The sequence below is a fragment of the Nipponia nippon genome, unplaced genomic scaffold (assembly GCF_047370975.1).
Source record: "Nipponia nippon isolate SJK-2023a ecotype South Korea unplaced genomic scaffold, ASM4737097v1 scaffold_34, whole genome shotgun sequence".
NCBI classification, from domain to species: Eukaryota; Metazoa; Chordata; class Aves; order Pelecaniformes; family Threskiornithidae; genus Nipponia; species Nipponia nippon.
The window spans coordinates 3,282,320-3,348,446 of record NW_028262352.1 but is presented as its reverse complement, the minus strand read 5'-3'; the positions used below and the strand labels follow the sequence as shown (position 1 = coordinate 3,348,446).

At 45.5% G+C, this 66,127-nt stretch overlaps 1 protein-coding gene across 1 annotated transcript; it reads right to left on the bottom strand.

The window, feature by feature from the left end:
- Positions 1-16,601: 16,601 nt before the first annotated feature.
- On the bottom strand, positions 16,602-43,044 carry LOC104012548 (zinc finger protein 367). The gene is made up of 5 exons (XM_087770941.1): positions 41,151-43,044; positions 23,491-23,641; positions 20,252-20,371; positions 19,702-19,840; positions 16,602-19,109 (listed from the first exon to the last, which is right to left on the bottom strand). The coding sequence occupies exons 1-5, from the start codon at positions 41,493-41,495 to the stop codon at positions 18,878-18,880; spliced, it is 987 nt and encodes a 328-aa protein (XP_087627067.1). The 5' UTR covers positions 41,496-43,044; the 3' UTR covers positions 16,602-18,877.
- Positions 43,045-66,127: the final 23,083 nt, after the last annotated feature.

Sequence of the window (66,127 nt, the reverse complement as noted above, 5' to 3'; positions counted from 1 at the left end):
GTTGTTTTCTTGTAAGAAAATCATATGGTAGTTTAAATGACCAAAAAAGGGGTAACCTCTCCAGAGAGAGAATCTGTGCATCATGCCATGGGAAAATCCATTTGGGGTCCATCCAATGCTACATGAAAGTGGGGTTCCAAGCATCTGAAGGGACTTATGATTTACTCACTATCTATATGCCTCTTTTTATTCTATCTTATTAAAAGTTATTTTATTAAGCCATTTGTTGTTGGGCCTTTCTTACTGAGAACCAGAAAGAACCCTGCACTGTCTCTCTCTCCCTCTCTCACTGTCCCCACCACCACCCCCCAGTGCAGAACACCTACTTGTAATTAGTGGTTTGGGTGTGACAAGTTTCCCCTCACACGTGTGATATTCATGTAAGCAAATATGTTACAGAGCTGGTATCAAAGTATAATATATGCCAATTAAATAAGAAACTATTCAGATGATAAGATGTGTTTGGAGCTGTTTGGTTTTGGAAGGACGGGTATGTTTTTCCCTTCAGTTTTAATGGATGCTGTGGGACATTCCTGCCCTGCTGTGCTTTTTTTAATGTTTCACTAAGGATTTCATAGTTATTAGCTGTTTTGTAACAATAAAACAGTATTTGTGCTTCAGTGTCACAGGGAGAACCAGCCTGAATGAACTGATCATCTAAATAAATAAAGGGCCCTTCAACTTTGTTGTGGTTTAACCCCGATAGGCAGCCAAGCGCCACACAGCCACTTGCTCACTCCCTTGCAGTGGGATGAGGAAGAGAATCAGAAGAGTAAAAGTGAGAAAATTCGTGGGTTGAGATAAAGACAATTTAATAGGTAAAGCAAAAGCCACGCACTCAAGCAAAGCAAAACCAGGAATTCATTCACTACTTCCCATCAGCAGGCAGATGTTTAGCCTGTTCAACCATTGTTCAACCATTACGCTCCGTCATGCGTAATGATTACTTGGGAAGACAGACACCATAACTCTTAACATCCCGCACTTTCTCCTTCTTTCCCCAGCTTTTATTGCTGTGCACGATGTCATATAGTATGGAATAGCCCTTTTGTCATTTGGGGTCAGCTGTCCCGGCTATGTCCCCTCCCAACTTCTTGTGTACCCCCAGCCTACTCGCTGGTGGGGCAGAGAGAAGCAGAAATGGCCTTGACACTGTTCAACAATAGCTAAAACATTGGTGTGTTATCAACACTGTTTTCATCACAAATCCAAAACATAGCCCCATACTAGCTACTATGAAGAAAATTAACTCTATCCCAGTCAAAAACAGTACAGACTTTTAACTGCATACTTGTTTACAGAGATTAGATGATTGTATAAAGGCTCATTTTTAAATGGCTTAATACCTCCCCCTTTTTCTTGTCTTTATAAATTCTTATACTTATAAATGGTCCTCGTGGAGTGAACACAAACAAGAGCTTTACATTACCTGAAAGCAGTTCTGTCCCCATTTCAGTACTATTCAAAATCATGAATTGTTCTAGCTGAAAGCAGACTCTGAAATTTGAGGCACAGAAAACATATTGTATAATATGGTGGCCTCTGAAATCTTCTGTGAAGGATCAGTTCAGCAGACCTTAGGGAAGCTTAGCCTTAGTTTAATTTCATTGCTATCAACTTTTCAGTCAGTTCACTGTCATGAAACTTAAATATTTGTCAATTTCTAAAGCAGTTATTTGGAAGAAGGAGGGCTGTAGTGAAAGGATTAAAGCCAAGATAGACAAAGCCACTGCATCAAAATACCTCCTGAAAGAATTAAAGCCTAGGGGCAAGGAGGATATTGTAAATATCTTAGTCACTTAACTAAACAAAAGAAAGGCCTTTGTGATTTAGAGAGTAGTTAGAATGGTTGTAAGATAAGGGGGCTCCGGGATGATCCCATCTCAGACAACTGGGCCTTGGGAGAACAAATGCACGGAAGATAAGAAAGTTGCAAGGGGGTGAAGGTCAGTCAGCGAACACAGTGAAGAAGAATACGAGCCTTCATCTGAAGACCCCCAAAGACCACCTGAAGACCACCAAGGAAGACAACTGCGCATGTGGATCAGACATTTGCATATATTATTAAGTTCCAGGAAATCTCATGTTTATGTAAATGATTTCTCGGAAATCCTGTGAATATGTATGACTTTATAGCATATAATCTCTAAAAGTCTACCAAATCGGTGGAGCACTCATGGTGGAGAATCCCCAGTGCTGCCCAGCTCTGGCTGCAATAAAATGCCTGCTTAATAACGCTCTGTTATTGAGTTTCATTACATCGTTTTCCTTATCCAGCTGCACCTAGCTTCCCATCTCAGTGAGGAAAGTTAGAAAGCAAGGGGGGGGTCGGAGAACATCGATCTTTGTATCAGTAGGTCATCCAGGTAATTTTCATTTTATTACGGAAATGAGCTCCGATAAAAGGGCAAGTGATGCAATAGCAGAATGATAGATAAAAATTAGGAAAAGAAGAAAAAGCAGTGAAAAGAGAAAAACACCTTTCTGTAACTAAGGTGTAACAAGAACACCCCTTTGTGTAAGACACCGCTTCTCATTACTTTATACAAAAGCTCTCATGGGAAACTTCATGAGGAATGTCAACAACATCTGAACCTTTCTGTGTTTCTTATGTAAGCAACATACAACATTCAAGAACAGAATTTACCTTTGGGATGGACAAAAGTATTTCTACAGTTCTGTTTAGAAAAGCATTAAAAAACTTCCTGCAGTGGGTATAATAGAAGAAATTAAGTACAGACAGTAAATAATATTCTCCCTCTCTCCCAAGCAAAAACCAGACCCTCTCAAAATATCAGTGGACCTCCTCCTTCCCATCTGTGTGCCTGCAGGAGAAGTGAGAGCCTTGGCATGTGTTCAGGTGAGGTCTCTGGTGAGCAGTGGATAAGGCGTGTGGGTGAACTCTGAAATCCAGGGACAGTGATGGTGATCCTGCAGCCAAGTATCCTTTTACCCATGTGATAGAGGAGCTCCACTTCCTAATTTTGCTCAACTGACTGCAGTGGTATAGCCTAGGTAGCCAAGGATACTGTCTAGTTAGAAACCATTTTGGAAAGAGTGGACCGAATGGGTGGGGGAAAGAAGGGGGTTACATACACTGCCTCCACTTCAGTCAAAACTGAACACAAATCATCAAGGTTTAGCGTGACTTCAAGGAAATACTTTCCAATCCCTAGCAAGGAGTCTTCTCCAGTTTGTGTCGAGGGGCCTGGCACTACTGGGCCTTTTTGTGCTTTAAGAGCAGGAATGGCCTTAGGAATGACCAGGTTTCTGGATGAATACAGGGCCATCTCGTGCATCTGATCACATGGAAGAGCAATTGGCATGGGGCCTGGAGTGGCTGTACCTCACAAAATCCCCCCAAGACCAGCAGTTCATTAGAATTGCTTTCTTTGTGCATATTTACTGCTCCAAAAATTGGAGAGAGGGGAAAGCAAGCTGTGGTCCAACCTCTATTCTTCCCACCACCCTCCATGGCCTTCAAAGCTGCCAGCTGCTTTCCTGGGGGTGGCTGAGCAGTCCCAAGGTGATGTGCTTCTCAGTGCTAGTTACTGCAATGGTTCATTTTACTATCTAGCAGAGTGCTGGAAACATTTGATATCAGAAGGAAACATATGGTTTCTCAAGGGTTTTTCGTACTTCAAATCCAAACCAGTCCTGTTACCGGAAAGCAGCAAAATAATTCACTCTCTAAAACTTAATTTTGGAGTTTTAGAAAGCAGGCATTCTTTATTGCGGCACCGGGCAGCACTGGGGATAATTCCACCATAAGTGCTCCGAAGGCTTGATAGACTTTCAGTAATTTTATACTATGAAAATATACATATTCATAGGATTTCCGAGAATTCGTCTACATAAACATGAAATTTCCTGGAACTTATTAACATATGTAAATGTCCGATCTGCATGCGCAATCATCTTCCGTGGTGGTCTTCAGGTGGTCTTTGGGGGTCTTCAGATGAAGGCTCCTAGTCTTCTTCACTGTGTTCGCTGATTGACCTTTGCTTCTGCGCAAACTCGGTCCTAGGGTCACGTAAATGGTGTCCTTCAAGATCAGTTTGTTCTGGTCTAATGGTCATCTTGCAACTTTCTTATCCTCATGGTTCCACATATCTGCTCTCCCAAGGCCTAGCTGTCTAAAGGGGAGTATTCAGTTGCTTTTTATCTTACAAGTGTCTTAACTATTCACAAAGATTCGCTTTTGTTTGGTAAAGGGGAGTATTCAGGAGCTTCTATCTATATTCTCAAGTATCAAGACAGTACATCCTCTTACAAATAATCCACTCCTTTTTTTAAGTACATTGTGCTGACTAGCAAGACCATTAGCTGCAAATGTTTCTTAACTGGTGAGGCCTGCAAAGGCCTATGAGACTTTCTGAGACTTATAGTCTCACACCATCTTTCTCTTAAAGAGCTAGAGTATGGTAGAAGGGCCGCAGACACCCTGCTCATGACTCCTGGGAGCCCAGGATCAGGATTGATCACTGCATCCCATCATTCGTTCTTGCCTCTAGATTTTATAATCATTTATAGTCATGAGTCCAAGCACTTCTCCCTTTTCTTCTTCCTTATCTTCTAATATATTCAGCATCATTGTTCTGGCCTCTGCTTGAGTTATGCCTCGTTCTATCCTTTTACATACCAATTTGCTACAACAGAAGATCAACTGAACCAATACATACACAATCACCAAAGTTAATAATCCAAACAAAATATACTTGAATGCTGTCTTAAGCAGTTTTTTCCTAACCATCCTTCCATGTCTGGGAGCCATCCCCACCAGTCAAAAAGGTGGTTTGTTTTTTTTTTTCCTCCAGGTATTGCATGCAGTATCTGAAGTTTACCTCAGATTCTATGTATGTCCATTTCTATTCTCTGATGTTGGTCTGCATATGTACAACAAGTGGTGTTAACTAATACACATGTATCTTCCTTGAGTGACAAACACATAATATAATGCCATTCTGTTTTGCAGGGCTACCCGAGATGCTTGTTTTACCTCTAACTGTAAGGCTGAAATAGTGTTAACAGTAACATTACCCATCTCTTCTATTACAGCAGATATATTTGCAATAGCCCTTTCTAATTCTGATACTCCTAGCCAGAGGAGGGATGTTCGTGCAAACTGGTGGAAGCCAGTTTGTCAAATAACAAGTGGATTTTGCACAGAGCATTTTGTATTTTGTTTGGTATGTTGGGGTAAGTTGTGCCCATCATTCCAGAAGAGGTCTGGGAGTATTGAGATGCCAGGGAAAACCCATCCTAATGTACAAGTGCCAGTCCAATTACCAGGCAGAATCTTATGGGCCTTAGAGCCACATGCAAAATCCCAGAGCAAACAAAGGAAACAATTTCCAGAAACAATTGACAGGTCCAGATGATAACAATAGGGTCATTAAAGACTATTTGCAGGGTTGTAGGTTGTTCTTCTGTTGATATTTGATCAAAGGAAGTTCATCCAGATCATTCTGCTCTGATGTGACAGGTGATACACTTTGCATAGTGTCTGAAGGTGGTGTGACCCTTTTACACTGGGAAAGGTGGATTCAGTTGAGCAGTATTAGTAATTACCAGTACCTAATAAGGTCCCTTCCAGCGCAGCTGAAGTGCATATTTTCACTGGTATACCTTAATGTAGAGCCAGTCCTCTGGTTTCAAGGAATGACAGACCTCAGTGGCGGGTTCTGGCAAAGCTTTTTTCAGCTGTGTGTGGAAAGTCCTTAAACATTTCATTAATACTTGATGATATTTTAGAAGACTTATTTATCAGTTTTAAGTTTGACTGCATGGGAGTTAAGGGTGCTGTGTAAGACAGTCACATGGGTCTGCCCATTAAAATCTCATGAGGTGACAGCCTGCTGGCTTCGAAACTGTTAAGGGATGTTAGGAGCGTGGCCGCCTCCTCCAGCAGCCCCAGCCAGGACCCTCCTGCCCATCCTGGTGCCCTGGGGTCTCTGCCCAGACTGAGGGACACAGCTGCTGCTTTCCCAGTTGCAGGTTCAACCGGTAGCAAAGCTGAGCATGTATCCCAGAGACACACAGGACATACACAGAACACTGACACAGCTGGTCACAGAGACTGCCACAGACAAGGCACTGTTGTCAACAACACCCATGTATAGGATTCACATACAACATAAACACAGACAGTCAAGTCCCCTTCCTCCTCTTTGGCTGGTAGGGATATAAGTTCACTAGTGAAAGCATGCACACACACTCTACTCTCTAGATTCACAAGCACACGCACATTCGTGGATCCCCCGAGTATCAGCACAGACCCTTCTGTCCTCTATGCTATCTCTCTATGCTAACATTAGTTTAATTTCAACATAATGAGTATGCTTAGTATGCTTTATTATGAACATACCTGTCCAATTCCAAGAAACATTGGTGATGGGAAGCTGAAAAGTATAAACAGACATTTAATACAGAGGAAAGAAAAAAGAAAAAAAAAAGAGTTTAAAACTAGCACAAAATTCCACAACTGGACATGTGGATGACTGGCCAGTCTTTCAGAAGAGCTGCAGAACTGCTACACTTACTGAAGTCCTAGTATTGTACTGCTGCAGCAAATACAAGCCACATCCAAATAATATAGCCAAAGAAAGCCAATTGTTTTTGGTATAATTGGTATAATTGTAAGTGAAGGTTTCATATTTGGAGAATTGTAACAAAGCATAATTTTTGGTGGCTTCACCTATACAATATGCATTCTAAGACTATATTGTATGACTGTAAGTCAGTTAAATCTCTTGTATTTGTCCTCACTTGGAAGCTTATCTTCACAGCCAAAACAGGCTAACAATGTTTTTGTAAAAGGAAAGTACATATGTAAATGTTGTAGAAACACCTACTGTCTGCTAAAAAGGCTAAATTCCTACCATTCCCTTTCAGTTAGCTTCAGCTGAAAGCATGGATACTTGAATGGTAAGAAAGCAGAAGCTGTAGCAGGACACTTGAAGAACCCCAGAGCCTCCATTTTTTTTTCACCTAAATCCACATCAAGTTAAAACAACAATAAAACTGTAGTAGTAAGTGCTAATTATCTATGTGCATATTGAGATACAAGCAAAGAAATTATTTACTATGGATGGCTGTTTTATGCCCTAACCAGTAGCGTTTGGAGCCTCTAGACCTTTGCCTTAGGTGTTGAGGAGCTTCCTAAATATAACAGTCACTGCCTCCCAAGAAACACACAGCATTTTTCTGGACTGCATTCCTGGGGATGGTCACACATAAACTTGCATTCAGGGAATCTGAAATAGAACCCATTTTATTCTCCGCATATGCCTGTATAAAGAAATACCTTAAGAAGTGTCTGCCTTCTTGACAAAAACTCTGTAATTTTCCATTATCACAAACTCCTTGAGGCTGTGGCTATGTATTACAGAGGTCACCAGGACTGCTATAAGGCTACTTGGTGTGCTGAGAACTGCACTTCTCAAGCAAATGCCACTGGGATGGGAATGTAGTATTAGCAGAAGAAAGAAATGCTCTGAACAGCAGCAGGAAGGTCATAAGGACACTGGAGCCATACCATAGATAAAGAGTTAGGAAAGGCCAATAGTAAAAGAAGATTCCAGGAAACAGGGGTACCTGTTCTTCTGTGAGAAGACACCAGAAGCTGCCTCCATGTCGGACAGAGCCAGTCCCAGCTGGCTCCAAGACAGACCTGCTGCTGGCCAAAGATGAGCTCATAATGAGCTAAAATATAGCAAAACCATAGTGAACTTTAACTGAATATTAATCTTGAGAAGAATATTAATCTTGAGAAGATCACAGCTACAGGACTATGGGGACTCCACATCAAATCAAAGATGTAGTATCTTCAGTGTTTTTATGATTAGAAGTTTTCTCAGTGTCAGGTTTTATTTTTGACTACCTTAGAACAAAAAGGTGCTTGCAAGAAGATACCAAGATTGTCAGTATTAGCAGCATGAACTGATACATTCAGTTACCAACTGCCAAGCTAAAGGCATGTCTACATGTTCAATGGAGTATACAGACAGCCTCAAGTTGTCATTGTCTGACTTCTGGAATTGGAAGCCATATACCATGACTGAGCCCAAGCTAATTACTTTAGAGTGCAACATGCTTAAACTTTGAATTTACTCCTTGGAATTTGGCACATCGTTGTGATCCATGATGGAAGAAAATTCCTGTTATGCAAGCGAATGCCCATCTAGTCTATCAGTAAGTAAACATTAACTAGCTTTTAACAAATACCTTTAAGAAAGAACTACTTTTACATCTGACTGAGCAGAGGTTTTGCCCATGAGATCTGAAGGCTCTTCAAATCATGGTACTAATCCTTCCTTTCCATATAGAAGATAACAGCTGTGATGACCTTCCTGTGTTATCACTGGTGTAAAGATTACTATGCTAACAAAAACGCACTAACTTCACAGACTCGAAGAACAGCTGAGGCAGGAAGGGACCTTTGGAGATCATCTAGTCCAGCCCCCCTGCTCAAAGCAGGGTCAGCTACAGCAGGTTGCTTGGGGTCTTGTCCAATCAAACTCACTCACTTTATATTAGATTCTTTTACTTAAATTAGGCCTATTTACTTCCACATTTGATCTTGCTTTCTAAATAAATCAGTATTCCTGGGTTCTATGTTAATAAGCTTCTCTGTAGGACTGGGGCCTTCAGCATGGCGTGGAATTATTGTGCAGGATATAAACAGGAATTTAGAAGATTCCCATATTCAAAAACATGGGCTACAAGTCAGGGGATAAAGGGAAGTCCAGCTTCTCCATTGACAACAAATTCTTTCTTGTGACTTCAAGTACATTATTTTGTCAGGAATTATTAGAGGAACCTCCACTTCACTAAAGGGTTTTAATGGTTTGATCAGCAAAATACCACTCTTAACATTCAAAATAATAACAGATCTTAGGGGAAAAGATTTACATATTTCCAAAATATGCCTGCAAAGAACATTGCTATCAGACCATTTTTCAGAAGTAGTATATATTAGACATAAATCAGATCTTAAATTGAAGAGACTGACCCCATTCTCAACAAATTCTTTGAAATTACTGTTTTTTAAAAGTCTGTGACAGTTTATCAGTTAATTACCCTACTATACAACTCAAACCAAATAAATGTTTTAGGGTTATAAAAACATTAATGAAAACACTTCTCTGACAGAAGATACACCCATGTTTTTCTTTTTGAACAAAAGAAAACTTGCCTTTGCAATAAGAAAAGTGGCTTTTGAGCAACACTGGTTTCTCCTGACTAGGAAAACACTTTGAATTGTGTAGCCTGACAGCTGTTCTCCTGCAGGTATAAAAAGAGCAACAGAACTCCTTGACATAGCATCTGCATCTCAGCTAGAAATTCTTCTGCAGCTGCAGAGTCAAAAGGAGTTAAAGGTTTCTATTTGGTTATGTAGCCCATTCCATCTGTGGGACATCAGATATCAGCGTCTCCCTTGAGAAACTTAAGGAAAAGAAAAAATGCTGTGCTGTTTGGATCTCAGCAGAGCCTCACTTCAGCCAGTTGCACCCTACAAGCCTTTGCACTGGAAAGCAACATCCCTCTTTCTTTAGAGCGCAACCAAAGCCCATATAAATAAGTAATTTGGCAAGTGCGTTGGTTTGATTACCTCTTAGTAACAGAGTGGGCACTAACACTCCTAGCTACACTCAACCACTACTTCATTTTTTTACCTCATGCTTAGTTAAGTAACCCACGTGAGTACAAAGTGCAGGCCTCCTTCAGCTAACTGCTTGGGGCTGCGCAGGGGCAGGCTGCATTCAACCTTTGGTGCTAGGGAGCCTTTGGCAGAGTGTGAACCACTGTTGTCAACCCCACAGGAAGTTATCACACCCTGACTGGTGAAAATACGACTGCAGGGTTACCCCACAATAAATGCATTATTATGTGCATATAATTCCTGCAGTTATCCTGTATGTTATATGCATAAATATGCACAATGTCTACAATCTCTGCTGCCACAGCTGTCTCTGGTAGGCCCCCGTGCCCCAGGCAGCCCCCCTCACCTGTAGGCACTCAGCAGGACCTTGTTCACCAGCACAATGATGAAGGAGCACATCCCGTAGAAGAAGACAGAGAGCACCTTGGGCAGCAACAAGGGCACGGCCTGCCCAGCGCTCATGGCGAGCAGCGGCACGGGGGCAGGCAGAGCCCTACCCTGGGCAACACAAGTGCAACCAGCAGGGCCTCGGCCCAGCAGGAAGGGCTGCCCACCTGCCTGCCCACGCAACAGGCACCAGCTGCTGCCAGAGGATGCTTCCTGGCAGCACAGGCACAGCAGTGGCCACACTTGGAGAAATTGCCCGGGCAGGCATTTGGCTCTGCTTCGCAATGAGTTTAGCAGCAGAGAAACCTTTGTGCTTTAAAAGCAGATTTTAAATGGTTTCCTACAGCTGTTATTTGAATTAAGTTGCTGGATAATTATGTAAAGTCTAGGAGTTATTGGCCACATTTTTCTTCACACCTCCAAACTTTTAAAAGGTAATTTTCACAACACTCTTTTCCTCCTGCCATATATTGCCACCCATTGATTTTTTTATGTACCCACTCAATCATCTTAGCAAAGAACTCTTTCTCAAAATCTGGTACCATGGCTCAGTTTATTTTTAAACCAGTGTGTAGTGATCCTGACCAGAAGACCATTGTACATAGAAGGGTTAGTGAACCACATAACAGTTAACCTACTTAGGCCCAGGCCTATGCTGTGCTGTGCTGCATGTAAAGCTTGGCCTTCAGGCCTGTGTTGGGCTGTACATATATATCCCTTGGCCACAGGATAAACTTAGCCTGTTGATTGTAACAGAGGAGCCTGCAGGCAGCTCCCACTCAGTACTGGAAATTACATCACCTGCGTGGCCTTGCCTTTAAAAGTGCAGCAAGAAGTTCTTATGCAAACAGCCTTCCTGTTTGACAGTAGAAATTATGAATAGAGTTGTTTTCTTCTAAGAAAAATCCTATAATAGCTCGAATGACCAAAATGGAGTAACCCTTCCATGGATGGGATCTACATGGCATGCTGCGCCCTCATCAATGTTCAATGCTGCACAGCTCAGTGTTCCCAGAACCTGAAGGGATGTAAGGTTATCTATACTGTCCTCTCCTTTACAGTGTTAGCTCTAATAAATAGCCTTTTAAAATGATACTTTACAGAGTGTGAGTGCCTTTCTTACTGGGATCATAACAAACCAGCACCTCCTGGCACAAAACACCAGTCTCACCAGAAAAAAGTTCTCAACTATGAGCACATGGGAATTCCAGCATCTATAAGCACTCGCATTGTAGAAAAGGAAAAAAAAAAATTGCTGCAGATCTGTATTGGGTGTAAGGCAAGGTTTTGGTAGCGGGGGGGCTGCAGGGGTGGTCTCTTGTGAGAAGATACCAGGGGCTGCCCTGTGCTGAACACAGCCGGTTCCAGCTGGCTTGGCAATGGACCCACTGCTGGCCAAAGCTGAGCCAATCAGTGTAGTTGGTGATGCCCCTGTGAAAACATTTAAGAAAGGGCAAAATGCTGCACAGGCAGCGAGTAATGAGGAACAAAAGTGTGAGAAACAACCCCGTGAACACCAAAGTCGAAGGAGAAGGGGGAGGAGGTGCTCCAGGCACTGGAGCAGATATTCCCCTGCAGCCCATGGAGGACCCCACGCCGGAGCAGTTGGATATTTTCTGAAAGAACTGCAGCCTGCAGAGAGCCCACGCTGGAGCAGATTTTTTTCCTTAAGGACTGCAGCCCGTGAAGAGGACCCACGCTGGAGCAGGGGAAAAGTGTGAGGAGGAAGGAGCAGCAGAGACGAACCGTTATGGACTAAACATAGCCCCCCATTCCCCCTGCACCACTGGGGGGGGAGGTAGAAGAGTCAGGAATGAAGGAGTAAAGTTGAACCTGGGAAAAAGGGGAGGGGGCAGGAAGGTGTTTTTGTTTTTCACCATCCCACTCCATTTTTAATTGGCAATAAATTCAATTAATATTTTCCCCAACTTGAGTCTCTTTTGCCTGTGATGGTAATTGGTAAGTGATCTCCCTGTCTTTATCTCGACCCACAAGCTTCTCCATCTTATTTTCTCCCTTTGTCCTGCTGAGGAGGGGGAGCGAGAGAGTGGCTGAGTGGGTGTCTGGCAGCCAGCCAAGGTCAACCCACCACTTTAATCTCTAGATTAAAGCTGCTTCAAGAAGTTCTAGGCACTAGTTGCTTACTTGTTTTGGGGTGCCACATTGTCCTGGTTTCAGCTGGGATAGAGTTAATTTTCTTCCCAGTAGCTGGTACAGTGCTGTGTTTGGTATTTAGGATGAGAATAATGTTGAGAACACACTGATGTTTTAGTTGTTGCTAAGCAGTGCTTACACTAGTCAGTCAAGGACTTTTTCACCTTCCCCTGCTCTGCCAGGTGCACAAGAAGCTGGGAGGGGGCACAGCCAGGACACCTGACCCAGACTGGCCAAAGGGCTATTCCATACCGTATGACGTCATGCTCAGTATATAAACTGGGGGGAGTTGGCTGGGGGGCAGAGATCGCTGCTTGGGGATGGGCTGGGCATTGATTGGCGGGTGGTGAGCAATTGTACAGTGTATCACTTGCTTTGTATATTATTATTGTACTATTATTATATTATTATTATTAATCCTACTACTACTATTACTAGTATTCTATTTTATTTTATCATAGAATCATAGAATCGTCGAGGTTGGAAAAGACCCTTAAGATCATCGAGTCCAACCGTTAACCTAACACTGCCAAGTCCATCTATACCATGTCTTCGAGCACTGTATCTATCCGTTCTTTAAATACCTCCAGGGATGGAGACTCAACCACTTCTCTGGGCAGCCTGTTCCAATGCTTGACCACCTTTTCGGTGAAGAAGTTTTTCCTAATATCTAACCTAAACCTCCCCTGGCGCAGCTTGAGGCCGTTTCCTCTCGTTCTATCACTCGTTACTAGGGAAAAGAGGCCGACCCCCACCTCGCTACAACCTCCTTTCAGGTAGTTATAGAGAGCAATAACGTCACCCCTCAGCCTCCTCTTCTCCAGACTAAACAATCCCAGCTCCCTCAGCCACTCCACATAAGACTTGTGCTCTAGATCCCTCACCAACTTCGTTGCCCTCCTCTGGACACACTCCAGCACCTCAATGTCCTTCTTGTAGTGAGGGGCCCAAAAGTGAACACAGTACTCGAGGTGTGGCCTCACCAGGGCCGAGTACAGGGGCACTATCACCTCCCTGGTCCTGCTGGCCACACTATTCCTGATACAGGCCAGGATGCTATTGGCCCTCTTGGCCACCTGGGCACACTGCTGGCTCATGTTCAGGCGGCTGGCAACCAACACCCCTAGGTCCTTTTCTGCCAGGCAGCTCTCCAGCCACTCCTCCCCCAGCCTGTAGCATTGCATGGGGTTGTTTTGACCCAAGTGCAGGACCTGGCACTTAGCCTTGTTGAACCTCATACAGTTGGCCCCAGCCCAACGATCCAGCCTGTCCAGGTCCCTCTGTAGGGCCTTCCTACCCTCCAGCAGATCGACACTTCCACCCAACTTGGTGTCGTCTGCAAACTTACTGAGGGTGCACTCAATCCCCTCATCCAGATCATCAATTACTTCAATTATTAAACTGTTCTTATCTCAACCCATGAGTTTTCTCACTTTCACCCTTCCAATTCTCTCCCCCATCCCACCGGGGCGCAGAGTGAGCGAGAGGCTGTGTGGTGCTTAGTTGCTGTCTGGGGTTAAACCATGACACACATCACATCAGATCTGGCCTTTGTTTCAAAGGAATTCTCAAAGTTTTGGTCAGAGAACTACTAAAAAAATTGGCCTCTCAACACGCTTGAGAAGGTTAACTTATAACATGTCAAATTTCAACAAACAGGAAACATAAACACCTATATGTTCTGTGATATGTCAGAATGATAGGATTATAGCAATGAGGAAGAGAAGGATTAAGAATTACCAAACACCACTGAAGGGGAAATTCAAATTGTAACTGCTCAGCAGTAGTAATTTGTGGCCAAGGAATGATCTGGCATGGAGGGCAAGAATATATCTGCAACTGCAGAACTGGCTGGAAGCAGGAATGCCAGAGACAGAAGGACTCCCTGTAAGGGAGTGAAATTTGCTGATGAGATAAGAAATGCTGCGGTATTGTTTTGTAACAATCCTGGAATGCAAGTGCTCAGGAGCCACCTTTGGGCAGCAGAACTGGCTCTGGGGGATGAACCCAGTGCTGGGCCAAGGCATCCCATGCCTACACTCATGGGACTGGTACTGGTGCAAGCGTATATAAGGAATGGGCTCGTGACCCATCTTTGCAGACTCCTTGTAGAACTGCTTATGGCAGTAGGAGTCACAGAGTGACTCGTTATTTATTGTGTCAGGTTGGAAATGAGTACATAACAACAAGGAGATGGCACAAACTAAAGGAAGGAGAGGAAGATATAGTTATGAAAAGCACAAAATGTATGGTCTGGAGGCCACTAAAATCAGCAGGAAGCTCTGGATTAGGCTTTTAAATGTGTGGCTATGTAAAAGTTTTGCAACTGTTCCACTGATTTGAATTTGCAGATTCAGACTTTGTTGTAGTTAAGTTAAGCAGTCATCAAAAAAAGAGAACGGTTATACTTACTGTGCTTTTATGTGAGTAAATAAACAATGGAAACCAAAGCTGAAGCAGAAATTTTGAATGGAATTAATTTTCTCAAAAGTTTTCTTGCCTTTACTCTTCCTGTTCTCTCTCCCGTCCTGCTGGGGCAGGGAATGAATGAACGGCTGCGTCGTGCTTAGCTGCGGTCTAGGGTCAACCTACCACATCCTGTTATTTCTGAAATTGTATTGTTATATTTCTGGGGAGATATAGTTCTCCAAAAACTTTTCAAATATAGCCAGAACTTGTGCTTTATAATATTACAGGTCTTTTTACATTTCTCCGCGCTCTTAAATCTTTTTTTTAACCTCTTTTTGTTGTTAAACTAACTCACCCAGCTTCTCTTTTTGCTCCCCTCTCTACAAATTTCCTCTGAATATGAATGCCATCTTAGTCTGATTGCCTCTCTCTTCATATTCAAATTCTGCTATAATTACTTCAAAAGAGTCTCCTATTCCTACAAAGATCAGTTTTGTGTCACTCAGGAATTCATTATTTTGCTTCCTCAGGTTTTCAGAAGATTTTGATAATTCTCTGAGAAGAAAGTTTCTGGCAGAGTGCATATTCTAACCAATTTCATGCTTCTGCCTGATCTATTCTCTTAGTAAAATTCAAAAGGCAGCACATCAGCACATTATCCTACCTGATAAGTAGGATTCCCAAGTGGTCTGAGATCAGGAGTTAGATATATCCTTCTTAACGATGCATTTTATAATACATTAGATTAAACACCTCAGTTCAATTTTTAAATTTTCATTAAGTTTTCTCTCCATTTTTAAAAAAGGTGTATAACCTGTCATGATGTTTGCAATCCTAGGCTCTTTGCTTCTGGCATACTTAGGACTTTTTAAAAAAGTTGGAATGGTTTGAGTCTTCAAAGACAGTCATAAATCGATGTCACAGAGAGGGAGAGACATGAGAAATACTGGAAAGGATTTTTTTGCTTTCTCCTTTACAGAATTATTACACTTTCTAAAAAGCTACCCCTGGATATTTCATTTATCAGCATGATAGTTTTATTGGTTTTTTTTAATATATTGTTGCATTCCTAAATGTGAAAGAGTAAAGCCACCTGGAGTATTTGTTTGTTGCCTGACAGCGCTGGTTGCAGCAGTACAGTTCTCTGCAGACAAAGGGATACAAAGAAAGGCCAAATGGTTTGTTTGAGCCTAATTTTTATGTTACTATAGTTTTGGCTGCCCTTCTGATTGCCCACAAGAAAGATGGCCACAACATCACTACAGTTTTTAAGACCATCTCACTTTGTTTATAGAGCTCTTCAATCAGAAGGTCACTGTAGGTGTCTGCACCAGCTGTTGCTCTGTTTTTTTCCCTTCACTGCACTTACACCCACAATGTCCTTATTCTTTGTAGTTGTACCATTCCCCCAGTCTGGGACCACTAGGGGGTCATTTCCCAGCAGAGTTGCTTTTATAGGTTGAAGGTTCAAAGGGCAGGTTTTGCGCCATTCACATGCACAACTACAGCCTGGAAAGATGGCCAGAAAAAGGGCACTTCTTCCCCCTCACCCCTGTCATGGAGAAAGGTGTCCTCTAAAATTGCACACAAGGTACAGCCCACTTTTCAGATCTGGAGTCAGAGTCTGCTAATTCCTCAGGTTGCCTGTGTTACTTGAGGTGCTTGAGACTCACAGTAAATCCAGGGGCAAGGAGGGAACAGCATCCTCTCATCTTCTGACACAGGTCCTGTTTTGGTGCAAACTGGCCTGCTGGATCCTAAGCTACAACTGGCTTCCTGCCAGCCTTGCTGTCCTTCAGGAGCTGACACAAGGAAAAACTGGCCTTTTCCTAAATCTGAATGTTCTCCTTGTAGAACCGCTTATGGCAGTAGGACTGTCCAATGCATTGCTTAATAATAGTTTTTATATATTTAAGCACAAACATGTTTAATTCGCCTCAAGGGGTACAATAAAAATTCCCCAGCACCACACACATGTAAACTAAAGTTGAAAGTTAAATCAACTTTTTATTCAAAGCACCTATTAAAATGACAGTACATTTACTCTTCTGCTGTTAAGTCATGCCAAACTACAGCTTAATCTTATGAATTATAGAACACTTCAGTATTTCTTGTATGCAATCACTTTTTAATAAAACAAAAAGCAGTCTTCCACCTCAGGTTTTTTACTTGTTATTTTACACAAAATTTTTTACTTACTTACACAAAAGTACTTGAGCTCTCTGAATTTTTTCTACAGCTACATAGAATTCAGTGTACTTGTCATACTGAAAGAAGTATTGTGCAAGTTGTCAAAAGCATTACAGCTGATTGGGAAAATCAGTTCTATTGAATTAAGTTATGACTTGGATCTGCAACTGGCTGGTTATTAGTCTTGTGCCATGTGAAATACCACTCACAAGGAATTCTGAGTTATGACTCACAAATACAACAGATTCATGCTCAAGGCTCATTTTGGGATCAGACTATTTGTATGCAGCCAACTGAACAGTCAAAAGCACGTAACTGAGAAATTCTAAACCCACACCCATGAATTGCCAGGTAGTTTTACATAGGCTAAGAAGCCTGAAATGACTACGAAGTTTTTAATTTTTTTAAGCCCAAAAGACCAAAACCGAAGTGCATTAATACATTATTTTAAATGAACTGGGTTAATACAATTTTCTACCACAACAGGTATCAATTATCAGACAACATAACCCAACTATTGCAGTTTCTGCTGTAGAATTAGACTACTTTACTGAAACAGCTGTATGCATCTAGTCAATCTATATCAAGTAATTGAACAATTTTTTCTTCTCACTTAAGAAAGAGGGAAAGTCTGAATTCTTATCTGAATTTCCTGACCTTCAATGAGAGGGAGAAGTTAAGAGCAAGCGGGTCAGTAAATATGACTTATTAACATCCCCTAAAGCAGTAGCTCAACTAAAGAGTTTATCCAATTTGGAAACAAAATTTCCGTAGCATATTAGGAGTCTCTGGTTGCCTTCCAAGCAAAATACAGAAAGAGATCACCGTGAGACAATGGTATTTGAAAGTACACAATACTCATGAGGTGACAAGATGTAGTGCTAAATGCTTTTTATCTGCATTTTAGAGCACTAGGCAGTGTTCTGTACCTTAATTTATTTGGGAAATATATGAAATCACACAGTTAACATACTCAAAACTACCTTATGAAGCCTATTTTCTGGTTATATAGTGAATACTTTTTTGCCATGTTTAATTGATAGCTGTGCTACAGTTAGTGAACACAAAATTGGCATGTTATCCTGAAGTAAAGCAATAAGGCGGCTTTATGCACAGCAAATATGGAGGCTTCTATTTGCTAATAATCATATAAGAGCAATACTTTAAAACTTAGTGTTTGCTAATAGGAGATCTAAAATAGCTTAGTACAAATCAATACCACCCTGTCAATACCCCTTTTATTAACAAAAGCAAGTGCCAAATCATTAAAGGGTCCAAAAATATCTAAAAAAATATTACCAATTGTTTACCTTTGTCTAGACTTTGCAAGACTAATCATTTTCAGATAAACCCAACAATGTGCAAAAGTTCCTAACATCATACATTAGGAATAGCAAGTGCTACTCAAACCAAGAGATTCTGTTGAGATCAAATAAAAACCCATAAAATAGCAAAGTCAAGTCTCAAATCTTGAGCAGTCTCAGTGAAGATACTGAACTATCTTACAATTTCCTGCATGAAGCAGTTTCTTCCCCTCTACAAGTTGAGATATCTAAGCTTTGCCTTCTGCCTTAGTGATAATAGGTAAAAATATACTGACATTAGAAAACTTGTTTCCTTTGCTGCTTACAGTATCTTCAGACCTACCACTTAATATAGTTTTGCTTAAACAGTGAGATAAATACTTTCCCTTTTCTCAGCCTTCTTTGGCCACATGTACCATTCTGCTAACCACAAACACTGTGCTCAGAAAGTGCTTTCCTGTGAAAACTGTTTCAAATAAATGAGTTAACCTTGCAAAAATCTAGTTTCCCCACAACATGAAGTTTGTCCACCCTGCATTATGCAGTTCCATATTTACAAGATACTTAAAAGTTTACATTTGTCTTTTACCTTACAAAAAGTGCAACTCTCTCACCCCATGTTATGGGATGACAACATTCTTCATAAATTCTACAGAACAGCAGCCTGTGATAAGTAAATAAGGTGCTTAGATTATGCCCAGGACCTAACTGGCTAAGAACCACCAAGTACCACCATTTCGTAAAGGCAGACTCCATTCCTATGCTACTGTCACAGTGGTGCCACAGCTAGGTTTGCAAGCTCAATAAGAGCCAATGCACCATGCATGCGTTCACGCTGTTCCTGGAGGCTGCGGCGAGCGGCTGAATGAGCACTATTTTTCTCTTCATCATCCTCTTCATCAGATTGAAGATATCCCATCGGATCCTGCTGTTCCTGATCCATTTTCTGGATTGTTTTACTTTTCAAAGTGGGAGCACGCTGTTCTCTAGTCTCCCAGTATCTACAACATCAGAGGTGGAGAATGCTTTTAAATTATGTACAGTTTATGTAAGAACTACCATTCAAAGCTAGCAAAGACCTTCCAAGTATTGTCTTGCACATGACTAATCACTGCATTTGTTTTTTCTCTTTCAACCCTTTTATGGCACTATTTAAGCTGTAAGAAGCCTCCTTTATTCAGCATTTTAAGTGCAGAAGTGCCCAAGGGATATCTGATCTTTCACACAGATCTTTCTGCTAAGTGGTATTCCCATGAGTCAGCTCTCCCTGTGCATACACGATTGTTGTTCCTCACATAGATGCAAATTCAGCAGTATGACTGTAGCACTAACATGGTATTAGCAGGTGTTGTTCAAGCAAAGAGAAGCATTTAAGTAGAGAAGGAAAAACAGATGAGAAAGCCTCATGAGGAACTTTGTCTTAACCAGGAGTCAGCACTTAAACAAAAGGCAAGGCTGGGCTGAATCATACTAAAGGAACAGCTGGGGTTTGTTTATTGTTTTTCTTTTTTTTTTCCCCCTAAGAATAAAACACTTTCTCAGGCCACTCTGTGTTATAAGTTTAGAGAGAGATCACACCATAAGGAAACTTACTTCGCTAGCCACTCAGCTGCAGCTTTATTGTCAGATGTCTGTTTTTTACTCAGTCTGACTGTGAGTTCCTCCCTCTTCAGCCGGGCATATGGGTGTTTGGGGCAATGACGGTTTGCATGTGTGAACCTGCTTAAACAGCCTTAAAAACACAAAATACCAATGGAGAACACATTAAGAAGTCAACTGACATGTTAGCATAACATTCGTGGGATGAAGATGCTCCTGAATCCAACCTTCCTTACTCCACAAAAACCTGGATTCAGTTGAAAACAGCACACTAGTCGCAAGGCCCATAACATGACCAATCATTTTATGCGTTGGTATCAACTGATACAATTACTGATAACCTAGCTTATATAATCAAGCATGCAATCCTTATATCTAAGCTTGCATGATTATGCACAGATTCTGTGTGGCTTCTCCCTTCCCTAGAAGCTCCTCCAAAAATTAAGATCCAAAGCTTTTATAGATCGCTGGCACATGAGCATACATTCCCAGTACTAGACTGACACTAATTCTGAAAGCCACAAGTTATTCTCTGAGGGCTCACCATTCTCTGAGCAGATGAAAGGCTTTTCCCCTGTGTGAAGACGCTGGTGAGTTTTGAGTTGTCCACTCTGAACAAAGGCTTTCCCGCAGTCTGGGTAGTCACACAAATAAGGTCTTTCACCTTTAAAAACAAAACGAAAAAAAACCAACTAAACAAAAAACCACAAAAAAGCACCCCCCCAACCAAACCCAAAACCACAACCACACACACAGATTTATGAAAACTGAATATAGAAGAGTCATACTATCCAGTGGTGGTCCTTGGCTTGAGACTTACACAAGCAAACACTCCTTTTATATGCTCACACTTGCATCTACTCAGAAAGTCTTAGTGCACTGGACAGCAGACATACACTTTTACCCCAAATGGATGTTTAAAGTACGTATTAAATGCTATTGGATAATACATTTTTTCCCCAGAAAAATAACAAAATTATATTTTTGCCATATCATATTCCTAATCTTGCACATTATTTAAATAATCTATACTCAGGTCAGCTTCTGGTATGTTGCAGTACAAGAGTAATTCTAGAAGGCATAAAAAGGATGGGCTGACAGCAGTTCAGAGAAATCATGGGCCTCGCTTCCCCCCCCCCCCCCATGAGAAGATTGGACGTTCCTCCCTGTCACTGTCCAGATTTTTTTGGACTGCAGTAGGAATTTGAGTGAGGCAGACAGAGCACTACAGCAACTGCAAATAAGATGACTCCTTAGCAATGAGTCATCCTTAGTTCTGTTCATTTTGCTAAGTGAGACAGTTGCAAGCAATGTTACACAGCGTTCTCCTTTGAAAACTTCTGCTTCAGCATGTAAGCAGATGTGTGAACTTAGTAGTGGGGCCAGATTTCCAGAAAGGCTACAGTTTTGTAGTTCTGCAGTGTTAGCAGCATCTCATCATCTTTGGTATTTATTAGAAAGGGCAGTTCCAGAGAAGAGAAGAATTTGACGATGTTTTCCCTTTGAGCACTGCATCCTGCCTTTCAGAGAGTATCATGAAAGACTGAGGGCTTAGAGTGTTTTGTTTGTTTGTTTAAGAACTTTTTTTTGGACATAAAACTTTCCTAAAGCACTGAGATAAGTCCTAGAACTGATACTTGTAGTTAGGTAGAATGAAACACAGTATATTGTATAGATAGCATCCTATAGTATAGGTAGAACAAAGTAAAGGCAAACAATTCCAGTTGCAACCAGATACATTTTATCATTAATATAAACTGAACTAGGGTAAAATAACTGAGGTTAACGATATAGGGATGTATAAAGTTGCAGAAGTATCATATTAGAGAGTTTTACTAGACTATTTGAAAAAAGTTGTAATGAATAAATGGAGGTAGGAAGAGAAACTCATTCTAGACTCAAGCCAAGAGAATTTAGGACAACCACCAAGAATAACTTCCCCATGCAAACTGCAACAAGACGAATGGAGATAGTGGGTATTTCCTCTCTGTCTCTCAAGAGAGTATGATTGGGTGGCAAGTTTGCAAAGGTGTGCCGTGCCACCACTCCTCAGAAAGGACAACTAAAAGAAGGTAACACTGACTTACTAAGTCAGAAGAACAACACCAAGGTGAGTTCTGCTCAATTAAGTAGTCCATGTTTAATACACAAGTTCAACACCTAATTCAAGCAAGTGAAATGAAAACATCTTTTGACCAAAAGACATGAAGAATCTGGTGTTTAATATTAGTATCCACAGACTTGTCTTATTTGAGTTAGAAAAAGAGACAACAGGAGCCAAGGCTTTATGTGTCTACAATAGTTCATACTTTATTACAAAATACAGTCTTGTTGGAACATGAAGAAAACAAAAAGTGTATTTATTTGGTATAAAACCAGGATCTCCCTTTCAGTTCAAGCTCAGTTGGACATCGAGTGAATTGTCACTACATTTTAACTTAAATGAGTTGTCTTCTAGAGCTACTTTATATATATAGCTCAGTAAATTAAAGTGACCACCTCCACCCCAGAAAATAAGTTCTAAATGAGGAAATGGTAAGGGAGACAACTGGACAATGATTTTAAGTATTTTAACTCTTTTCTCAACATTTAAGATACACTTTTAATGTATTACACTGTCCAAGTTATCAGCTACTTTTTAAGATACTTTTTCCTCTTACAGCTATGCTTCAGGACCTGGGGGTGTTGGTCGACAGCCAGCTGAATATGAGCCAGCAGTGTGCCCAGGTGGCCAAGAGGGCCAATGGCATCCTGGCCTGTATCAGGAATAGTGTGGCCAGCAGGACTAGGGAAGTGATCATCCCCTTGTACTTGGCACTGGTGAGGCCACACCTCGAGTACTGTGAGGCCGCACCTCGAGTACTGTGTTCAGTTTTGGGCCCCTCACTACAAGGACATCGAGGTGCTGGAGCATGTCCAGAGGAGGGCAACGAAGTGGGTGAAGGGTCTAGAGAACAAGTCTTTTGAGGAGCGGCTGAGGGAACTGGGGTTGTTTAGCCTGGAGAAAAGGAGGCTGAGGGGAGACCTTATTGCTCTCTACAACTACCTGAAAGGAGGCTGTAGCGAGGTGAGGGGTCAGTCTCTTCTGCCAAGTAACAAGCGATAGGATGAGAGGAAATGGCCTCAAGTTGCACTAGGGGAAGTTTAGGTTGGATATTAGGAAAAATTTCTTCACTGAAAGGGTTGTCAAGCATTGGAACAGGCTGCCCAGGGAAGTGGTTGAGTCCCCATCCCTGGAAGTATTTAAAAGACGTGTAGATGTGGTGCCTCTGCTATGAGGAAAGGCTGAAAGAGCTGGGGTTGTTCAGCCTGGAGAAGAGAAGGCTCCAGGGAGACCTTATTGCAGCCTTTCAGTACTTAAAGGGGGCCTACAAGAAAGATGGGGATAGTCTTTTTAGCAAGGCCTGCTGCGACAGGACAAGGGGTAATGGTTTTAAACTAAAGGAGGGTAGATTTAGACTAAACACAAGGAAAAAATTTTTCACGATGAGGGTGGTGAAACACTGGAACAGGTTGCCCAGAGAGGTGGTAGATGCCCCATCCTTGGAAACATTCAAGGACAGGCTAGATGGGGCTCTGAGCAACCTGATCTAGTTGTAGATGTCCCTGCCCATTGCAGGAGGGTTGGACTAGATGACCTTTAAAGGTCCCTTCCATCCCAAAGCATTCTATGATTCTACGATTAACAGGTTGAGGTTTGTTTTTTTTTTTTTTTTTGCCTTCCCAACTGCTTCATAAGTGTTTGTCAGCTACTCACATCTTCCTTTTAATCTCTTCACTCACCGGTATGAGTTCGTTTGTGTGCCTGTAGTGATTTCTCTCGTGGAAACACCCTGTTGCAGATATTGCAACGTATTCTGCTAGAAGAATGCTCTCCTTCATTTATTAGGTCACGAACTGTGTCTGCTCTTGGTCGGCCACGTCTTATCCCGTCCTGTATTAAAATAATTAAGAAACTGAAGTGCCATACTTTTCCATGTAAGCAGTTTATCAAGGAACATCCCCCCTCCCACAAACAAACAAACAAATCCACAACACAACCCACAAGCAACCACATACACAGTATTCTTACATAAGCTCAATAAAATTGAAGGATCTGCTAAAATAATACATAGGAAACCACAAGTACTTTTATGAAAAAAAAAAAAAGAAAAAGAAAAAAGACATTAGAACTCATTTAGAATTACCCCCCAAAATTATTTTACAGAGCTATATATCCAAAGATGGGTAAAACAGCAGAACTGTGCGAACCAAGTCTAAGCCTATCCAACAATATAGCTTATATTATCACAGGAGTCTTCAAATAGCAGTATGGGGGAGGTTGGTTTTGTGTGGAGGGTGTGTGCACAGGATATGTGAGGTGTGTGTAGTATGGTGTGCGTGGTACACGTGAGGTGCATGGCGTGTGTGCACACAGTTCGTGGTGTGTGCACGGGGGTGCAGTGTGTGGGGCGGATGTCGTGTGGGCAGTATGTGGTGGGCAAGAGCAGTGTGTGAGTGTGGTATGTGTGGTGCATGGTCATGTGGGTGGGTGGGTGGGTTGTGTGCATGGGGTAGGGGGTGCATGCATGTGTGGTGCATGGGGAGGTGTGCATGTGCGGTGTGTAGTGTGGGTGTGTGTGCATGGGGTGTGTGGTGCATGCACGGGTGCTGTGTGGGGTGCATTTGTGGGGTACATGTGGTGGGTTGTGGGTAAGTGTGGGGTGTGTCAGGATTAGGTAAGGGGTGGGGATGTGTGCATATGGGGGTGTTGGGGGCATCTGGTTTGGTTTTTTTTTTTTCCCACTCCAGGGTCTTGAGTCATCTGGATTTTTTTTTCATTCTGTGGTTTTGGGTCATCAGGGGCTTTTTTTTCATTGCATGGCTTTGGGTTGTTGGGGATTTTTTTGGTTATGAGTTTTTGGGTTTCCAGGTTTGTTTGGTTGGTTTTTTTACTTTGGTTCCTGCTTTTTGGGTCATCTGAGTTGCTTTTTTTTTCATTGTGGGGTCTTGGGTTGTTGGGGGTTTTATTCATTCTGGGGTCTTGGATTGTTTGTGGTGTTTGGTACCAGTGTTTTGGGTTGCTTGGGGTTTTTTTGTTTTTTATTTTTTAGTTCCGGGGTTTTGGGTTGTTTGGGGTGTTTGACTGTGGGGTTCTGGGTCGTTCGGGTATTTTTCGATTCTGGTGGTTTAGTTTTGGGGTTCTAATGTCTGGGGTTTTGGGGGGGGCTGGGGGTCTTATTTGGGTCTGGGTTTTTTTGGGGGGAGGTATTCTTGTATTTTGGGGCTTTTGGATTCTTGGGCTTTGGGATTTTGCAGTTCTGGGGTCTTGAGGTTGTTTGCTTCCAGGCTTCTGGGTTGTCCAGGTTATTTTTTTGGTTCCAGGCTTTTAGGTTGTACAGGGTTTTTTTTTTTGTTCCAGCCTTTTGAGCCGTAGGGGTTGGGGGGTTTTTTTGGTTCCTGGCTTTTGGGGCATCTGGTGGTTTTGTTTGGTTCTGGCCTTTTAGGTCATCTGTTTTTTCCTTTTGGTTCCGGGCTTTTGCATCATCTGCTTTTTGTTTAGTTCTGAGCTTTTGGGGCATCTGTGTTTTTTTCCATTCTGGGCTTTTGGGGCATCTGTTTTTTTTCTGCTCCTGTCAGCAGCTGTCCCCACAGCCAGTTCAAATCATGGGAAGCCAATGCTAGCAGCAGCAGCAGTTGCAGCGTGCTGAGAGGAGTTCGAGGCTTCTGAGGTCTCTGGGGGTGTCTGAGGGGGTTTCTGGGCCCCTGACACCCTTGGGCTGTGTGTGTGGGAGGGACTGGCCAGCTGGCAGTAAGTATCACGAGAGGGGTGGGCAAGAGTTGGGTGGTGCTAGCTGTCCCCGCGGCCAGTTCAAGCTGCGCAAAGCTGCATATAACTGGCCCCTACGGAGCACCAACGACCAGGGTGTGCAAACAGGGAGTGGAGTCTGTTGGGAGTTGTGTCGGCAGTTATCGCGGGAAGGGCTGCACGCTCTGCCAGTTATCGGGCTGCCGCCTGCTCTGCTCACCCTCAGGCTTAGGCAGCAGCCCTGACAGTCACCCCTGCAAGCTGGTGACTATGTGTCCTGGTTTCAGCTGGGATAGAGTTAATTTTCTTCTTGGTAGCCGGTATGGGGCTGTGTTTTCGGTTTAGGATGAGAACAATGTCGATGATTGATACACTGACCTTTTGTTCTTGCTAAGTAGTTGCTAAGTGGCGCTCACAGTGGTCAAGGACTTTTCAGCTTCCCATGCTCTGCCGGGTGCACAAGAAGCTGGGAGGGGGCACAGCCAGGACAGCTGACCCAGGCTGACCAAGGGGCTATTCCATACCATATGACGTCATGCTCAGTATATAAACTGGGGGAGTTGGCCGGGGGAGGGGCAACGATCGCTGCTTGGGGGACGTGCTGGGCATCGGTCGGTGGGTGGCAAGCAATTGTAGAGTGTATCACTTGCTTTGTATTACTATTGTACTATTATTACTTGTTTTTATTATTATTGTTATTATTACTATTACTACTGTTCTAATTTATTTTACTTCAATTATTAAACTGTTCTTATCTCAACCCACGAGTTTTCTCACTTTCACCCTTCTGATTCTCTCCCCCATCCCACTGGTGGGGAGTGAGCGAGCGGCTGCGTGGTGCTTAGTTGCTGGCTGGGGTTAAACCACGACACTATGCAAGTCTACCCAGCAGCTTGAGGTCTCCAGAGAATTAGAAGGACTTATTAGGCAGTGCTTTGAGATTGTCAGAAGCATAGTGGTAGAGACCTGGCAAGGGCTGCACTCTGCAGCAGACAGGAATCAGCTACCTAGCCAGGCTATCCTGGGACGAGTGGAGGAAGCTGCTGTCCAGGTAGAGGGCTGCAAAGACTGCACCCCCACCTCCTGGGTGGAGGAGGGTGCAAACTCCACCTGTGCAAGGTGTGCTCTGGTGGAGTCACTTCAGGCAGCAGGTGGAGGAGCTGCAGGAGGAAGTCAGCAGGCTATGCTGTAGTAGGGAGGGGGAACAAGAAATAGATAATTATTCGAGACTTTGCAAGAAGAAATACTAGGGCTTCATGACTCTGACCTCCAAGGACTACCAGACAAAGAGTGTCAACAGTGAACAGACAGCACCTTGGAGAAGGAGGCGCCATGGTCTGTGGTGACTCGTATCATTTCACTCCCCTTCTTCGTATGTATCAACCAGCAACAGATATAAACTCTTGGCAGCAGACAAAAACAATGAGAAAGGTTCACAAGGAGAAACCACACCAGCAGCACATACTAAAAGCTGTAAAAGGAAGTGGCGAGTGATAGTAGTAGGTGACTCTCTGCTGAGAGGCATGGAGGCACACCCATCTGCCAGCCTGATATACAGTCAAGGGAAGTTTGCTGCTTGCCAGGAACCAAGATCTGGGATGTCACAGAGAGACTGCCACAACTGGTTAAAAGCGCAGACTACTATCCCCTACTTCTTTTCCATGTGGGCACCAATGACACGGTAATGCATAAGCTGGGCAAGATCAAGCAAGACTTCAGAGCTCTGGGGGCACAAGTGAAAGGGACAGGGGCCCAAGTGATCTTCTCCTCTGTCTTGCCAGTCAGGGATAGGGGTGTGGGCAGAAGTTAACACATCATGCAGATCTATACCTGGCTTTGTGGCTGGTGTCGTTGCCCCAGGGCTTTGCTTTCTACAATCATGGGACATCCTTCAACAAATACAGCCTATTGGGGAGAGAGAGGATCCACCTATCTAGAAGAGGCAAGGGAATCTTCCCTAGCAGATTGGCTGACAGTGAATTGTGCTTTAAAATAACAAACTTGGGGGGTGGGGTCCAAAGCTGTGACACCTGTATATCCATAAGCAACAGGGTGGATGAGCCCATCTACCAGAGTAGTGAGGAATGCTCCCCAATCCTCTCCAAAGGCAAGAACCCTAAGTCCAGCCACCTCAAGAGCATGTATAAAAATGCAAGTGATCTGGGGAACAAACAGGAGGAACTGGAGCTCCGTGCCCAGTCTGAGAGTTATGATGTCATAGGAATCACAGAAACTTTGTGTGGCAAGGTTTTGGTAGCAGGGGGGCTACAGGGGTGGCTTCTGTGAGAAGCTGCCAGAAGCTTCCCCTGTATCCAATAGAGCCAATGCCAGCTGGCTCCAAGATGGACCCACCACTGGCCAAAGCTGAGCCAATCAGCAATGGTGGTAGCACCTCTGTGATAACATATTTAAGAAGGGGAAAAAACCCCTGTGCAACAGCAGCTGGAGAGAGGAGTGAGAATATGTGAGAGAAACAACTCTGCAGACACCAAGGTCAGTGAAGAAGGAGGGGGAGGAGGTGCTCCAGGTGCCAGAGCAGAGATTCCCCTGCAGCCTGTGGTGAAGACCATGGTGAGGCAGGCTGTCCCCCTGCAGCCAATGGAGGTTAACAGTGGAGCATATATCCACCTGCAGCCTGTGGAGGACCCCACGCCAGAACAGGTGGATGCGCCTGAAGGAAGCTGTGACCCCATGGAGAGCCTGCACTGGAGGAGGCTCCTGGCAAGACCTGTGACCCCGGAGAGAGAAGCCCATGCTGGAGCAGGTTTGCTGGCAGGTCTTGTGACCTCGTGGGGGACCCAAGCTGGAGCAGTCTGTTCCTGAAGGACTGCACCCCATGGAAAAGACAAGTGGAAAGGACCCATGCTGGAGCAGTTTGTGAAGAACTGCAGCCCATGGGAAGGACCCACACTGGAGAAGTTTGTGGAGGACTGTCTCCTGTGGGAGGGACCCCACGCTGGAGCAGGGGAAGAGTGTAAGGAGGAAGGAATGGCAGAGACAACATGTGATGAACTGATCCCAACCCCCATTCCCCGTGCTGCTCAGGGGGAGGAAGCAGAGAAAATCGGGAGTGAAGCTGAGCCTGGGAAGAAGGGAGGGGTGAGGGGAAGGTGTTTTAAGATTTAGTGTTTATTTTCTCATTACCCTACGCTGATTTGATTGGTAATAAATTAAACTAATTTCCCTGAGTCAAGTCTATTTTGCCTGTGACAGTAATTACCAAGTGATCTCCCTGTCCGTATCTCCACCCACGAGCCTTTCATCGTATTTTTCTCCCCCTGTTCAGCTGAGGAAGGGAATTGATAGAGCAGCTTGGTAGGCACCTGGCATCCAGCCAAGATCAATCACCCACAGTCCTTTTTGGCACCCAATGTGGGGCACAAACCCACAACCCTGAGATTGAGTCTCATGCTCTACCGACTGAGCTAGCCGGGCTAGAGAGTGCTCACAAGCTTTCCTAGGCCTTATAGGTTTCTGGAGAATGCACATTCCAGGTTATAGTAAGCTTGTGAGACCTCTCTATCGAGTAACCCAAAAGAAGAACTATTTTGAGTGGGGCCTTGAGCAACAACAAGCCTTCAAGCAGATCAAACTGGAGATAGCTCATGAGGTAGCTCTTGGGCTTGTCCGGACAGGACCAGCTGTGCAAAATGTGCTCTACACTGCAGCTGGGGAGCATGGTCTCACCTGGAGCCTCTGGCAGAAAACACCAGGAGAAACTCAAGGTCGACCTCTGGGTTTTGGAGCCAGGGGCATTGAGGATCAGAAGCCCACTACACCCTGACTGAAAATGAGATACTAGCAGCATATCAGGAGGTTCGAGCCGCTTCAGAAGTTGGTACAGAAGCACATCTCTTGGCTCCACAATTGCCTGTGCTACACTGGATGTTCAAAGGAAACATCCTCTCTACACATCATGCAACCAGCGCTACACAGAGTAAGTGGGTAGCGTTGATCACGCAGCGAGCTCAACTGGGGAAACCCAAATGCCCAGGAATCCTGAAAGAGATCATGGACTGGCCAGAAGGCAGAGATTTTGGAGCATTGCCTGAGGAGGTGGCTCATGCCCAAGAGGCACCATCATACAATGAGTTATCAGAAGATGGAAGGCATTATGCTCTGTTTACTGATGGATCCTGTCATGTGGTAGGAAACCATCGGAAGTCCCACATGGCAAGTCGTTGAAGCCACTGAAGGAGGTTAACAGGCTAACAGGCCGCCCTCAGAGGGTGGCGATCAATGTTTTTTACTCAGGCTGGCAGCCTGTCACAAGTGGGGTCCCCCAGGGATTGATACTGGGCCCCACACTGTTCAACATCTTCATAAATTATCTGGACAATAGGATTGAAAGCACCCTCACCAAGTTTTCTGATGACACCAAACTGGGTGGTAAGGTGAACGTGTCAGAAGAGAGCCATCTTACAGAGAGACCTGGACAGGCTGGAAGAGTGGGCTAGCATGAACTGTATGAAGTTTAACAGACAAATGCAAAATCCTGCACCTGGGTCAGAATAACCAGAGACCCCAGTACTGGCTAGGATTTGTGTGGCTGGGGAGCAGCTTTGTTGAAAGGGACCTGGGGGTCCTGGTGGAGAAGCTGAACATGAGTCAGCAACGCTTTGCTGCAGCAACAAAGGCAAATCGGATCCTGGGCTGCATCCGGAGGGACATTACTAGCAGAGATAGAGACGTGATCATCCCATTCTACTCAGCCCTTGTCAAGCTGCACCTGCAGTACTGTGTCCAGTTCTGGTCCCCACAATTCAAGAAAGATGCGGACAGACTGGAGAGGGTCCAAAGGAGGGCCACAGAGATGATTGAAGGGCTGGAGAACCTGCCCTATGAGGAAAGACTGAAGGAGTTAGGTCTTTTCTCCCTGGAGAAGAGAAGGCTCGGGGGGACCTCCTCACAGTATTCCAGTACTTAAAGGGCAGCTACAAAGAGGACAGAGGCTCTCTCTTCACAAGGAACCCCATAGACAAGACAAGGGGCAACAGGTACAAGTTGCACCAGGAGAGGTTTCATCTTGACATAAGAGAAATTTTTTACAGTGAGAACAATCAATCACTGGAATAACATCCCCAGGGACATGGCAGAGTCCCCATCACTGGAGGTATTCAAGATGCGACTGGACAGGGTGCTAAACAATATCATATAGGCTCCCTTTCCCACAAAAGGTTGGACCAGACGATCTTTTGAGGTCCCTTCCAACCTGGGCTGTTCTATGATTCTCTGATTCTCCAACATGGTTCCTTCCCACAGGCTGCAGTTCTTCAAGAGCTCCTCCAGCATGGGATACAGACCACCAGGAAAAGACTGCTCCAGCGTGGGTCCCCAGCGAGGCCATGGGGCCATAGGGCCTACCAGAAAACTTGCTCCTGTGTGGGCTCCTCTCCACAGGCCACAGTTCCTGCCAGGAGCTTCTCCAGCATAAGCTCTCCATGGGCTGCAGCTTCCTTTAGGGCATATCCACCTGCTCCAGCATGGGGTTGGGGTTTATTTTGGGTCTGGGAGTTTTGCGGGGGTTTTTTTGGATCTTGAATTTTGAGGGTTCTGGATTCCGAGGGTTTTGGATTCCAAGGGTTTTGGGTTCTTTAGTTTGGGGATTCTCAGACCTGGAGTTTTGGGATTTTGGGGTTCTGGGGTTTTGAGACTGTTGGGTTCTGGGCTTTTGGGTCATCTGGGATTTTTTTTTGTTTGGGCTTTTGGGGCGCCTGGGTTTCTTGGTTTTGATTCAGGGTTTTTGGGTTTTTCTTGGTTTGGGGCTTTTGGGTTGTCTGGGTTTTTTGTTTGGTTCCGGGCTTTTAGTTTTGGGGTTCTGGGGTTTGGGTTTCAAGGGCTTTGGGGGTTCTGGGGTAGGTTTTTTTTGTCCTGGGGGTTGTTCTGGGGATTTTTTTTGGTGCTGGGGGCTGTTCTGGGAATTTTTTTTTATCCTAGTGGGTTTAGGGAACTTTTTTTGATCCGGGAGGGTTTGGGAATATTTTTTGGTCCTGGGGGGTTTGGGGATTTTTTTCTAGGGTGCTTTTGGTTCTGGGCTTTTGGGTCATCTGGTTGAGGGGAGGAGGGGTGTCAGTTCCAGGCTTTTGGGGTGTTTGTTTTGGGTTAGTTTTTTTTTGTTTGTTTCCAGGCTTTTGGGTCATTTGGGGTTTTTTTTGATCCAGGCTTTTGGGATTTCATGTTTTTCTTGGTTTGGGGCTTTTGGGTTCACTGTTTTTTTTACGGTTCCGGGCTTTTGGGTCATCTGGGTTGGTTGCTTGCTTGTTCCTATTTCTGGGCTTTTGGTTTGTCTGGGATTTTGGGTTCTAGGCTTTTGGATCATCTGGGTCTTTTTGGTTCTGACCTTCGGGTTCATTGTTTTTTAAGTTCCGAGCATTTGGGTGGTTTGGTGATATTGGTTATCTGGTTTTGTTTGGTTCTGGGCTTTTGGGGGGGCTGGGTTTGGCATGTTTTTGTTTTGGCGTATTTGTTTTGGGTTTGGTTTTTTTTGTTTGGTATTTCAGGGGGCTGCATTTGGCATGTTTTGGGTGATTTTTTGCATTTTTTTTCCATTCAGTGGTTCGTGGGACTGGGTTTGACATGATTTTGATTTGGTGTATTTTGGATGGGGTTTTTTGTTCAGTGGTTCAGGGAGCTATGTTTGGCGTGGTTTTGGTTTGGCTTGTTTTGGGGGTGGGTGGTTCTCTGGTTGGCAGGGCTAGGTTTGGCACGGGGGGGGGGTTGTGTTGTTTGGGGTGAGGTGGCATGTTTTGGGTTTTTTTCATGTGTTTGTGACCAGTACCCCCTGCTCCCGACCCCTGGTAATGTGGTTAGCATAACTAATGTCATTTTATAAGGCAAGTAGCCATTCTCTGTGACCAAGCGGGTCATGTATTCGTTCCCTTTCCCCTCATTATCAGGCCCTGAAGGTCCTGTGAACCAATGTGCTGGTTTTGGCTGGGACAGAGTTAATTTTCTTCATAGTAGCTAGTGTGGGGCTATGTTTTGGATTTGTGCTGAAAACAGTGTTGATAATACAGGGATGTTGTTTTAGTTAGGGCTGAGCAGGGCTTACACAGCATCAAGGCCTCTTCTGCTTCTCACCCCACCAGCGAGTGGCTCGGGGTGCACAAGAACCTGGGAGGGGGCACAGCCAGGACAGCTGACCCAGACTGGCCAAAGGGCTATTCCATACCATGTGACGTCATGCTAAGTATATAAGCCGGGGGAAAAAGAAGGAAGGAAGGGGGGACGTTCGGTGTGATGGCGTTTGTCTTCCCAAGTAACCGTTACGCGTGATGGAGCCCTGCTTTCTGGGAGATGGCTGAACACCTGCCTGCCAATGGGAAGTACTGAATGAATTCCTTGCTTTGCTTTGCTTGCATGCGCGGCTTTTGCTTTACCTATTAAACTGTCTTTATCTCAACCCACAAGTTTTTCTCGCTTTTACTCTTCCGATTCTCTCCTCCCTCCCACCAGGGGGGAGTGAGCGAGTGGCTGTGTGGTGCTTAGTTGCCGGCTGGGGTTAAACCACGACAGTCCTTTTTGGCACCCAACGTGGGGCTCGAAGGGTTCGAGATAACGACAGATTTAATTGGAATGTGCTAGATCGAAGTTATAGCAGGTATTGCTGTTTAGGTATTAATCGGCAGGCTTCTGTGCTTGCCATGGGGCTTGCTTGCCTTTTACTGTATATTAGAGTCTAGTGCTCGTTAGTGGCTGCTTTTTGCTTTTGCTGCTTGCTGAACTGCTTATCATCTTACTCTGCTGTGCCTGGGAACATTTTGATAACAGCAATGGCCATGCGCCTGGGCTGGCAGATGGCCAGGGCATCGCTGCTGTTTCTGTACTGCTGTACTGGACAGGCTAGAACTGCTGTGTGAACTCGAGTCAAAGGGACTGTGACCTGTGCATGAGTCCACGCAGGAGCAGGACACCACGTCTGTGGACGTGGATAAGCCCAAGCTAGAGCAGGTATGTCTCGAAGCGTCTGTGGCCATGGTTATGTCTGTGCCGCAGCAGGTATACCTCTGAAGGGATTGTGGCCCAAGGATAAGTCCGTGCTGCAGCAGGTACACCTTGAAGCATCAGTGGCTGTGCATGAGGTCATGCTGGAGCACCTCAAAGTGTGTGGCCATGGGTAAGGCCTTGTTGAAGCAAGTTTATTTCTGAAGAGACTGTGGCTGTGGGTAAGGCCATGCTGGAGCAGGTCTGTCTCTGAAGACATTGTGGCCCATGGAGAAGGCCACGCTGGAACAGGTGCACCTCTAATTGACTGTAGCTGTGGATAAGTCTATGCCGCAGCAGGTATACCCCTGGAGAGACTGTGGCTCATCGACAAGGCTCCACTTGGAGCAGGTAAACCCCTAAGGGACTGCAGCCTGTGGATAAGTCCAAGGCAGAGCAGGGGCAAGGGGAGGAGTCCATTGCAATGTTAAACCCTACAACCTGGCCCAAAGGGACCAGGGGTGGAGACTGTAATGGAAATACCTTTAAATTGTTGTAACCCATGAGCTGAGTTGCATGTTATAGGAATTACTGTAGCAGGAACCACCTGAACCAATGGAGGACAAGCCTTACAAGAAGCAGTGCAAGTGCAGCAGTGACCAGACCTGAGCTGGCTGCGGTGCCCAGTAACTCCATGCAACATGCCACCTCTCCTGTCCTGAGTGATCACCATCACAGATGGAGCCCAAAGGCATGGACTAAATGGACTCAATGGACATTTTGTGGACATTTATGGACATTTCACAGACATTTCACAGGGGTGGTCCATAGACTAAGGGAATGATACCCGTGTATTGTATCAAAGGATGGGAAGGGGGGGGGTGGTTAATGAGGATGTACTGGATAGTGTGGGACCTGAGCATGACGTAAATGGTCTGGAATAAGGGGTGGATACTGTCCTGGTTTCAGCTGGGATAGAGCTAATTTTCTTCCTAGTAGCTGGTACAGTGCTGTGTTTTGGATTTAGCATGAGAATAATGTTGATAACACACTGATGTTTTAGTTGTTGCTAAGTAGGGGCAAAGTAGTGCTTACACCAGTCAAGGACTTTTCAGCTTCCCATGCTCTGCCAGGTGCACAAGAAGCTGGGAGGGGGCACAGCCAGGACAGCTGACCCAGACTGGCCAAAGGGCTATTCCATACCATATGACATCATGCTCAGTATATAAGCTGGGGGAAGAAGAAGGAAGGGGGGGGACATTCGGCGTGATGGCCTTTGTCTTCCCAAGTAACTGTTATGCGTGATGGAGCCCTGCTTTCCTGGAGATGGCCGAACACCTGCCTGCTGATGGGAAGTAGTGAATGAATTCCTTCCTTTGCTTTGCTTTGCTTGTGTGCACGGCTTTTGATTTACCTATTAAACTGTCTTTATCTCAACCCACAAGTTTTCTTACTTTTACCCTTCCGATTCTCTCCCCCCTCCCATTGGGGGGAGTGAGCGAGCGGCTGTGCGGTGCTTAGTTGCTGGCTGGGGTTAAACCACAACAACCAAGTAGACAAACCAAACAGATTTCTTATTCCCCTCCCTACTGGCCTCAAGATCCCTGGGCGCCAGGCCGATTACTCCCTTCGTTACCAGCCTTGAAGGTCCCAGGCACTCAGCCAACGAGGTGTTGTTGATGACCCCATCGCAGGACAGGGAACTGTAGCAGCACACAGAGCACTGTATATAAAATCAAGCAGTTACAAGTCCTGTTTGGGAACTTGGACTGGAACTGCTGCTGGACAATGAGACCCATGACCCCCTGGTGGCCAGGGATGCCTCCACTGTTGTCTGCTTCCTCCGAGGACTGAGTGACTCGTATTCTTTTATATGATTTTCAAGTCTAGATTATGATTTTTATATTGATACAGCAAACCATGTATTAAGATCCAACCTGATCTGCAGAGGGTCCAGGTGATTAGAAATTATAAGTTAAGTTGTATTATAAAGTGTGTGTTATGCTACTTATAGCTTGTACTATTCTGCTTACAGAAATCCTGTGCCATTCTAATCATAAATTCTGTGCTATAATAATCATAATGTTCTGTTTGGGGATTTTATTTGTTTGTTTGTTAATACGGGGTGCTGGGTTTGGCCTTTTTTGTTTAGTTTGGCATGTTTTGGGGAGGTGGTTTGGTTGTTGCAGGGGCTGGGTTTGGCATGTCTTTGGTTTGGTGTGGTTTTGTTGGGTTTGGGTTTTTGGGGGGTTTTGTGATTGAGGGCTGGGTTTGTAAGTTAGTTTCAGCATGTTTTGGGAGTTTTTTGGTTTGGTGGCTGGAGTTGCTAGGTTTGGTGCGGTTTTTGTTTTGGTGCATTTTGGGGGGTTTTTTGGATCAGTGGTTTGGAGCGCTGGGTTAGGCACAGTTTTGTTTTGGCATGTTTGGGGGGATTAATATTGTGTTTGGGGGACTCAGCATTGGGGTTTGGATTTTTTTTTTGTTTGATGGTTGGAGGGCTGGATTTGGCATGTTTTTGTTTTGGAGTGGTTTTGGGAGGCTTAGCGTGTTTTGCCATGTTTTCAGCATTTTCTGCATGCTGTGGGGTATTTTTTGGTTTGGTGATTGGCTTAGTTTAGGCTGTTTCTCTTTTGGCATGTTTTGGGTGGTTTTTTGGTTCTGGGTTTGGCAGGACTGGGTTTTGCACATTCTTGTTTTGGCACGTTTTTGTTCTGTCCCATTTTTCTTTTGGTGCATTCTGGGGGCTATATTTGGTTTGGTGGTTCCCCCCAACTACCTCACTGGGTTTGGCGTGCTTTTATTTTGGCAAGTTTTGGGAGCTTTTTGATTCAGTGGTTGGGGGGAGGCTGGGTTTAACATGTTTTGGGAGGGGGTTGCGCATCTTAGGGATTTTTTTGTTCGGTGGTTCAGTGGACTTGGTTTGGCATGTTTTTGGTTTGGCATGTTTTGGGGTTTTTTTGGTTCAGTGGTTTGAGGTGCTGGGTTTGGTGGGTTTTGTTTTGGTGTGTTTTTGTTTCAGTGCTTTTGGGTTTTTTTTGTTCAGTGGTTGGGGGGCTGTTTGGCATGGCTTTGTTTTGGCACGGATTGGGGTTTTTTTTGTTTAATGGTTGAGGGGGTGGGTTTGGCATGTTTTGAGGGGTTAATATTGGGTTTAGGGGTTTTGAAGGGTTGGGGTTTGGGGTTTTTTTGTTCTGGTGGTTGGGGGTGAGGTTTGGTGCGTTTTTGTTTTGGTACGTCTTGGGTTTTTTTGGTTCAGTAGTTCAGGGGCTAGGTTTGGCATGTTTTTGCTTTGGCTAATTATTTTTGGTGCAGTTTTGGGGGGTTTGGTACAAATTTGGGAGGTTTTCAGGATTTTTCATGAGTTTCAGGGGTTTTTTAATGGTTCGATGTCTCAGAGGACTTGTTTTGGCATTTTTTACTTTTGACATGGTTTGGGATTTTTTTTGTGGGTTATGTGGTTGAGGGAGATAGCTTTGGCACATTTTTCTTTTGGTGTGCTTTGGGGTTTTTTTTAGTTCAGTGGTTTGGGGGGGCTAGGTTTGGTATGGTTTTGTTTTGGCACATTTCAGGGAATTTTTGGTTTGCTTGTTGAATGGAGCAGGGTTTGGCATGTTGCAGTTTTGGGACGTTTCTTGGTTGGGGAGGCTGCTGTTAGCATGTTCTTCATTTGGTGCATTTTGGGGGGCTAGGTTTGGCATGTTTTTCATTTGGCATGTTTTAGGTGTTTTGGTTTTTTTAACGTTTGGTGCGCTGGGTGGCTGGGTTTAGCATGTTTTTTTCATTTGGCATGTTTTGGGAGATTTTTCCAGGGTTTGGGGGGCTGGGTTGGCGCGCTTTTTCATGTAGTGCGTTTTGGGACAGGAGGTTGCCTTCTCGGTGTTCGAGGGGCTGGGTATGGCGTGTCTTTTTGTGTGGCACGTTTTAGAAGGTGGTTGACTTCTTGAGGTTCAGGAGGCTGGGTTTGGTGCTTTTTTCATGTGGCTTGTTGGGGGGGGAGGTGTTCTTCCCAAAGTTTGGGGGGCTGGATTTGATGCACTTTCTCATGTGGCACATTTTGGGGAGAGGTGTTACCTTCTCAGGGTTCGGGGGGCTGGACTTGGCATGCTTTTTCATGTGGCACATTTTGGGGAGTGTGGTTGTCTTCTCAGGGTTCGGCAGGGGCTGGGTTTGGTGTGTCTTTTTGTGTGGTGTGTTTTTTGGGGGGGGAAGTTGCCTACTTGGGATTTGGGGGGCTGGGGTTGGCATCTTTATTCACGGCAAGTTTTTGTTTTGGGGGTGGTGGTGTTGCCTTCCCAAGTGTTCAAGGGGCTGGGTTTGGAGCATCTTTTTGCGTGACGTTTTGGGGAGAGGGATTCCTTTTCAGGATTCCGAGGACTGGGTTTGGTGCATTGTTTAGCGTGACACATTTTGGGGGGGGTTGCCTTCTTGGGGTTTGGGGGGCTAGGTGTGGCTAGTCTTTTCATTTGCTGCATTTTAGGTTTTTTTTTTCCATTTTGGTGATTCGGGGGGCTGGTTTTGGAACGCTTTTTATTGTGGCACGTCTTGGGGTGGAAGTTTGCCTTCTCAGGGTTTGGCGGGCTTGGTTTGTCACACTTTTTCATTTGGCACATTTGGAGGGGGTACCTTCTTGGGGTTTGGGGGGCTGAGGTTGGCGTGCTTTTTCCTGTGGCTCATTTTGGGGCAGGAGGTTGCCTTCTCAGGGTTTGGGGGGCTGGGGTTAGCACACTTTTTCATGTGATGCACTTTCAGTGGTGGAGTTGCCATCTCAGGGTTCAATGGGCTAGGACTGGTGCTTTTTTGTGTGGCTTGATTTGGTGGGGGGGGTTCCTTCCCAGATTTTGGGGGGCTATATTTGGTGTGCTTTTTTGTGTGGTGCATTTTGGATAGGGATTGCTTTCTAGGGGGTTTGGGGAACTTGGTTTGGCACACTATTTATGTGACATTTTGGGGCAGAAGGTTGCCTTCACGAGGTTCGGGGGGGCTAGGCTTGGCACACCTTTTTGTGCAGCGTGTTTTGGGGGGGTTGCCTTCCTGTGGTTCGGAGAGCAGGGTTTGGCGCACTTTTTCATGTGGTGCATTTTGGGGCAGGAGGTTGCCTTCTCAGGATTTGGGGGGCTATATTCAGAGCACCTTTTCCTGTGGCGTGTTTTTGGGAGCGGTTGCCTTCTCGGGGTTTGAGGGGCTGGGGCTGATGTGCTTTTTCCTGTGGCACATTTTGGAGTGGAAGGTTGCCTTCTTGTCATTCGGGGGACTGGATTTGACGCGCTTTCTCATGTGGAACATTTTTGGGCGGAAGTTTGCCTTCTTGGGGTTCAGGGGGTCTGTGTTGCACTTTTTCATGTAGTGTGTTGTGGGGCCATTGGTTGTGTTCTCAGGGTTCAGGGGGCTGGTCTCGGGTGCACTTTTTCACGTGGCACGTTTTGGGGCTGGAGGTTGCCTTCTTGGGGTTCCGAGGGCTGGGTTTGGCATGCTTTTTCCTGTGGTGCATTTTGTAGGGTGAGAGTGCCTTCTTGGTGTTTGAGAGGCTGAGGTTGGTGTGTCTTATGGTGCGTTTTAGGGAGAGGTGCTGCCTTTTCTGTTTTCGGGGGGCTGGGCACATCTTTTTGCGTGGCATGTGTCGGGGGGGGTGCCTTCTTGGAGTTCGGAGAGCAGGGTTTGGTGTACTTTTTCATGTGGTGCATTTTTGGGCAGGAGGTTGCCTTCTTGGGGTTTGGGGGGCTGCGTTTAGAGTGCTTTTTCCTGTGGTGCATTTTTTGGGGGGGGGTTGCCTTTTAAGGGTTCGGTGGGCTGGGGTTGGCACACTTTTTCATGTGACACATTCTGGGGGTGAGCGTGCCTTCCTGGGATTTTGGGGGGCCTGTATTTGCTGCACTTTTTTGTGTAGTGTGTTATAGTGCAGGTGGTTGCCTTCTTGGGGTTTGGGAGGGCTGGGTTTGGCATGCTTTTTCCAGTGGGGAGTTTTGTGGCGGTTGCCTTCTCAGGGTTCAGGGGGCTGGGGTCGGTACATCTTTTTGCATGGCATATTCTAGGGATAAGGGTGTCTTTTGGGGGTTGGGGGGGCTGGGTTTGGCACTTTTTGTGTAGCGCATTTTGGGGGGAGCTGGAGCGTTTCTTTCATGGTGCTTTTTGAGGAGTGAGGTTGTTGCCTTGAAGTTTGAGGGGCTGGGTTTAGAGCGTCTTTTTGTGTGATGCATTTTGGGGAGAGGGTTTGATGTTCAGGATTTAGAGGGCTTGCTTTGGTACTTTTTTTTTTTTTTAGTGTGGTGCATTTTGAGGGGGGTACCTTCTTGGGGTTTGGGGTCTTGGGTTGGTGTGCTTTTTATGTTGCATATTTAGGGGGTGGAATGCCAACACAAGGATGGGGGGAGGAAGAGATGGGAGTGGCATGCTTTTCCATGCGGCACAGTTTGGGGAGAGCATTTGCCTTCTTGGGGTTGAGGGGGCTGGGGTGTGCATGCTTTTTCCATATGGTGTGTTTTGGGGAGTGTAGTTGCCTCAGGGTTCAGCATGCTTTTTTGTATGGTGTGTTTTGAGGGGGTTGCCTTCTCCCGGTTTGGAGCGCTGGGTTGGAGCATTTTTCTTTCAGCTCATTTTGGGGATTTTTCTGGTTCTGTGGTTGAGGGAAGCTTTTGTGTTTAGAGGGGTGGGTTTACTGGGTTGCGGGGCATTATTGGGTGGGTCTAAGTGTGGGGGGGGTGTTTATTGGTTTGGGCTTTTTACAGGGGGTTTGGATATTTTGTTGGGGTTTTGGCAGGGTTGAGGTGTTTTGGGCAGCAGGGGTTGGGGCAGTTGTAATTTGTGGGTTTTTCGGGTTTAGATACGATTTACCAGTTTTGGGAGTTCTGAAGTACTTGGGAGGCAGGGAGTGGGTTTGGGGGTTCATGGTGGGGTTGTGGGTGTTTATTGGATTGGGGAGGGATTGAGGGGGTTGGGTTTGGGGCTTTGTTGTTTGTTTTTTTTTTGCATTTGGGGCTTTTTTTTTGCGGGGGGTATCCAGGGTTTTGGGGTGGTTTTGGGTGTGGGGGCTTATGGGGTTTGGAACATTGTGCATGGTTGGGGCTTTTGGAGGGAGTGTGAGCATTCAGGGGGGCTGGAGGTTTCAGGGTTTCTTGTATTTAGGGGTTTAGGTTTTTCTGTATGGGGTGGGTTTTTGGGGGGTTCTGGTTTGGGGCACTTTGGGGGAGTGGGATTCACAGACTTTAGGGGTCATGGAGGTTTTTTTTTTTTTGTTTGGTGGTTGGGATTTGTGGGGGGTTCTATGGATTGGAGGGTTTCAGGGTTTGGGGTTTTTTTTGAGGGGTTGGGGGTACGGGTTTTTTGTTTGGGGGGCAGGGAGCTTTTAGGGTGTGGGCGTTTTTGATGTTTTGAGGGTTTTGGAGAGTTGTCAGCGCGTAGATGCCCAGCCGTTGGCGTGTTGTCATCCCTCTGTAGCTGGCTCCGCCCCCATCCCACCCCTCGGGGACCGTTAAGGGCGGCTCGCCTCTTTCCCCTCCCCCCTGATGCGGTTGGGCGCGCCGTGGTGTCATCGGAAGTGACTTCACTTCAAGTGGCCGGGAGGAGCTAGACGCTGAGAATAGGGAAGGAGTGCTCTGCGCGTCGCTCTTTAACTTTGCGTCTCTGCCCTTCCGTAGTGAGGCACCTTACCACCCCACCGACTCCGGGCTGCACGCACAGGAGCAGCGGAGTTCACCCCATCGCGCCCGGCTGCTTGGCCTGTCCCGGCCACACTCACCTTAAGGTGGCTGCCGCTGCTACTGCTGCCTGGGCTACCCGCTTCCTCTTCTTCCCCGCTGCAGGTTCTGGCTGGCCCCCCACAGGGCTGTTGGACGAATGAAGGGGCGGCGGAGCCACCTGGGCTGAAGGTCACATTGTGGGCGTTCTCCCCCCAGCGCCAGGGGTAAACCATGAAGTCGCTGAAGCCAGGGCTAATGGGGACGGGCGGGGGGAGTGCTGGCTCCTCGCCTCTCCCTCGAGAGAGCAGTTTGATCGAGGTGGTTTTGATAACAGAAACCAGGACGCGCTTCGGGGTGTCCTGGCAAAAAGTCACCGGGAGACCTGGCGGTGGCCTCTCCACCATCGCCACCCCCTCACAGACACCAGCGCAGAAGAGGGAGTGGGGAAGCTCCACAACGGCTCAGCTCCCCTTTCCCAGTCTACGTCCCAGGGCGGGGAAGGCATAGAAATCCTGCAACCACCGCCACTACTTATCACCCCCCCAGGTCTGCTTTAGCTGTTTATCGCCAGAGATAGCGGCTCCTCTCGGGGCCTCACCCCCCTTTCCCCAACTACCACCGTCGCAAAATCTGCGACGGCTACAGTCTCCCCACACCTTTCTGAAGCGGCGCTGGTCCCCGCTTGTAGTTCCAGTCCTGGTGACTCCTGAGGAAGAGCTACTGTTGCACAACCCAGGCCAAACCCGAGATTTTCCCGCGTTACATTTCGCGCCCGGGCATAACCAATCACCGAACCAGGCGCTGACGTCACGGAGCAACAGTTCCCGCTCACCAACCACTTTGCCCTGTGGGCGGGGACAGAGCGGAACTCGGCTTCACTTCTGCCGCTTTATTGGCTAGGCGCCAGGCCGACTGGTGGAATTCGAAACTGACCGGGCTGGTGAACTGCTGGGGGTGTTTTGCCTCACTATTACTCGTTTCCTCTGAGGAGGCACAGCCTGGTTGTTGATTGGCCCGCCACGGCGGGCGAACGGGGAAGGGCTTGTTCGTCCGCTCTAGCTTAGCGCGCGTTTTCGTTTCGCCGTTTGGGCGCTTGGTGGACGAGCTCTGGCGCACCTGACTCTGAATGTGGCGCGTCACGTGTGGGGTTTAAAGGGTCGGCCACCGCTCGGATATTTGGCGCTTGTCGTGCAGAAGAGATGCTAGAAAGCGCCTAGAAGGCGCTGAGATTTCATTGTGTGTGGATTTGTGCCCTATCGCAAGGAAAAGTCGTCTTCTACCGCGACTCCGTCTCTAGAGGCGGGGAGTAGCTGAGGATTGCACATGGCAACGGGAGGAGCGGAGGGAAGTTGCCACCGGGACGTGCTACTGCCATCACCGAGATGTGTTTAGGACGGGAGACCCGGAACGGGCGTTGTGGAGGCTGCGGCAGCTCGGTCATTGCGGCACGCGGTGGCCGTTGTGAGGCGCTGCAGCGACAAGCGCGTGGTCGCGCCCTGTGAGAAGGCAGAGCAGGGAGCTTGGAACCGCTGGCGGGCTCCTGCGGGCTTCTGCCTCCCTGCGGTACCGGGATATCGCTGGGAGGGTCCAGAGTGTATGGAGAAATGCCTGTTTCGGTACTAGACCCTAATACTGATAAGCCACGCTGAGTCGGCAGCTCTGCTCCTCCATGCACATGTTTAAAATAATCTACAGCTCTGTCCAACTGCTTGATCATACACTAACAGGGAGTCCAGTGAGTCTAATGCTGTTTTGTGATGGCTGGTATGAAAGGCAAGGCGCTAACTGCAATATGACTTGCTTAGAAGAATGAACACTACTTGAGACTTATGAGCTTTTACCTCAGCGTTGATGTGACCTGAAGACCCAACTTAAGCCAGCTCTTACTGGCTGAGAACACCCCATACTGACAATAAAACAATAGGAGATTTGCCTTTCAAAAAAAAAAAAAAAACAACGGGTATGTAACCATAGCCATCTACATCACCTGTGTGGGACAAGCGCATACTGATTACATGAGCAATAGTAACTGATTAGTCCACCCTGTAACTATAAGTGATTTGATTAGGCTGCACAACTGTATTGTAACATATATAAACCCTGCTTTCCTCTGTATTGGGGTCCTCCATGTGTTAGGCTGAGGCAATGCTATGTGCATAGCTAATAAGAGAGAATAAATTCCCTTGGTAATTCTATGCTAAGCATCCTTATCTCCCTCCTCGGCCGGCAAAGAACTGACTTTTACATTGCTCGTACACAGTCCATACAGAACTGTCTTATAAGCTTACAGCTAGACAGCCTGACCTATACCACCAACATGTTACCACTGAGTAGCTATGACACCGTTCAAAAAAGTTTATGAAATCAATAGGAGTTATGTGCCAAATAATTATACAGATCTAGCTCCAGATTGCCATTGCCTTATGAGCTCTAACCAGTCTGTATGAGTCAGAAAGTTTGAGGTTTATCTAGTATGTTTTATCCAGTTTCTAAAAGATATTAATTTTAGTATTTAGTAATTACTATTTTAAAAAAAACAGTAAACTGGGATTTGTATCAGCTTTTATTTGATCCATGTGAGTAAAAGACATACAGCTGAACAATGAAAGATTTGGTGATAAAGAGGAATAATTTGAAAATACAGTGGCATACATTGATTTGTCTTTACCTGGTAAAATCCTGAAAGATAGGTTGTATGTTTGATTTTTAAATCTCAAAGTAAACACAGTGCCTCACTTACTAAATCCTTAAGAAATACTTGAAATTAGGAAGGCTTTGGCTTTATCAGATACAGCAATATTAATTTTATGTTGTGTTTCTGCATTTTTTAAAGCAGTACACCTCACGTATAATTTATTTCTTTTGGCATTTGGTTCAGGCCTTTAACATGAAGGTAACTAGTACTAGTAAAGTAATATTCTACTTTTTATGTAAATAGTTCACTTGAGCCCAGCTACTGAATGCTCCAGAAGGAAGGAAACAGAATGAGATAATCATGCCCATAATGAAGATTAATTGCCATCCCTTCCTGTGAAGGCAATGGAAGAACAGTAGTTAATATGTAGGACCCCGATACAGAGGAACAATAAGAAACATTTCTATAAATATGTCCACAAAAAAAGGAGGGTTAAGGAGAATCTCCATCCTTTATTGGATGTGGGGGGAAACATAGTGACAAAGGATGAGGAAAAGCCTGAGGTACTTAATGCCTTCTTTGCCTCAGTCTTTCATAGTCAGACCAGTTGTTCTCGGGGTACCCAGCTCTCTGAGCTGGAAGACAGGGACAGGGAATAGAATGAAGCCCCCATAATCCAAGGGGAAATGGTTAGTGACCTGCTACACCACGTAGACACACACAAGTCTATGGGGACAGATGGGATCCACCCAAGGGTACCGAGGGAGCTGGCGGAAGTGCTCACCAAGCCACTTTCCATCATCTATCAGCAGTCCTGGTCAACCGGGGAGGTCCCAGCTGACTGGAGGCTAGCAAATGTGACGCCCATCTAGAAGAAGGGCCAGAAGGAGGATCCGGGGAACTACATGCCTGTCAGCCTGACCTCGGTGCTGGGGAAGGTTATGGAGCAGATCATCTTGAGTGCCATCACGCGGCATGTACAGGACAATCAGGGGATCAGGCCTAGCCAGCATGGGTTTATGAAAGGAAGGTCCTGTTTCACTAACCTGATCTCCTTCTATGACAAGGAGACCTGCTTAGTGGACAAGGGGAAGGTTGTGGATGTTGTCTACCTGGACTTTAGTAAGGCCTTTGACACCATTTCCCACAGCATTCTCCTGGAGAAACTGGCTGCTCGTGGCTTGGATGGGCATACTCTTTGCTGGTTAAAAATTTGGCTGGATGGCCAGGCCCAGAGAGTGGTGGTGAATGGAGTCCAATCCAGTTGGCGGCCGGTCACAAGTGGTGTTCCTCAGGGCTCAGTATTGGGGCCAGTTCTGTTTAATATCTTTATCAATGATCTGGACGAGGGGATTGAGTGCACCCTCAGTAAGACTGCAAATGACACCAAGTTGGGTGGAAGTGTCGATCTGCTGGAGGGTAGGAAGGCCCTACAGAGGGACCTGGCCAGGCTGGATCGATGGGCCGAGGCCAACTGCATGAGGTTCAACAAGGCTCAGTGCTGGGTCCTGCACTTGGGTCACAATGACCCCATGCAATGCTACAGGCTTGGGGAAGAGTGGCTGGAAAACTGCCTGGAAGAAAAGGACCTGGGGGTGCTGGTTGACAGCCGCCTGAACATGAGCCAGCAGTGTGCCCAGGTGGCCAAGAAGGCCAATAGCATCCTGGCTTGCGTCAGAAATAGTGTGGCCAGCAGGACTAGGGAAGTGATCATCCCCTTGTACTGGGCACTGGTGAGGCTGCACCTCGAATGCTGTGTTCACTTTTGGGCCCCTCACTCCAAGAAGGACATTGAGGTGCTGGAGAGTGTCCAAAGAAGGGCAACGAAGCTGGTGAAGGGTCTAGAGCACAAGTCTTACGAGGACTGGTTGAGGGAACAGGGGTTGTTTAGCCTGGAGAAGAGGAGGCTGAGGGGAGACCTTATCGCTCTCTACAACTACCTGAAAGGAGGTTGTAGTGAGGTGGGTGTCAGTCTCTTCTGCCAAGTAACAAGCGATAGGACGAGAGGAAATGGGCTCAAGTTGCGCCAGGGGAGATTTAGATTGGATATTAGGAAAAATTTCTTCACTGAAAGGGTAGTCAGGCACTGGAACAGGCTGCCCAGGGAAGTGGTTGAGTCCCCATCCCTGGAGGTATTTAAAAGAAGGGTAGACGTGGTGCTTAGGGACATGGTTTAGTGGTGGACTTGGCAGTGCTAGGTTAACGGTTGGACTCGATGATCTTAAAGGTCTTTTCCAATGATTCTATGATTCTAATATAAGTTGGTCCGTCTTCAGTGATGTAGCTCTTTGTTGCTCAGCCTAAAACTTCATGCAGTCAATTGAGTTCAGTAGTATTATATTGCTGAAAAATATATGTAGTAACTCGATCCACTAAGTGACAGTGTTACACTCTCTACCTGTTTAAGTGTCCAGTCCCAGAATGGACCTTGAGTCCTGCAGTAGGTTTGGGAGGTTTCTACCCCAGGCAGGAGACATTTAGGCACTTGAGAATGAGATTCTTGTTGAGAGAGGTGAAAGAGTGGCTGTAGGAAAGGTCAAGGATGGGATGCCACTCACTGGTAATTAAATGCCTTACTGTAAAGGTCAGAGGAACGTAAGCCTCCATTCGGGTTTCACTGTCTCCTGTAATTAGGAACTGTCTCCTGTAATTAGGAACCTTTGCCCTTTAAAAAAGAATGAAGCAGGAGGTCATTTGGTAAAGATGCCTTATTCCAAATCTATACATGCTTAGGAAGCTGGTCTCTACTTGTGTGGGGCTGCTGTTCTGTGCACATGAAAAATCCACTTGCGGAAAGAACCTGGGTGGAGGAGTGTACTGGGTCTGGCTGGGATGGAGCTTCTTTTCTTCATAGTACCTTGTATGGAGTTCTGTTTTAGATTTGTGATTAAAACAGTGTTGAGAACACACCAATGTTTTAGCTGTTACTGAACATTGCTTGCACAGCGTCAAGGATTTCTCTGTTTCTCACTCTGTCCCTGCAGCAAGTAGGCCAGGGGTGGGCAAGAAGTTAAGAGGGACACAGCCAGGACAGCTAACCCAAACTGACCAAAGGCATATTCCATGCCATATAATGTCACACTCAGCAATAAAACTAGGGAGGTAGTCTTTCCAAAGTAGCTGTTGCTCAGAGACTGGTTGGGCATCAGTCTGCTGGTGGGAGGTGGTGAGTGATTGCCTTTGCATCACTTGTTGGTTTTCCTCTCTTTCCTTCACTTATTTAACTGTCTTTGTCTCGACCCATGAGTTTCTTGCTTTTGCTCTTCTGATTCTTTCCTCCATCTCGCTGGGATGGGGAGTGAGCACGTGGCTGGTGGGTGCTTAGTTGCTGGCCGGGGTCAACTCACCATAGTCCTTTTTGGTGCCCAATGTGGGGCTTGAGGAGTTCGAGATAATGATAGATTTCATTGGAGTGTGCTAGACTGAATTTATAGGTGTTATACCTGTTTAGCTGTTATTTGGCAGATTGTTACTTGCTGTCATGATGTTGACTTGTTTGCTCTCAATACTGGTTTATTTGTTGTCCTCGCCTGCTCCATGGCATGCTCCTTCTGTTGCTGTACATCAAAATCCAGGGGTTGTTAATGGCTGCTTTCAATTTTTGCTGTTTGCTGTGTTGTTTATCACTTTTTTTTGTTTTTCCAGGGAGAGCTATGATAAAGGCACTGGCCTTGAGCCTAATCTGGTATTTGGGCCCTACATTGCTGCTGTCCCAGTACTCCAGGAACCATCTCATGGAAACAATTAACAATTACACCTTTCTCCTCTGGCATCTGCCCACCATGATGCACATGGCTCGGAGGCCCATTCGATGCTACACCACCTGGGGTTCCCACCATCTAAAGGGACGTAAGATTATCTATACTATTCTCTCCATATAGTGTTAGCTCTAATAAATAGCATTTTAAATGATACCTTACAGTGTCTGAGTGCCTTTCTTACTGGAATCATAATGGACCAGCACCTCCGTGTGACAAACAATTGCCTGGCACATCGGACCCACAGGAGTATAAGGCTCTGGTTGACACCAGTGCACAGTGTACCCTAATGCCACCTGGGTATAGCATCGAATCGGCCTCCAGTCCACACACAGCACGCTGGGCAGACCCTGTCCATAGAAGAGATTCTCTCATTTTGGTCATTCAAGCTATTTAAAGGGTTTTCTTACAATAAAACAACTCTATTCATCATTTCCACTGTCAAACAGAAAGGATGTTCTCATGAGAACTTCTTGCTTCACTGTTAGATAAAGGCAAGGACACGCAGGCAGTCTAATCATTGATACCAAGTGGGAGCTGCCTGCAGGCTTCTCGGCTACAATTAGTTGGCTGTTTATCCTGCAGCCAAGGGATTTATGCAGCACAACACAGGCCTGAAGTCCATGCTGTATGTGCAGGATACCATGGCACAGCACAGGCCTGGACCTACTCAGGTTAACTGTTATGTGGAACACTAACCCCTCAATGTACAATGGTCTCCTGGTCAGGATCAATAAATTCTGATCTGAACATTCATTGCCTGACTCCTGTAATGGCAAACCAGAAGTCCCTTCATCAGAATCAGGAGGAGAGGTGTCCTCAGCCCTTCTATTGCCTCTGGGGAATTGCTTGACAGAAACCAGAGCAGTAATCTTCCTGGATAAACCCATTTTAGCTGCTGTTTTTCCCTGTAATTCATGTACACAGGCTTCCAGGTCCAAGGTAGGTGCACCACCCCACTTCCTCACGTCCATAGTCGCGTAGATGGAACCACAGGGTGGCATGTGGTGTGTGCCCACAGTTCCCTTTCATTTGAGCAGGGAAAGGCTGACTCTGTACAGCACTCTTCATAGCCAAGACACTGGTGTGGTGGGTTGACGTTGGCTGGCTGCCAGGTGCCCACCAAGCTGCTCTATCACCCCCCTTCCTCAGCTGGACAGAGGAGAGAAAATATGAGGAAGGCTTGTGGGTAGAGATAAGGTCAGGGAGATCACTTACCAATTACCATCATGGGCAAAACAGACTTGACTTAGGGAAATTAATTTAATTTATTGCCAATTAAATGGAGTAGGATAATCAGAAATAAGAACAAATCTAAAAACACCTTCCCCTCACCCCTCCCTTCTTCCTGGGGTCAACTTCACTACTGACTTCTCTACCTCCTCCCCCCGAGTGGCGCAGGGGGATGGGGAATGGGGGTTGCGGTCAGTTCATTTCGCGTTGTCTCTGTCGCTCCTTCCTCCTCACTCTGTTCCCCTGCTCCAGTGTGGGGTCCCACCCACGGGAGACAGTCCTTCATGACCTTCTCCAACATGGGTCCTTCCCACAGGGTGCAGTCCTTCAGGAATGGACTGCTCCAGCGTGGATCCCCTGTGGGGCTACAGGTCCTGCCAGAAGATCTGCTCCAGCGCAGGCTCTCCACGGGGTCACAGCTTCCTTCAGGGCACATCCATCTGCTCTGGTGTGGAGTCCTCCACGGGCTGCAGGGGGACAACCTGTATCACCACTTTTCCACGGGCTGCAGGGGAATCTCTGCTCCGGCACCTGGAGCACCTCCTCCCCTTCCTTCTTCACTGACCTTGGTGTCTGCAGAGTTGTTTCTCTCACATATTCTCACTCTCTTCTGGCTGCTATTGCGCAGCAGTTTTTACCCTTTCTTAAATATGTTATCACAGAGGCACAGAGGCGCTACGTCACTGTCTCAGCTTTGGCCAGTGGCGGGTCTGTCTTGGAGCTGGCTGGAACTGGCTCTGTCCAACATGGGGACAGCCCCTGGTGACTTCTTACAGGAGCAACACCTGCAGCCCCCCCCCGCCATGCTACCAAAACATTGCCACGCAAACCCAATACACCTGGCCTATAGGGGCAAGAAGGAAGAGAGATTCTCTACGTTCTCTTTGAGTCGCTGGAACCAGTGGGACAGTTTCTCAACAGATGAGATGCAGGCCTATAGGGTCAAGGGGAAGGGGGAAGAGAGATTCTCTTCAAATTGCCAGAGCTAGCAGGCCAGTTTATCCACAGTTGGTGCCTCAATGTCTGCCCAGACCGTTATCACCAGGGTGTTGGCATACTATGTCGGTGTATTCTGTACAAACTTCCACCACATAAACTGCATGCACTGGACATCATCTGTATCTTTGGAGGCCTGGTTGTTGTCCAGGTTGCTATAGAATCATAGAATGGTTTGGGTTGAAAGGGACCTTTAAAGATCATCTAGATTAAATTGCTCAAAGCCCCATCCAACCTGACCTTGAACACTTCCAGGGATGGGGCATCCACAACTTCTCTGGGCAACCTGTTCCAGTGCCTCACCACCCTCATAGTGAAGAATTTCTTCCTTATATCCAATCAAAATCTACCCTCTTTTAGTTTAAAACTGTTGCCCCTTGTTCTGTCACTATAGGCCCTGGTAAAAAGTCTCTCTCCATCTTTCTTAGAAGCCCCCTTTATATATTGAAAGGCCGCAATAAGGTCTCCCTGCAGCCTTCTCTTCTCCAGGCTGAACAACCCCAACTCTCTCAGCCTTTCTTCATAGGAGAGGCATTCCAGCCCTCTGACCATTTTCATGGCCCTCCCCTGGACCGACTTTAACAGGTCCATATCTTTCTTGTACTGGGGTCCCCAGAACTGGACACAGTGCTCCAGGTCTCATGAGAGCGGAGTAGAGGGGCAGAATCACCTCCCTTGACCTGCTGGCCATGACACCACTCATTACTGGTTTCCATTTGGACTTTGAGCCATTGACTGCAACTCTTTGGATGCGGGCATCCAGCCAATTTCTTACCCAGCAAATAGTCCATCCATCAAATCCATATCTCTCCAATCTAGAGGTAAGAATGTTGGTGGGGACCATTTCAAAGGCCTTACAGAAGTCAAGGTAGATGACATCAGTTGCTCTTCCCTTATCTACCAACACAGTCACTCCATCATAGAAGGCCACCAAATTAGTCAGACCACCTCCACCACTGCTAATTCCCTCAGATACTGGATACCTTCCTCTGTGGCAATCCACCTGCCTTGGTAGTTTACAAGATCTTCCTTGAGGTGATACCTTGTCTTCACACGCGATAGGAGCCGCCTCCAGAGGCTGCAGATTGTTGCCCCTTTGTCAATTCCATGGTCCCTAGTGAGGGATCCCAGCTGCCGGGCTTCCTTAGAATCATAGAATCATAGAATATCCTGAGTTGGAAGGGACCCACAAGGATCATCAAGTCCAACTCTTGTCTCTGCATAGGACAACGCCAAAAATCATACCATATGTCTGAGGGCATTGTCCAAGTGCTTCTTGAATGTTGTCAGGCCACCTCCCGGGGGAGCTTGTTCCAGTGATCTACTATCCTTATCCTCTAATTCCTGACTGTGGGCCCAAGTATTCTAGCATTGGAGCAAACAGGTGATAATTTGCTCACCTGGCTGATGGACGTAATCTTTCTGTATATCTCACAACTAGATCAAGGACAGGGACTGAGTGGTTTCTGCCTCTCCTGTTCTTGTGGCTGTCCTGCTGCAGAACAGGCTGAATCTTCTGATTCTTCCAGTAATGACAGACTAATTTGTGCCAGAGCTTAGCACTAGTGACTAAGTAAATGAAGCCTTAGGCCGCATGAATTGTACTTTAACCTTTGTTTTTACTTATGAACTGTAACTGGTAGATAAGTGTCATGGTTTAACCCCAGCCAGCAACTAAGCACCGCACAGCCGCTCGCTCACTCCCCCCAATGGGAGGGGGGAGAGAATCGGAAGGGTAAAAGTAAGAAAACTTGTGGGTTGAGATAAAGACAGTTTAATAGGTAAATCAAAAGCCATGCACACAAGCAAAGCAAAGCAAAGGAAGGAATTCATTCACTACTTCCCATCAGCAGGCAGGTGTTCGGCCATCTCCAGGAAAGCAGGGCTCCATCACGCATAACAGTTACTTGGGAAGACAAAGGCCATCACGCCGAATGTCCCCCCCCTTCCTTCTTCTTCCCCCAGCTTATATACTGAGCATGATGTCATATGGTATGGAATAGCCCTTTGGCCAGTCTGGGTCAGCTGTCCTGGCTGTGCCCCCTCCCAGCTTCTTGTGCACCTGGCAGAGCATGGGAAGCTGAAAAGTCCTTGACTGGTGTAAGCACTACTTTGCCCCTACTTAGCAACAACTAAAACATCAGTGTGTTATCAACATTATTCTCATGCTAAATCCAAAACACAGCACTGTACCAGCTACTAGGAAGAAAATTAGCTCTATCCCAGCTGAAACCAGGACAGTATCCACCCCTTATTCCAGACCATTTACGTCATGCTCAGGTCCCACACTATCCAGTACATCCTCATTAACCACCCCCCCCCCCTTCCCATCCTTTGATACAATACACGGGTATCATTCCCTTAGTCTATGGACCACCCCTGTGAAATGTCTGTGAAATGTCCATAAATGTCCACAAAATGTCCATTGAGTCCATTTAGTCCATGCCTTTGGGCTCCATCTGTGATGGTGATCACTCAGGACAGGAGAGGTGGCATGTTGCATGGAGTTACTGGGCACCGCAGCCAGCTCAGGTCTGGTCACTGCTGCACTTGCACTGCTTCTTGTAAGGCTTGTCCTCCATTGGTTCAGGTGGTTCCTGCTACAGTAATTCCTATAACATGCAACTCAGCTCATGGGTTACAACAATTTAAAGGTATTTCCATTACAGTCTCCACCCCTGGTCCCTTTGGGCCAGGTTGTAGGGTTTAACATTGCAATGGACTCCTCCCCTTGCCCCTGCTCTGCCTTGGACTTATCCACAGGCTGCAGTCCCTTAGGGGTTTACCTGCTCCAAGTGGAGCCTTGTCGATGAGCCACAGTCTCTCCAGGGGTATACCTGCTGCGGCATAGACTTATCCACAGCTACAGTCAATTAGAGGTGCACCTGTTCCAGCGTGGCCTTCTCCATGGGCCACAATGTCTTCAGAGACAGACCTGCTCCAGCATGGCCTTACCCACAGCCACAGTCTCTTCAGAAATAAACTTGCTTCAACAAGGCCTTACCCATGGCCACACACTTTGAGGTGCTCCAGCATGACCTCATGCACAGCCACTGATGCTTCAAGGTGTACCTGCTGCAGCACGGACTTATCCTTGGGCCACAATCCCTTCAGAGGTATACCTGCTGCGGCACAGACATAACCATGGCCACAGACGCTTCGAGACATACCTGCTCTAGCTTGGGCTTATCCACGTCCACAGACGTGGTGTCCTGCTCCTGCGTGGACTCATGCACAGGTCACAGTCCCTTTGACTCGAGTTCACACAGCAGTTCTAGCCTGTCCAGTACAGCAGTACAGAAACAGCAGCGATGCCCTGGCCATCTGCCAGCCCAGGCGCATGGCCATTGCTGTTATCAAAATGTTCCCAGGCACAGCAGAGTAAGATGATAAGCAGTTCAGCAAGCAGCAAAAGCAAAAAGCAGCCACTAACGAGCACTAGACTCTAATATACAGTAAAAGGCAAGCAAGCCCCATGGCAAGCACAGAAGCCTGCCGATTAATACCTAAACAGCAATACCTGCTATAACTTCGATCTAGCACATTCCAATTAAATCTGTCGTTATCTCGAACCCTTCGAGCCCCACGTTGGGTGCCAAAAAGGACTGTCGTGGTTTAACCCCAGCCGGCAACTAAGCACCACACAGCCACTCGCTCACTCCCCCCTGGTGGGAGGGAGGAGAGAATCGGAAGAGTAAAAGCGAGAAAAACTTGTGGGTTGAGATAAAGACAGTTTAATAGGTAAAGCAAAAGCCGCGCATGCAAGCAAAGCAAAGCAAGGAATTCATTCAGTACTTCCCATTGGCAGGCAGGTGTTCAGCCATCTCCCAGAAAGCAGGGCTCCATCACGCGTAACGGTTACTTGGGAAGACAAACGCCATCACACCGAACGTCCCCCCTTCCTTCCTTCTTTTTCCCCCGGCTTATATACTTAGCATGACGTCACATGGTATGGAATAGCCCTTTGGCCAGTCTGGGTCAGCTGTCCTGGCTGTGCCCCCTCCCAGCTTCTTGTGCACCTGGCAGAGCCTGGGAAGCTGAAAAATCCTTGACTAGTGTAAATACTACTTAGCAACAACTAAACCATCAGTGTGTTCTCAACATTATTCTCATACTAAATCCAAACCACAGCACTATACCAGCTACTAAGAAGAAAATTAACTCTATCCCAGCTGAAACCAGGACAATAAGGAAGTAGAAGTAAAACTTTAACTACAGGATGTTCTATAACAAAAGATAAGGAAATGTCTCAAGACACAGACAAAAGGGGTGCCTGGAGGCTGTGGGAGCAAATCAGAAGAAGACCCCAGACTCCCGAATAGGACTGGATGAACAGAAGTGCCATCAGGAAAGCAAGTGACCTATAGAGACTATAAAATCTGGTAACGATCGACAAGTGGGGTCCCTCTTGGTAGGCACCCAGCTCGAGCTGTAGATCGCATGCATTATGAATAAATATATACAAAAGAGTTGATCTGATCTATTAAAAAGCGGAACCTAGGGATGAGCCCTGTTGAGGTGGCATCTGCATAATTCCTACCATGGCCTAGGTGGCGGCTGCATAATTCCTACAACAGTTTTGGTGACCCAGATGGAACCCTAGGTGACCGCTGATGGATCCTCTCATCTGCAAACTTCCAATTGCCAGCATCGGGTGAGTTCACTTGGGAACTTTGTGGAATGGGAAGCCCCGACTGGTGAGTCTTAAAATTCCACAACTACATTTTGGTAAAGGTATAAGTGCTGTAGAATTGGGAATATACCTGGCGTAGAAAAAGGGGATGCCCTTGGCTGAGGTATTAGAGAACTGGAGAAAGACAGATGGAGTTGCAGGTTTATCGAAAAAACAAATAGTCATTTTGTGTCAGGAAGACTGGCCAGCACTTAGAGGAGCAGGGGGATGACCCTGCAAAGGATCCTTCGAATGAAAGAAATTGGCCACACTCCGGAACATTTTGGAGGATGAAAAACCTCAGCAAACGGATTATTGATATGTATGGGATAATTGGTCATATGACCACCATAAAGAGGACGGTTGAAAAGGAGTACGAAAACCTCGAGGAGGAACTTGAGCTGTGGCAGTTGTGAGTAGTTTAACCAAGGCTCCTGCAGAGCCGATCTCTGCACCACCCTATACTCCTCCATCTGTATCGCTTGTTGATTCCCCCCCAGTTGCCTCTGCTGTCCCCACTGCTTCTGCTGGGCTTTACCCTGTGGTTTTTAATGTTATCCCTAATCCTCTTGCAATGCAGCCAGTGGTGGGGGAGGTGGTGGGTTGAAATGTTCCTCCCCCACCTCCAGTGTTACATGTATATACTCATCACCCCTGGAACCCCGGGGATTTGGTTATGTGGGGAAATCAAAGTTAAGGGAAGATGCGGGTCGATGTGCATCATTATTTTCCAATATTTGTTCAGGATATAATCCAGCCTGGGCTGATGTTAACCTGTTATTGAGAGAGTTATTCTGTCCAGACGGGAGAGAGAAGATAATTGAAAAGGATACAAAATGAACCCTACAGGCAGGGGGAAATCAGACTGCCTGGCTTCAGGTTGATCCTAATTGGGATTACAATAATCAAACAGATAGAGATAATTGCCGAATGGTGGTTAGAAATCTCATAGATGCAATTAAAGCTTGCGGGGAGATAAGAGTAAATTGGACTAAAGTACAGGAATGTAGACAGAGGCCAGAGGAACACCCCAGTGACTACTGAGGAAGATTGAGACAGGCTTTATTGATGTATGGGGGAATGACTCCCAGAATTTTAAGAATGAATTGGCAGCAAGTACGTTTGTGGATCAAGCTGCGCCAGATATAAGGAAGTATTTCAAAGAACATACGCCTGGTTGACAAGGAGAGAAAAAAAAATCTTAAGTGTGGCTGTGTTTGTATACAACAGTCAAGAAGAAAAACAGAGAATGGAATTGGCAAAGGAAAGAAGAAAGGAAAAGCAACGTGAAACAAGTCTCTTGGCAACAGCTTTAACACAAGGCTTGCAGTTGAGAAGGAAGGGAAGAGGATTTTTCCCCTTCCCGAGGAAGGGGTAGAGGAAGAGGTAGAATAGGTTGAGGATATGGAGAAGCAGATAGATTTGGAGATGACTGGGTAAACAGATGTACTTATTGTGGGGAAAGTGGTCATTGGAAGAGAGAATGCCTGCTCCAACCCAGAGGACCCCAAAGGGGACTGAATTCAGAATTCTTAGAACCGAGATTGGAGGGCAGTAACTTGGGACAACAATGACAGGAGGAAGGGGACTTGGAAGACTCTGTGGAAGTTGAGATTTACGGGATGTGGAAAACTAAATTAGACCATAGAGGACACATAATTTGGAAAACAGGAAACAAAGAAATTGAATTCCTAGTCGACACAGGAGTGACACTATCCCTTCTAAATTTTATACCGAAAGACTTCATGTCTCAAGACAGAGTAATGATTCAAGGAGTGACTGGGAAAGGGGAACATGCCCTCAGTAAAACCATTATTGCTATTGATAGGTAACAAGGGAATTTGGGGAAGATTTGTAATAGCTGAAGAGTCACCAGCTTGTTTACTGGGGAGAGATTTATTACAAGCTTTAGACGTGCAATTGCATCTGTCCCCTAGGGGTACTGATTTGATAATTGCAGGGTTATGTGTTGTATCTGATGCAGGAGAGTCAGAGTTGAAAATACCAGAGGAATGGAAGGAGGTGCCCTAGGAATTGTGGAGTAAATCTGGAACAGATGTAGGATTATTAAAAACGGCACAGCCAGTCCACATAAAAACAAAGGGAGGATCACCTCCTGCAGTAAAGCAATACCCAATCCTCTGGGAAGCAGAAAAGAATATTAAAAAAAAAAAGATCAATATCTTGTTAAGGGTATTTTAGGAGAATGTGAGTCTGTGTATAATACATCGATTTTGCCAGTAAAGAAAAAAGGATGGAGAGCCAGAATTTAGGTTTGTTCAAGATCTGAGAGCTATTAATCAATATGTGATTGTTCCACATCCAGTGGTACCAGATCCCTCCACTGTGCTCCTACAGATACCATACTGGGCTAAATGTGTTACTGTGATCAACTTGACTGCTGCATTTTTCAGCATCCCGATAGATGAAGAGAGTCAAACATTGTTTGCCTTCACTTGGAAAGGACAGCAGTTAACATGGACTCACCTTCCACAGGGGTTTACTGGGTCTCCCACTATATTTTCTTGGATATTGAAAGAAGATTTAAAAGATATTGAGTTACCTGGTGGATCAGTTTTAGTGCAATATGTAGATGATTTACTAATAGCTAGTAAAAATTATGATGACTGTTTGAAAGACACTATATATCTATGTACCACGTTAGCAACAAAGGGGCATTGCGCATCTCCATCCAAACTCCAGCTGCATCAAAAGGAAGTAAGATATCTAGGATTCATTTTAAAGGAAGGACAGCTAGTGATAGAGCCAGAAAGACTAAAAGCTATAATTGAAATTCCTTGGCTGGTTACAAAGAAACAGCTATGAGGTTTACTAGGTGTGGTTGGTTTCTGCTGACCATGGATACCAGGATTGGGGGAACTAATGAAGCCCCTGACAGAGGCAACTAAGGATGAAGAAATAGAACCCATTACAAAACCCAGATCTTGTTTTGTTTACAGATGGATTGTCCTACTATTTACAAGGACAATGAAAGACTGGTTATGCAATTACGGACCAATGGGAGGTTATAGACACTGGACCCCTTCCAGCAACAATAAGCACCCAAGGGGCAGAGTTGATTGCATTGTCCCGAGCGGCTCGTCTGGGGAGTGGAAAGTGAATAACTAGCTATACAGATTCAAGGTATGCCTTTGGAGTATGTCATGCAATAGTCATGCTGTGGAAGGAACAGGGGTTTCTCACCTCCTTGGGAAAAGCTGTGGCCAATGGAACAGAAATTCGGGACCTATTAGATGCAATCCAGCTTCCCAAGGAGATCACTGTAGTTCACTGTCCAGCCCATACAAGGGACACTACCATAATCAGTTGAGGGAATGCCTTAGCTGATGCAGCTGTGAAAGCTGCAGCCCACCATCCTGCGATGAAGATTATGATGGTTGATACGGATAGGAGCTTGTGGCTGGATGTCAATCATCCTGAAAAATTATACCTATTTGAGGTGACAATTGAACAAAAGGAACAGTGGAAAATAAATGGGAAGCAGTAGAAAATGAAGATGGGATATGGACAATAGGGGGAAAACCTATTCTCCCAAAAAGATACCTGATGACTATAACTAGATGGTTCCATGATAAAGCTCATGGAGAAATAGAAGCAGTGGTTAATCAAGTACAGCAAGTATGAGCTGCACCAGGTGTTGATGCAGCCACCAAAAGAATTATCAATACCTGTCCCACTTGCCAAAAATTCTCAGACACAAAGCCATCATGAGAACTAGGAAGTTGACCATGGGCCTTTTTCCTGTTCCAGAGGCTACAGATAGACTATGCCGACATGCCTGTGGTAAATGGATACAAGCACTTGTTAGTAATAGTAGATCAGTTATCAGGGTGGGTAGAAGCTTTAATAAAAAGCTCTCCTTAAAGAAATTATCCCTAGGTATGGAGTACCCGAATCTATTGAGTCAGATAGAGTATCACATTTTACAGCAGACATAATCAATCAAATTTACAGGAGCTTGGGAACAGAAAGATGATTACACATCCCTTATCACCCTCAAGCATCTGGAGAGGTAGAGAGGATGAACCAAACTATTAAAGGAAAAATAGCTAAAATTTCCACACACACAGGATTAAAATGGCCAGAAGCATTAAATATAGCCTTGTGGGACATCTGGAATGCCCTAGTGCAACCCATAAGGCTATCACCTGCTGAGGTCCTTTTTGGAAGGCACTTAACTATACCGGGGACTTATATCCCAGCTAAGACCAGCCTCTTGAATGGAGATGAGCGCTTAACACAGTATGTTTTAAAATTACAAGAAAATTTCAAAGTTAAAAGAGATCTCGCTCGGTGGTGTCAACCTACCCCTCCAGAGATACAGGTACATAATTTACAGCCAGGAGATAAAGTCTTAATAAAGGTTTTTTCCTGTAAGTCTAAACTGGAACCCAGGTGGGAGGAGCCATATACTGTCTTATTAAGTTCTTACTTTGCTGTGAAAGTTGCAGGGAAAGAAACTTGGGTTCACCATTCTCACGTTAAGTGGCTACCTGAGAACTATCCAGTAGATGAACAACGGGCAATGAGGAACTCAACCACGACCACTGCTTTGGAGACTGAAACATTTAAATTCCCAGAGTATGAAGGAATTCCAAATTTGTGTTCCTCTTGTTTCCTTTCTAGAGCTATCTGGACTCGAGAGTCTCCAGATGCCTGGCCAAGCAGACCATCAGGGATTGTGAACAAAGGGTTTTCTCCCTCTTGGTGCATTCATCACCCTTACAGGAGTGGCTTCCTTCCTGGATCTGCTCCAAGGGGCTAAGGTTTTACCAACAGGAACGGATATGGTTAACATGTAAAAATCGTGGACCATGTAATCCTCAATGGTGTACCCAATGTTTTAGGGGAAATTGGGAAAATAACCCGCGAGGGTGGAGCTGGGGAAGTATAACTCAGAAAGGAGTAGCAGGCCATATTAATTGGTGCTGTTCATGCCTGTAGGAAAATAACGGAAGATTGGCGAGGAGGATTGTAAACACACTCAAGTGACTTGCAGCTGGGGTGTAGAGAGAAACATATATCATACTAATCATTGTTTAGTCTTGTGTGCTTGACAAGTAGAACATCTGTGTTTAGATAACATAGGCCTGTGATAGACTCAGAGGCATCCTATCGAACATGCTTGAGATTCTTGCCCTGCTGTGGGAAAGATCAAAGCACAGTGGTAAACTATGCCTGGGTGAATCCCTGATAAACAGGCGAAAACAGCAGGTTTGGTGATCCTCTAGCAAGAACCGAGCTCTGCAGTGCCTACATTACTGCTTGTGTGCCTCTGCCTGGGTGCTGCTTCGGGGATCCCCCGGTTCGTGAGGTAAAGAAAATAAATTTACTCTTTGCATTTTATCCGTGGTTTTGTGGTTGTTCCTGCATCCTGCCTGTGCAGGCTCACACATTTGGCGTAGTTGGCAGGATCCAAGAACAGCCACGCCATGGCTGGCAAAAAAGTCAGGGACTGGGAAGGCCACAACAGTGACTCCCTGTATTCTGGGATGGCCCAGTACTGAGCGCTGGACCCCTGTGACCACTTCCCTGGCTACATGGGCTCTGCCGGAAGCATGGCCTGAAATAGATGACAGGGCAGTGGTTACTCCCCAGACAATTGAAAAGGCTATGTGCGGATTGCCATGGAAAGCGGCATTGGATTCTTCTCAAGTTAGCGGGGAGATTGGAATGGTTATTAGTTACCAGTCTTAGAGCTCTTGACCGTGAAGTTGTTGCATTATGGAGTAAAATGAGAGTTGGAAAGGGAAGTCGGGACTTTACAAGATGCAAAGGTGATCATGCAATAAGTAATTACTACTCAAGCGGAGTGGTGCCATGGGCTGCAAGATACTGTAGAACGGTTGATAGTGTGTATTGCTAATAAAAGGGGGGGAAGTGAGCAAGCGGCTGTGTGGTGCTTAGTTGCCGGCTGGGGTTAAACCACAACAGTCCTTTTTGGCACCCAATGTGGGGCATGAAGGGTTCAAGATAACAACAGATTTGATTGGAATGTGCTAGATGGAATTTATAGTTGTTATTGCTGTTTAGCTATTAACTGGCAGGCTCCTGTGCTTGCCATGGGGCTTGCTTGCCTTACTGTATGTTAGTCTAGTGCTCATTAGTGGCTGCTTTTTGCTTTCACTGCTTGCTGAACTGCTTATCATCTTACTCTTCTGTGCCTGGGAACATTTTGATAACAGCAATGGCTCATGCGTTGAGTACAGGATTCAGTCCGGACAGGGTAGCAGTAATGAGCAGTATCAAAATGCATCTTTTGAGAGGAGCGCCTCCCTCACTAAAACCCTTGATTATACCAGCAGTCACAAATGCTACTGGTAATGTAGGCACCCTAGCAAATACCTTGAGGGAAATTGGGGCTGTAACTTCAGGATCATCTGTGCAGGTGGTGAATAAAGGAAAGCCAGCAAAACCAAAAGGAGTTGCAGCACGGGTGACAAGGGAACAAATGTGGAATGATCTTGTAGAATCCGGTGTCCCACAATCAGAAATAAATGGGATTACAACATCAGAAATGTTTCGCTGATGGCAGAAGTTAACGCCTACGCAAAAAAGCTGACCGCCCCTGCCCCCACCAACAGCTCCTCACCCACCCTCCACCCTGCCTGCCACCTCAAGGCAAGACACTACCTGGAAAATGCTAAAACAGCAGAAATGAAGGTTTGGCAGGTCCCCCAAAATTGCCACCACTGTAGCCTCTTACTGTGAGGGGGACCGATGCCCTTATGTTCCTTTAATTATAGAGTGGCGGTCTGGGGGGATTTTACATGTATTAGCTCTGGTGGATACTGGAGCTGAGGTTACTGTATTACATAGTAATATTAATAATAAAGAAGACACATCACAGATCTGTGGACTGGGGGGAATCCGACCCCTGCCCTCCAAGCTAAGGTTACCTTAACAATAGGAAATGCCACGCCATTTGCCACAGTGTTAATTGCCCCAATTAAAGAATATATCTTGGGTATTGATGTGTTGACAGGATGAACAGTTGAAACTTTAAATGGTCGCTTCTGCTTCAGAACTTCACAAGCGGGATTTGCCATTCGATCTATAACTGTCTTGCGTGGATTCCCGAAGTGGGATCCTGTTGAGCTGCCCGTGCCTACCAAGGTGGTAACTGTAAAACAGTATTGTATTCCAGGGGGGGGAGAAGGAAATTATTCAAACCATTCAGGCACTTCAACAAGTGGGAATCATTAAGGAAACCATGATGGCTTTTAATAATCAATAATAAGACAGCACTTGGAGAATGACTGTAGATTACAGAGAACTGAATAAAGTCACACACACGCCCCCCCTGCAGTTATGGTACCAGACATGGTTACTCTTATAGAAAAAAATTAGCAAAAATTTACAACCCTGGAAAGTGGTGATAGACCTTGCTAATGCTTTATTTTTGATAGCCATTGCTTCAGAAAGCCAAGACAAGTTTGCCTTTACCTGACAACAAAAGCAATATACTTTCCAAGTATTGCCTCAGGGATACAAACACAGTCCCACCAAATGATAGCAGCTGATGTAGCACTATGGTCGGGTACCGTTACTGTTTACCATTATATTGATGATCTATCGATTATGGCAGAGTCACAACAAGAAATTGAAGCAGCTGCCGAATCGCTGAAAGCGCATTTACAGGACCGAGGCTGGGCAATGAATCCAAAGAAAATACAGGGCCCTAGTACTACTGTACAATTTTGGGTAATAGTTTGGCATGGACAGTTTAGAGAAATACCAAATAAGGTACAGCAAACACTCCAGCGATTTCCTGTACCAACCACAGTAAAACAGCTACAGACCTTCTTGGGAATTTTAGGGTATTGGAGAACTTTTATCCCACATCTGGCAGTATTAATGCGCCATCTGTAGAAATTAACAAGGAAGAAGGTTGTTTGGCACTGGACCAAGCAACAACAAGAAGCCTTTGATGCCTGCAGAAATGCTTTGATTGAGCATGCGCAATTATACACTCCTAGGTGAGGATATCCTTTTGAATTAGAAGTAACAATTCTAGATGACATAGTCTCGTGGGGATTGTGGCAGATGACTGGGCTGAAAAATCCAAAAGAACCTGTAGGATTTTGGTCCAAGGCATTACAAGGCTTCGCTATACATTATACCCCGACGGAAAAACAAATTTTAGCTATAGTTTGGGCACTACAAGAAACTGAAAGAATCACAGGCCAAGATAGTGTGACTGTGCACACACCCATACCTATTCATGGGTGGGTTACTGATGATTCTGTTAGGGACCATGCAGGGGTAGCTCAGGCAGCCACACATTGGAAATGGAAACATTATTTACAGCAACGATTTCTATTAAGAAAACCACATATAACCACTCCACATGCCACTCTTCTAGGAACTGTATCATTTAATCATATGCCCATACTAGGGAAACTCTTCCCCTTGGAGATATCCCTACATCTCCTGTGGAGGAGGCTCCCCCTTATGATGAGTTAATAGAAGAGCACAAAAAAGATGCCTGGTTTACCAATGGAAGAGCAACATACACAGCAACTGGACAAAGACAATGGAGAGCAGTTGCATATGCTCCGCTACCAGGAATTATATTATGGCAAACAGATGTACAGGCATCTAGTCAGTGGGCTGAATTGATTGCAGCATCTCTTGCTATCCTGGAAGGGAAGGCACATTACACTGACAGTTGGGTTGTATACAAAAGCCTCACAATGTGGTTACCCCGCTGGGCCCAAGAGGATTGGCATGTACAAAGATACCTATATGGGGCAGATATATGGCAACAAATTTGGCAATATATACAAAGGTATCCTTTAAAAGTAAGGCATGTCTCAGCTCATCAAAAAGATGATTCACTTGAGTCACAAAATAATAGGGAAGCAGACAATATAACCTCTGCCAAAGTACATGCTCAAGTTATAAATGCACATATAGCTTGTGGCCATCAATCAGCTTATACTGCGCATGCATGGGACATTGCTCACAATCAAATGCCTTTGCCATTACATATTTATAAAACATGCGCACAATTGTACTACTTGTACGCAGCTACATTTAAGGGCATTTTATAGGCCATGGGGAAAGATAAAATGGGGTCAATGGGCCTTGAACACCTGGCAGGTCGATTACATGGGCCCCCTGCCCCTGTCGAGGGGGTGGCAATATGTATTCACTGCTGTGGATGCAGTGTCAGGACTGTTTTTTGCTAAACCCACCAAATATGCTAATCAACATAGCACAATTGAAGCATTAGAACAACTCATTCATCAATATGGACCTCCTCACCAAATACAAAATGACCAAGGAACACACTTTAGTGGACATAATGTCCAAGATATTGGGCTCAAGGGCTAGGGATAGATTGGATATTCCACATTGCCTACCATCCCCAAGCTAATGGCTTGACTGAAAGAATGAATGGGATGTTGAAGGAACAATTAAAAAAGCTAACCAGTACTAAAACTTTACAACATTGAAGTTCACATCTTAATAAAGCAGTTTTTTTGTTAAACAGCCAGAATATTCATAAACAAACACCCTATGATTGTATTACAACACCTCCAGTACAAAACATGGTGAGGACTGAAATTCTTCCAGATGATAGTCTCTCTCCCAAAATATTAACTACAGGGGAAATTGAATTGTTTACACCAATGGATTGCGTGGTGGGACCGCAACCTATTAGCCTAGACGTGACGATTCATATAATAACCCCTGAGAATGCCGTATGGTTCTGTACCCCAACTTCTCCTCTTATTTTACATCCTCTGTTGATATCAGATTCTCAAGTTCTTGTATTTCAGGTATCTTCGATGAATACCTGTGCCTTATCTAGAGGAGATAGCATTGGAACCATGTTATTGGTGCTGCAAACCCAACATCAAATTGAAGTTCAATCTGAAAAAGCACAAGCCACAATCCATGTGAGCAATTACCCCACATCAGGTTATCAAACCCAGAGTAATATTAACTGAAAAAGCTGGAGCAACGGCGTATGTTTTACAGGAAGGAGATGACACTCCTGTTTTCCTCCCCTATCACAGGCTGGCTTGTCATGCTTTGTAGTCTTGTACTACAATCACATGCCCTGGATACATTTCCACGAGATCAACATGTAAATACTTGGATTTGTTTAGCCTCTACTGTAACTAACTGTACCTGCCTTTTGTATTAAGGGAAGATTAACAGCTGCAGATCTTTTGACAACGTGTTTCATTGGCGTGCCAATGCCAGTAGCTGTATTACAGAATTATACTATGCTAAGTGCTTTTGATATTAATGTTCCTCATTGTTGTTTTTTCTGAGTAGGTAACGGCTGTACGCCAATGAACATCATTACAAAATCGATTGGTGGTGGACTATCTCCTCCTTTGACACCATAAACGCTGCTTTGATTTTGAAGGCATGTGTTGCTTCAACATAACTGATGAATCAGTCAGTGTAGAGGATGACATTCAACATCTCCAGGACTTAATGCATCAAATGAAACAATCTACTGGTGGTGCCTGGCTGGCTGAGTGGTTTAATTCCCTGACAGGATGAATGGGACACCTGATTCAAAGCATTATTGTAGAGATATATTTATTCCTTTTTCTATATGTGTTTACTGCGTGCCTCTGTAAATTACCCTGCCCTACACCCCACAAGCCCAAATGGACACCTCCAACTTTGCCAGCCCCAGCGGAAGTGGTCTTTTTAGTGAGGGGGTGGAATGTGGGAAAACAGCGGAAGAATGGCAAGGAGGATTGTAAACACACTCAAGTGACTTGCAGCTGGGGTGTAGAGAGAAACATATATCATACTAATCATTGTTTAGTCTTGTGTGCTTGACAAGTAGAACATCTGTGTTTAGATAACATAGGCCTGTGATAGACTCAGAGGCATCCTATCGAACATGCTTGAGATTCTTGCCCTGCTGTGGGAAAGATCAAAGCACAGTGGTAAACTATGCCTGGGTGAATCCCTGATAAACAGGCGAAAACAGCAGGTTTGGTGATCCTCTAGCAAGGACCGAGCTCTGCAGTGCCTACATTACTGCTTGTGTGCCTCTGCCTGGGTGCTGCTTCGGGGATCCCCCGGTTCGTGAGGTAAAGAAAATAAATTTACTCTTTGCATTTTATCCGTGGTTTTGTGGTTGTTCCTGCATCCTGCCTGTGTCGGCTCACACAGTGCCAATCATCACAAACCATTGAGGATTCTTGTACCAGATGGCAAATCGAATGACCAAAGTGTTTTGGCTTGGGGCGTGGCTGACGCTCCTTGGCAGAGGGAGGTGCTATGGCACCGGAATGCCCCATCCCCTTACCAAATCATTGCAAACCTTAATTTCCTTAACCAACTATACAAATTGTTGGATTTGTGCTTTGCTCTACAACAGCACCATAGGGGAACCTCAAGTGAATTGGGAAATGGAGCCGTGGAATATGACACAGCAGTACCTAGTTGCATCTTCCCATAATTGTAATAAGTTATGGTATGGAGAGAACAATACCTATATGAAGGCATCCCAGGGCAAATATTGGAAGCTCACCCTTTGGGCACATGCTGCTCCTTTGGGATATGGTACCCCAGCTAATAGTTACCCATTATGTATTCAGAGCAACACCGGCGAGGGAGAGATTTTGGGATGGACGGAGGGATGTAATTGCACTATATCAATACAAAATGGGACTAGTAGGTGGGAAATAATTGATAATGCCACTTCTGCATCTTTGCAATGTTGTAGCATGTGTTGTA

Bases quoted from the DNA above. Each gene is read 5' to 3' on its own strand.
- LOC104012548 (XM_087770941.1), bottom strand. From the start codon at position 41,495: ATGGTGGAGAGGCCACCGCCAGGTCTCCCGGTGACTTTTTGCCAGGAC. The intron at 19,841-20,251 runs GTGAGCCCTCAG...TGTGTTTTTAAG, and splicing joins TTTCATCTGCTCAGAGAATG to GCTGTTTAAGCAGGTTCACA. The intron at 19,110-19,701 runs GTAAGTTTCCTT...CTGATGTTGTAG, and splicing joins GCAGCTGAGTGGCTAGCGAA to ATACTGGGAGACTAGAGAAC.